The sequence below is a fragment of the Zingiber officinale genome, chromosome 7B, assembly GCF_018446385.1.
Source record: "Zingiber officinale cultivar Zhangliang chromosome 7B, Zo_v1.1, whole genome shotgun sequence".
Classification (NCBI taxonomy): Eukaryota; Viridiplantae; Streptophyta; class Magnoliopsida; order Zingiberales; family Zingiberaceae; genus Zingiber; species Zingiber officinale.
In genome coordinates, this window is record NC_055999.1 from 3,268,762 (window position 1) to 3,329,709 (window position 60,948).

Consider the following 60,948-nt stretch of genomic DNA (forward strand, 5'->3'; position numbering starts at 1 on the left):
AATGAATCTAACCCGGATCGACGCCTAATGTTCCCTTCCCGGGAACGCGTCCTCACAGTCACTCCCTTCCAGTGACTTACCTTTACTCACCTGCCAGACGTCCGGTCAGCCCTTCGACCCGTCTGGACTTCTCGCCAGCTATCCGGTCAGCCCATCGACCTAGCTGGACTTCTCGCCAAGCGTCCGGTCAGCCCGTCGACCCACTTGGACTTCTCGCCAGCTATCCGGTCAGCCCGTCGACCTAGCTGGGCTTCGTGCCAGACATCCGATCAGCCCGTCGACCTGTCTGGACTTCTCCTGCACACTCGATCAGAGTGTTAGACAACAACAGACTAACTTAACCTGATTTGTCATTCATCAAAACCTTGGTTAAATTGATAATGCTAACCGCACCAACAATTCCAAGCACCTGACCAGGAAGTTTATCTCAAGATGGTAACGCACGATTGCACCGAATCGGATGAGACTCACTTGATGCACCCTAGGTCATTTGAGGCACCTCGGATGTCCTATAAAAATAGTGTTCAACTAGCAGCTCAAAACAACACTTTTCTATGCTTAAAAGATCTTTGTGCTGCTCCAAAACTCTGCCGAAGTGCTGCTCCAACAATGACAATCAAGCTTTGATTCCTTTTGTTGTCGGTATTTTTATTGTTGTCTTTAATTGTGCTACATATTTGAATTCTTTTATTTATCAAATACTTAATGGATTCCCCAATAAAAGTGATTAACGATCGCCAGCCTTGGACTAATAGCACGAGCTGTGAACCAAATAAAAAAAGAAACGGTGTTAACATTGTGCTCATGTTTATTTCATTTCCGCTGTAGACTTTTTGAAAATCGTTAAAAAGCAACAGTGCTATTCACCCTCCTCCCTAACACTCTATTCAATCCTACAATTAGTATCAGAGTAGGGGTGCTTTGAATGTGCAACCATAGTTCGAGCAAAATTTATTCTTATGCCTTTTCGGTTTTTCATTTTCAATTTTTTTGTCATAAGTCAGAAGAATTTGTACAATTACCTCTTCTAACAAATCTTTCAGTTTATTTTAATTGTTTGAAATTAGTACAATACCACTAGAGCTTATTTTTGTTGTTCTTATTTCTTTACTCTTGTATTACTAATCCAATACAAAGTCTTGGCACATTTCTCTTGTTAATTTTTCATGTGTGCAAGATTTATTTTGATGGCCCATCAAGAAGGGTACAGTGGAATACCACTTGATCCAAGTGGAGATGTGGATCATAATCTAAACAGGATTCACACTTCCCACCATTGAAGGAGTATCACTCACCTGTGACAAATGGGACAACGCCACTAAGACACAAATTGAGACCGATGCTAAGGCAACTCACACTCTTCAATGCAGCCTGACCAAAGAAGAGTTGAATCAAGTTGAACTCTTCAAAAGCACCAAAGATCTATGGGAGAAGTTGATCGAGCTACACAAAGGGACCTTCGACACGAAGGTAAGTAAGCGTGATTTATATTTAAATAAATTGTACAATATCAAAATGCAGGACAGAGAATCGACGAGTCAACTTCACGCCAAAATTCAAGATATTATCAATAGACTACATGCGATTGGATAACATGTCCAAAACCATGACATAATCAAGTACGTTTTGCAAGCATTTATGAGAAAACCTTTGCGGGTATCTATGGCAGATCCTTACAAAGTTTCAAGGGATCTTTCAAAGGTTAAATTAGACAAACTTTTTTCATAATTTGAATTACATGAACAATCTAATACTACTCCGGCCTAGAAAGATTTCGCTTTGATTACAAATAAAATCAAGACAAAGGAGTTGAAGCACAAGTATCGAACCGAACCCGAATCTGAAGATGAATCGAATTCAAAAGATGACGAAGTGATCGAGTTCGAAATAGTCAACCTAGTTCAAAAAATTCTCAAAAAAAAAAAAGAAGTTGATCCGATCAAAGAGCAAGCAATTGAGTTTGAGTTGAACCATGAATCCCAAGTCAGAAGTAACATGCTACGAGTGTAATCAGAAGGGATACTACAAGCTGAAATGTCCAAACATAAAGGAAACAAAAACAAAGAAGAAAGAAGGCTTTGAAAGTAATGTGGTCCGAATCATCGGAAGAGTCGAACGAGGAAGAACATGCTCAAGTAAGCTTATTGGAACTACCAACACAAACTCAAGTAACCGAGACCAAATCTGAACCCAAGTTCGAGTCCGAGACCTAGTCCAAAGTCGAGTCCGAGTCAAGCCACAAATCTGCATCCGGTTCAGAAGGTTCAAACCCCACTATAAGTCCTACGTTAGTTGAAAAATTATACAATATAATATCATATTTACCTCATAAATTAGAAAAATTCAATGTCCAAGTCAAGTCATTCCAAAATGAGATAATAGCCCTTAAGGAGTCGACTGGCCCAAGTTCGTCGACTGAACAAGTTCAAAGTGGAACTTCAACTCAAGTACAATAACTTGAGTAAGAAAATTCTACTTTGAAAGTTCAAATCAAAGAACTTAAAAAAGTATTGGAATAGTTCACTTTGGACTCCAAAAATCTTAATATGCTACTTGAAAAATAAAGAGTCTTATACAATCGATCTGGACTCAGATACCAAGCTAAAACTCATCTCAAATCATATTTATCTTTAGTAAATTGAACGGCTATAAATCAAGTCCAAGCATGTGTCCATAAATCAAATTTGATTAATCAAGTTGGACTAAACCAATATTAGATTTTCAAGGGTCAAATACATTACCTAGATAAACCTTATCGAGATTATGATCTAAAGGGAGGTAATAGAAAAACTATTTTTGTTATTAGATAAACTTATATGCTTGATTGATTTATTATTTTACTTTGCATGTTTAGTTTATTTGATGTCTAATTTAGAATGATTAGATAAAGATTTAGACGTGATTGATACTTGCCCAACCTAGTATCAGGGTGGGGCGAGATGATCGTACATTAGAGAAGTTTGGTCTAGGTAGTCAGGTAGGATAAGACATACTCTACTTGGTCTACTTAGCTAAGTGAAACTAACCAAAGCCACGTCGCCACATCCTAGATTAGTTAAACTATGATTTTTCAATAAGAAAGTTAAGTGTATAATTGTTTTAAAATACTTTATCTAGAAGTAGTCATTGCTTTAATTGATTTACTTTAATTCATTTAATTAAATCTTAATTAAATAATTTTACTTAATTAAACTGACTTACTTAAATTAACTAAAACTTAATTAATTAATCTAACTTAACTTAAATAATTTGACACTGATTAGTAAATAAAAATCAATAGTTTACAAACTTAATTAAACTGAATTAAAGAAACTCTAATTTAATTAATTTTAACTTAATTAAAAATTTAATTTTAAGTTAGATCAAATTAATCAAAGTTTTGATAAATAAAATCTAGAATTTAAATTCATGGACTTATTTACTCAATTATTTACTTTCATTATCAAGCCAAAATCCTTTAATCCCTTCTTAGCAAGGCTTAAATAAGAATGAGATGTATGTTTAGACTCTAAGATCTGTCAACCTACTTAAGGTTTTAATTGCTAAGTTTCAATTATTGCAAGATGTTTTTTAAGCATTTCTTAAATTTTTCATATGGGTTTTTTTAAGTGCAATTTTTTTTAAAGGTTGGAATAAGTCTTCTGAAGGCTAGAATTCTTCAAAAAGTTATCTTATAACTTAAAATTATTTCTTCAGAGATTTTCTAGTGCTTAAAAATATTATTATCAAAAACTCTCTATAACATTAAAAATATTTTTTTCTTTCTTCAAAAATTCTATTAGATTTATAAAATAATTTTAAAATTTTTGTTACTCGATCTTATTCCTCCTTACTTGAAAATTCTTCTCTTAAAATATCTTCTTGAAAATATCATTTTAAACTTGAAAAATCTTATTTCAATTATTTTTTAATTACTTTGAAAAGTTATTTTCAAATTTCAAAATATTTTAAAAAAATAATTTTAAAGTTATTTTCCAAATTAAAATATTTAATAACTTTTTTTTGAAAAATTCATTTTCTAACTTTAAATATTTCTGAATGACTATTTAAAAAAAACTTAGCTTTTAAAAAAAAATATTTAACCGGTAAAACCTTATTGAAATATTCTATTTACTTTACAAATTCTAAAGCATTTTCGATGTTTGAAAAAGTTTTTTAAATCTTTTTAAATGCTCCTTTCAAATTATTTTCACATACTTATGTAATTAACTTTTGAAAATATTTTTTTAAAAATATGCATTGCTCTGATTTTAAACTCAATTTTTTAATATATGTCACACAGGGAAAGTATAAACTTAAAATTTAAGTATTTTTAAAAACTTTAAAATATTAATTTCAGGGAAGTGGTTATAATGTTAAAATTTAAGTATTTTTTAAAAACTTTAAAATATTAATTTAAGGGAAGTGGTTAAGTTAAAGAGGAGAGATCAAATTGAGGGAAAGAAAGTATTTTTTTTAAAAATGACTTAATTCTTATATCTCTTTTTAAATGTGTTCCTTATGTCTGATTTTAAATATATTTTTTAGATCTTTGATTAACTTTGAATTTGTCATAATAAAAAAAAAGATTATTAGTATCTAGTACATTTGTTTATCAAACCTAAATTTTAATATTGACAATGAGTTCAAAGTTAAGTTATATTGTGATCTAATCAGGTTGACTAAGTGTGCAGGTAACTCAATCAGAAAGTCCTAGTAGGTCAAGTTGATTGGATATCAGGTAAAACAAAAATCCTAATGGATATTAGGTAAATGAAAAAGTCCTAGTAGGTCAAGATGACTAAATACTAGGCAAGGAAAAGTCTAAGTAAGTCAACTGGACCATATACTAGGTAGAACACTTAATAGATCAAGTACACCAGGCGAGAAGTCTATACGGATTTAGAGGACCAGATGTTAGCAGGTTGATGGATCTAGAGTGTTGGAAGCAATCTTGAGGATCCGGTGTGCCCATGAGTTTTGATATTTGGGTAAAGAGTTTAAGTTAGATTTATCCTTGTATTTGATATGTGTATTTAATTTGTGTAGATTTATAGGATACACATATAACTTAGCTTGATGGCTTCGGGTTCGGTGAAGGATAGAGCATCCGAGGGACCGTGGATAAGACAGCAAGGACAAGCCGAGAGAAACACACTTTGAGGCATACGCGAAGGATGACATTGAAACAAGTCGCGAGCTTGAATAAATCCAGGGATGAGAGCTAAATGAAGGATGCTTGAAGGCAAGAGGTCAAGGCTTCGAGGAATAGTCAAGTGAATCGTGAGGGTCCGAGTGCAAGAGAAATATACTTGGGAAAGAAAATCCTAAACTTAGAATTTTACCAGTCGACTAGCAACTGGACTAGTCGATTAGGGTAGGACACAAAATATTTCTTTGCCCGATGGCTAAGACACAATCGACTGGTAATGTTAACAGTCGACTGATAAAGAGTCTTTGGCAAAATAGTTTTACAGAGTGTCGTTGGCCAACATCAGTCGACTGGTAACAATAAAATTAGTTTGTTGATTTTCCCAAGTTCTATATAATGGAACTTAGGGTGGCTGGCCTTGGTGACGAAATTAGATGTGATTAACTCCTAATTAGAGTCTCCAATCCTTCATAGCAATCCTTGTGTTCTTGATTGAGTTGTGGTGAGATTTTTCCACCGACAAGGAGGATTGTGCTAGCCGGAGTTTCCGGGTATTAATCCACTTATAGATAGGGATCGTCCATCTTACGGGTAGTTGTGAAATAGGAATTTTATCTCCAAATCACATAAATCGGTGTGTCATTGTGGAAGTGAACAATTTGGGGTGATCGACTATTCAACCCTCCTTCTAGCTAGTCCAAAGATCCTTAACAAGTGGTATCAGAGCGAGGATGCTCTCCTTCGAACTAACCACAGAGGAAGCTAAGGATAGCTGGCTTAATTGTTCCACCAAAGTATAAAGGGAAAGTCTACGGGATATTACCTTTTGGATGGTGAAAATGAAGGCTTTCTTCGAGATGAATTAGAACACCATGATGGTTGTTGAGGAGTCGTTTGAAATTCCAAGAGACCAGAAAGGGAAAAACCTCTGACCATGTTATTGGACCGAGGAGCAAAGCTCACGATTAAAAGCAAATGAAAAGGCAATATCAATTTTGATTAATATTTTACCTAATGACGTGATGAGTCATGTAGGTGAGTATGAAAACACCCATAATTTGTGGAGCAAGATAAAGATAGTTCTAGATGAAGAACCTAAGCCTACACACGAAGAAGAAAAGTCTGAGGAAAGGGACGTAGTGGCTTAAGTGGAGAAGAAGCAACCGAAAGTTGAGATGTGTTCAACTTCGGAGGAGAAGGAAGATGAGGAAGTGTCGTCCACATCTTCAAGGATTGAAGAAGAATCCAAGACAAGTTAAGAGGAAGTCTTGAAAGTCAACCTTGCAAGAATCTCCACCGAAGTCAAGTCAAAAGACCACGTTGTTTGCTTCAGTTGTAATGAGAAAGGACACTACAAAAGTAGGTGTCCAATGGATAAGAAAAAGGTAAATCATAAACTCACTCAAGTTATTTTAGATACTAATATGGGTTGTAGGAATGAAGAAATCGAAAGGAGGAGAATGTGCATTGTGTGCTTCGTGTGTGGGGAGAAAAGTCACTACCACACCAAGTGCCCCAAGAAGAGAGAAATCAAGAAGCTAGCGCATTTGAAGAAGTGAGAGAAGAAGAGAAGCTCAAGTTGAGGGAGAGCTTCAAGGGTAAGGGAGGTATACCTTAATTTGAATTGTAATTCAAATTATAATTTCCCCATGCATGTTAGGATTGATAATGATTATCATCATATAGCAATGAAAAATTTTAGCTTTAGGTATTTTGATAGAAGTAGGGTAGATTTAGGAATTAACCCTAAGGTATTTATGCATGATAGACCTAGACAATTTACATTTTTATTACCTAAATAGAAGAAGGTAATGGAGAACATAAGCAAAAATTCTAAGAAGAAGAGACATATGCCTAAAAAGATGGGTAGGTCTAGGAATGTCCATGGTAGACAAGTCAATTCTAGGGTTAGAAATCTAGAAAATGAAAATCAAGTTTTGAAGGTAAAGCTTGATAGTTTGGAGAAAATCTTAGAAAGATTCAAGGTTGTATCGATAGGGTTAGATAAAATTTTGGATAGCTAAAAACTCAACAATGATATATCAGATTTAGAATACTTATTTAGTTCCTCCAAGGCAAAAAAGAAATCATATGCTAAGGTGGCAAATGATAATGGCAAGGGAGAGTCATCTAAGGCAAATGAGAAGAAATATGTAAGGGTTGCATATAATTATGGTAGGGATGAGGTGGTTATGGTTAAGAGCCCTAAGAGGAGCTCAAAGAGTCAAATAGGGACTCATGGTCAATGGATCTCAAGTGGACCCTCCTTAGGATTCTAGATGAGTCATGGAATGTGCCAAGTGGTTTGAAAACGAACTTGAGTCTTCAATTCAAGGAATTAGCAAAATTAGGATGAGTTTCATGTAAGAAATATGAAATTGGGTTCATATTGCATGAAAATTGATCTTACATGTATAAATGCCATATAAACTAATGCTATGGATATATTATGATTAATATGGGCATATATATCAAGAGGAAGCCAAAATTAGGATTTTACATTAAAGTTCAAGTGAACCATTTAGATAGTTTTAGATTTTGTATCAATCTTGGGATCCATGATATATAGGTGCATTTCAAGTGAACCATTAAAACAAATCTCTCCACAAAATTTGAGAATTTTTGGAGGTTTGTAAAATTTTTGGTGCATTTCTAAAATTATGTTCAAAATGTAGTTTAGACTAAAATAGGTGTGTCAATCGACTGCATCGGTTACCAGTCGACTTATAGCACTGTTCATCAAGCACAGAATATTTATGCGGGGTTAATTCGATGAGGGTAATCGACTGGGATCTAGAGCAGTCGACTGATAGAGCCTAAAACTATTTCTTAGCAATGAGTTTGACCGAGACAACTTGTATAGATGTATGAGATCTTTGGGGGATAAATACACAGTTTAGAGTCAGTTTGATGATCAAGTTTTTTACAATTGGGATATTATTGGAAGCTTTTTGATATTAGGCAAAGGGAGAGAAGTAAGGTTTAAGTGGAAAACCTTAAATATCTTTGTGATGAGAAATTTCTAGCTCAATTGGGAGCTTAGGTGTAGGGGAAGTCTTGTGATAGGTTCCAATGCATGTTGCATATTTCATTAGCATGGTTGATTGCTATTATGCTTTCCCTAACTGAAATGTATTACCAAATATAAAAAATAGAGAGATTGTTGGAAGCAATCTTTAGGGTCCGATGTGACCATGAGTTTTGATGTTTGGGTAAAGGGTTTAAGTTAGGTTTATCCTTGTATTTGATATATGTATTTGAGTTGTGCAGGTTTACAGAATACATATATGACTTAACTTGATATCTTCGGGTTCGGCGAAGGATGGAGAATCCGAAGGATCGTGGACAAGCCAGCAAGGATAAGCAGAGGGAATCACACTTTGAGGCATACGTGAAGGATGGTATTGGGACAAACTGTGGGCTTGAATGCATTCGAGGTACGAGAGCCAAACGTAGGAGGATTGAAGGCAAGAGGTCAAGATTGTGAGGAAGAATTAAGTGAGTCGTGAGGGTCCGAGTGTGAAAGAAATGTACTCGAAAAGGAAAACCCTAGGTTTAGGATTTTACCAGTCGATTGGTAACTAGACCAGTCCACTAGGGCAGGACACAGAATGTTTTTGTGTCCGACGGCTGAAACACCAGTTGATTGTTAATGCTACCAGTCGAATGATAAAGAGTCATTGACAGAATCACCGATTCTGTGGAGTGTCGTTGGCCAGCACTAGTTGACTAGTGTGAGGATCAATCGACTAGTAATGGTAAAATCAACTTGCTAATTTGCCTAAGCTCTATATAATGGAGCTTGGGGTGGCTGACCTTGGTAACGAAATTAGATGTGATTAACCCCTAATTAGAGTCTTCAAGCCTTCATAGCAATCATTATGTTCTTGATCGAGTTGTGGTGATGTTTCTCCACCGACAAGGAGAATTGTGCTAGCCAGAGTTTTCGGAGACTAATCCACCGACGGATAGGGATCGCCCACCTTATGTACAACCATGGAGTAGGAACTTTATCTCTGAACTACGTAAATCGACATGTCATTGTGGAAGCGAACAATTTGGGTGATCGACTATTCAACCCCCCCCCCTCTAGCCGGTCCAAAGATCTCCAATATGGAGAACCGAACATCGAGAGAATGTCTTGGAGTAGGAGGATTGGATGCCAAGCAGGAAGTCCAAACAGCTCTAAAGGACTGGATATTTGACAAGTCGCGTAAACTCTCATGAGAGGAGTTGGTGAAAACACATTCTATTGAAGGGAACATTAGGCGTCAATCCGACCTAGGGATTCACTGAAAATCTAAAAGTTAAGACAAACAGTCCCGAGACTGTCAAAATTATGTCAACTTTTATATTATGCTTGTATGCTAACTTTGTGATGTAGGCAACTAAAGCAAATAGCTTAGACAAAGATCCAGATGCTTGGAGAAGGATCCAAGCACCCTAAATTGTTTAGAGGCGCCTGGAACATGGCTCCCTGAGTTGTTTTGAGGCATCTCGAATTAGGCTCCCTATGTCATTCCAAGAGCCTAACTGGGAAATTTATCTCAAGATGATAATGCATGATTGCATTGGATCGAATGAGGTTCACTTGTGGTGCCCTGGGTCATTCAAGGCACCTCGAATGCCCTATAAAAATAGTGTTTGACCAATAGCTCAAAACAACACTTTTTTGCACTCAAACGATCTGCGTACTGCTCAAAACTCCGCCAAAGTGTTACTCTGACAACGACGATCAAGCTTCGATTCCTTTTATTATCAGTATTTTTATTGTTGTCTTTAATTATGTTGCATACAGGGGCAGATTTACGTTAGGGCCCAAGGATGCCACACCCCCCCAAATTTTAAATAATATTATTTTTATATAGATTTTTTTATTTTATTAATATATATACATATATATATATATATATATATTATTTGCCCCCACTAGATTTAGTTGTGTATGATTGGTCTAATGGTAAGATTATGTTTTTTTCAAACATGCTTCTCAAGTTAGAATCTTTGTTGGATTGAATTTTAATTTTATTTTTCTCCTTTATATTCCACATTCGAACTAAATATATTTTTCACATTCTAACTAAATATATAATATTTGTGGAAATTTGAAGAGATCATCATAATGTAATATGTTTAATAATTATTTTTGTTATTTAATATTCGACCTCGTCATTTAATATACGGCCTCCCCAGATCTAAAATCCTGGATCCATCCCTGGTTGCATATTTGGCTTCTTGTACTCAACGAAAGCGACTAATGATCATGTACCTTGGACTAGCATCACAGACTGTGAATCAAGTAAAAAAGTAACGGTGTTAGTATTGTGTTCGTGTTTATTTCATTTCTACTATATACTTTTCAAAAACTATGAAAAAGCGACATATGCTAATCACCCCTTATTGATGTAACTCCCACATACTAGTGCAAATATCTCATGTAAAGGTGTTATTATCAATAGGTCTTAAATCGATTTTTAATGGATACAAAATGCCCTATTGGTTGTCTCAATCTCTCTTTATAAACATTATTATTATTTATTATTATTATTATTATTATTATTATTAGATGAAATTATTATGATTTCCCTCCTTTCCAAATAATGGAAGGTGATTTTGAAGGAGCGCGTTTGACGATTTCACTTAGGCTATGTTAGGTGAGAGATAATCAATCTTATAATGCAATCAAGATTACATTACAATATTGATTACTTTGTTTGATACAGTTTTAAAAGTTGTAATGTAATCTAAATTATAAAAGATAATAAAATTTTGTAATATGAATTACAAGATATCAACAACATATAATTTAATTACATTTCAAACTCAATATTTAATTAAAATTTAAATGTCAAATATATTCCTAGTCTATTTACTGCACCAATTGATCGCAACGTTGTTGCTGTTATCGCCGCCTCCGTGCACCAACACTGCCGACCATCGACAGAGATCGCAGGATATTTTTATTATTTTATAATAATATAAATTATATTATTTATAAATAATAATAGACATCAAATAAAAAAAATATAACTATCCTTATAATCAAAGATTATAGGCATAGTATATAATTCTATCACTAATGTAATATTAATTATATTATAAATTTAATTATATTACTAAGTTGATCGACACGTAACAGGATATGAGAACAAATTTCAATATCTATATAAAAAAATTACATATTTTGTAATTAAAAGAGAATTAATTGGGCGTGGCCCAATTAAATCATTGGGCCGAGGACACCTTTTAAGTTCTCACATGAACAGCCATGCGTTACAGAATACGTCCGAAATGGCAGAGTCGCGTAAGCCCAGTATCTCAGCGGCGGCGCCATCCCCAAAGCCTAGGCCGCAGCCCACGCCGATCCCTGGCGCCGAGGATCCGGCGGGGTGGAAGGGGGCGCGCTATCCGAACCCGCCGGACTCCGTGAACCCCGACGTCACGACGCTGAGGGATCAGTGGCGCTTTGCCATACGGCAGTACAGCCGGTGGTACTCCCAGGCCTGGGGCACCGCCATCCTCGCCGGCGTTTCATTCTTTGCACTCGGATGGCTGATCAAGGGATCCAATCCCCTCCCTTCGCGGAGCACCGATCACACCGGAGAAAAGCCGTCGCAAGCCGCGACCAGCACCGAAAAGTGAGGTATTTTACCTTCTTCGTAGGGTTTCTGTTTTTGGTGCGGCCGTTGATTTAGGGATTATATTACTTTTTAGAAAGAAAAATATGTTTTTGTAGAATTTGAGGGACCAAATTGATAGGAAAACATAAACCAATGAAGTTAATGCTGGAATTGAGTTCATGCGATCATGAATTCACAAAGGAATCTCCTTTCTTTTAGATGTCAAACTATGTTTCTTTGGAAAATATTGTTGATAGCTCTGTGATGTTAGAAGCATGACAAATAGTGAATGAATTATCTTGACTAAATTTACAAGTAGTTTTCCTCATAAATTATCCCTCATGGGTAACGGGATAATCTATAAACCACTAGTGATAGAATAAATGGACATAAACCAATATATGATAAATGAAATCATGCAATAGTAGCAGAGTTTTGGACTCAACTGAGATGAAACTGGATCTTTTTTCCAGTTTTAATTTTAGGTCAATTTTTCACACGATTGGAACCTTCAAGAAGATAATTATAGTGAAGAATGGTAAGGAGTGGGTTCAGATGTTAGGAGAACGACGTGTGGTGGATTAATTATCTAAAACTATGTGAACAGGCAAGTGTGCTTTGTATCTCCTCAGTTGTATTCTCAAATTAGTTGTAGTATCAGATGCCTAAGTACTAAAAATCAAAAGGATTAGTCGCTTAAATCCATAATTGGAGTCTGTTAGTTAAATAGAGATTAATATATTACATAACCCAATCCTGCAGTCATTATTGTCATGCTTAAAAACAATTGAGGAAGTGTGTAAAATAGTATCAGCAGAGGAATTCGGGCACAAAGACAAACAGCTTGGATCCCCTCTTGCAATTTCCATTCAGTCAAGTTCTAACCCATTGCTTTCTAATATGTGGTTAATCTGTGAAACTAACTGTTCTTATGTTCTTACCCTTATAAGGTGCAAAATACAGAGGAGCCTTTCAATTATATAGCTTTCAGTGGTGGTTTCTATGTACACTAATTTTAGCCTTCTATTATATTATACATATTCTTCTATGGCTTTGGCTATCATTTACTGATCAGGTTTGGATTATAAGTTCGGCTTATTTTATCAATGTGATTAAACTTACACTTTGTAAACCGTGTATTTAATCTTTGCGCCTTTTCTGTAAGGATTTTATTGTCATGTTCTTCTCCTTTCTATCGAGGACTGGCACTAGCGCAAGCTGCAAGAAGGTTGGTTTTTCATGCAAAAAATAAAGGCAGAGGAGGCCCAACAACGCCGCAATTTCTGAGAAATTATGTAAATATGCCTAGTCCTCTTTTGAATACTTGAGCTTGCAGCATCGTAATTGGATTGCGTGTACTGTACAAGTTTGCTAGCTCCTTCTGCTATCAGAAATCTCAGAAATAATCTTTCAGAAATTGTTGGCGCAACGACGGGGCCGGTGAGGGTGCTACGTCTAAAAATAAAAATAAAATCTTTCTTTTCTTTCCAACCAAAATTAGTAGCAATATCATAATTAAAATAAACTGAAATGAACAACTAATTAATAAAGAAAAAAGACAAACGGATTTGATTTGGTTACAATCTAGGTGGTTGTTAATCCAAGACGGTTGCAAAGTTCTACTAAAAATGCTCTTTCTTTGTAGGTGGCGAAGCTTCTTACACTCTTTGAAAAGCTCAGAAAATCTCTAAGAAATAATTACAGTAGTTAGTTCTAAAGTTGTTGTATCTTTCCTAGATCAGGGATTTTTTTATAGTCTCTGTAAAATCTTATCTACTGTTTGAGGGCGCCTCTAGTGAGGTAGTGGATAAAGTTTTATCCGCTGTCAAATGACTATTAAGACTGGGTCGAGGGTGTCCTCAATAAACATGGAGGGTATGGAGGGCGCCTCCCATCTTTTATGGAGAGCACCTTCCATATTTATGGAGGGTGTCCTCTGCCTACAACATATAAATAGCTTCAACCTTCTTTTGAATATTTCGTTGTTTCGTTCGTTTGGGTGATTGCGGTCAATTGAAATAGGATTCATCTAAACCCAATTTCTGGCCTTCTCCTCGAGTAGGTTTTCGCTCCGGCTTCTCATCCCTCGAACGTCGTGTACATTCTTCTCGTCCATCGGTATACTCTTCCGTAATCTTTTCGTCCCTCGGATACACCGAGTCCGTCGACTTTCTTTACGTGTCATCCTTTTCGCTAGCTGTGTCTTTCACTCGATTTTCTGTGCTCCTAAACTCCTATACACTTAGACACAGGGATCAAAATCAAATCGGACCCAATCTAACTTGATTGATCATATCAAAATAATCACGGGGTGCAACAAAAATATGACGTGTGGATTCTATTGTGTTGAGCAACAGATGTTCATGAGTTCACCTGAAAACTTGTGTGTATGGTGACTTTATCGTCTACTTCGGTGTATCTTAAACCCTACAAAAGTCATTACCAGAAAGCTGTGCTAAGATTTCAGATTCCATTAACTCGAGTTTCTAAAAGATGAAAATTTACAATTAAACCTAATATAGTAATATGGAGGCTAAATACTAATACATCAATTTGACACACTGGCTTATAAGCATTTCCATTTCAAGTGTAGAGGATTAAAGAAACAAAGTTCCATCAGCAAAAAGGCAACTTGAATTCACTAGTCCTTTATAAGCTCAACAATTAGCTCATTCCAAGTATCGATTGCACCAGGCAAGCACCAGTGCAAGCAGTCATTCTGAACTTTCTTGTTTTTATCGTCGCCAAATGGATGGAACGTCCTGTAAGGTCCTGGATGCGCATCAGGTCGCAACAATGAAAGTTTGAAAGTGTCAAGGAGTTTCAGCTTTGCCCCATTTGCTCTTCCTATTGCCTTGGTGAACTCCTCCAACTCAATGTTCTGCATGGCACGGTCCAAATCTGTACCAGTGTATTCCCCAACCTTATACGGTGCGGTCCTGTTGCAAACTCCACCACTGGACCACTTGCCAAACTCAAAATGGTCTGGCGTCCATGTGCGATATATGACGGTCGGTTTATGCTCTGAAGTGTTGATAAAGTGGAATAAAGAGTTGAGGGTTTTCTTGTAGACATACTGAACACCAAGTTCTGATAAATTTAGTTTCGGGCAATAGTGGCAACCGATAACTGCGTTATTCTCCACATAAATTGCAGCTTTTAAAAACCACTGCCCACCGGATATTACCACATAGTCAAAGCTGTTATACTGGCTTGTCCATGTTTCATCAAGTGTGTCGGCATGGAGCTTACTCTCAGATGTTGCCACACCGTTATCATCTTCAAAAGTCTCGGCCTTAAGGAGGAAAGGGCTCCAGATGAGCGAGAGCGTGAAGTTGTGCAAGGGGAAATGCCATCTCCTTGATCTGTAGTGATCATCATGAAAAACCAGAACAGGTTCTTCCACCTGAGTTGCAATAATTTGATCAGTCGACGAGGAGACATATGTTTATCAACTCAGTTTACTGGGGAAAAAAAAATAGAAAAGAGAAGTCATGTTATGCCCTCAAAACTCAACTATGTCCAGTAATTACAGCCAATTAGTATCCTGATACTTATGTAATAAATTCCAGAAACAATAACTGTAAGATTTATGACCTGGATTAACATATAAATAGCTCCACCCTGGACAAATTCTTTACACAACGGATTTATGGACAGCCTAAAAGATTGAAAGCGGATGAAAAGGAAAAGAAACAGAGAACCAAGTACTGGCAACAATTTGAACCAGAAAATAAAACAATACGAGAAACCACCAGCTGAATACCAGCATCATGTTGCAAACAAGTTAGTAATTAGGACAATATAACTAGCAAAGCATGCACCATTTAAATGGTTAGTTATAACATATAGAATCAAGAAAAGTTGGCGGTAAGACAATAACTTTATAAGATTATCAGCACCAAAGGCCAGAAAAAAATATGCACCTATTTTGGAATGTGAAAGGTTCACAAGAAATACCACAGACCATTCTTGTTGGCACAGGCTACAGACTTATCGTCTAAGAATTTAATTGCATAATCAAACACCAAAAAGTTAAATTATAGTTTGGGGCCTAATGTTACATAGAGAACTCCACAATGATAGAAACACTTAGTGGCTTCACTTTCTTTATAGAACTTCATTCCTGTAAAATTTTCTCAAATACTGAATTTTCTGCACAAACTTGAAGAAAATGATGTCTTTTATTATACAAAGGTGACATAGCTTTAGGTAAATCTTGTTCTGAAAAAGGTTGTTCAATCCATTTGAAGTTGATAAAGTTCAAATACAAACTAGTTAAAGAAACTAAACTCTCAGCTTCAGGTTATCTAGTGGGGAAAATGTTTGCTAGATAGCTGATGAAAGTTGATTGCTTTCACAAAGACCAGCAAAACTTGCAGTTTCATCAATAAACTCAGAGAAAGATCAATTTGGAAAAAGTCAAAATTCGTTAATAATGGTTAACCTTAAGTCTGCATAGAAAATACAAAATCCTAATACAAGAAAAGAAAGGATAAGACAGCATGCAAGTGATGAAGTTCATACAACATTTACACTGTAAATACAGCCAATGAATTTGCAAGAGTAGCTTGTTTAGTAAGATGTAAATACTGTAAAGAAATTAGCAGTAAAATACAAAGATTTTTATGAAATAATCCCAAAATAATGGAAATTGATTTTACCTCCATTAATATTCAAATAGACTAAAACAATATAGATGCAAAAGATAATTATTTGAGGCATATGCTAAACACTACAAATTCAATTTGCTGTCATGCTTACTCTCAAGGTATAACCCAAAAATGCGCTTCCACAATGTCATGTTCAGATAGTGCCTCCTCTTAGGGCACACTCTATTTGCCCAAAACAAATGTTTAAAAAATTGAAATGAATAAAAATTGAAGAAAACAAGAGGGTTTTTAGTATTTTATTTTGCCTGTGTCCATTCTGCAGAGGCATTGCATTGGTTTAAATAGAGAGAAATGTTATTGTTGGCTGGCCATCCCAATGTTAACTTGGAGCTCAGCTTTTATTTTCGTGCAACTGCATTTTAGTTGCATGGTAAGTTATTAATTCAGATCAAGACTTTCTAACGAGCCAAAATTTGTTAGATTCAGATCAAAATAAGGGTAAGTTATCCTGCAGCACTCCACCAGGCGCATGTTAGGATGAAGCCTCTTAGATCACTACTCGTTCATTTTCCCAAAAGAATAAACTAGAAAAAATTTCAGAGAAATAAAGAATAGAATTGCATTGCATTGCATTGCTTTAATTACAGAAGAATATTGATGTTGAATAGTAATCCCCAGGTCAAATTTGTCCTTCAATTTTTCATTAAGTCTGTTTAACTGCATTTTCCGGCGAATGGCATGCTACAAATTTCTAATCAAAGCTTTTAAAAGAGACTAGAAAATTGCTTTAAAACAAAGAGATGCTCAAATTTAAATAGCATTATGTGATGTTAACACTGTTCTCTCAAGACTTTTACCTATTCTTAAGAAATAAACAATAAAACAAAAGAGATGGACTTGGACAGCCCATGGAAGCACAAGTTTGCTCAGATAACCTACACAATACCAACCTTCATCCAAGACAAGGTAAGGTGAGACTAACAAAATCATCAAGATAAGAATTAGGATCCAATTTTCTTCACTTTCTCCATTTAAATAGTTTTGCAATGTTGTCTAACAGAACTATACAGAAACTTTACGATACTTGCCAATGAGTAAAATATTGATATGTCTGAAGCTTGTGACCCTAAAGTTTACCTTGGAAAGGAGACAGAGCAATGACTGTGCATGGTTGCGAAAAATTGAGTCGCCAATTAGTGCCAAACATTTGTTTTGCATACCACCCAGAAATTTCTTAGCACTGAATGGAGGAACATCACACCCATGTGGCTTCCATCTCCAGAATAGATATCCTGTATCTGGACGCCCATTCACCATGCAATTCTGAGGAGATTCAATAAACCTGCAGCTTTCATTGGTATATGTTGGTCCAGTAGGATTTGGGATCCATTCTCCAGTAAAGAGATCACACTTATCTGCATCAGGCATGGTGCATCTTCTAGTCAATTATAGCTCACTAAATTTTCAAAGATTGCACTAATATAATGGGAAAAGAAAAAGAAACTATAAAAACAGTGGCTATTAATTAGAACACTATACAAATAAACAATGTTTCAATATTCAGACTCCTTTCCGCAGTCGAATTGTTCTTACTCATTCTCTATCAACTAAATCAAGGCATTCTTATGCAGAGTTGATCTAACATCCGTATCCAATTAATTTCGCTTCATCACCAGAAGTCTAATTAATAAGATTCACCTAATAAGCTCAATCACTAGTTGTTAGCAAATCAAACTTAGCTGATCAGCAGGTAAAAGTAAGATTTATCTCTCTTGTTAACTTAGGAACACTACCTTTTGAAACCTGGTCCTCTGTGACTGCTTCTGGAACTGGAATTGAAGACTTGTCTGTTGAAGCTGGTACTGAAAATATACAGTAATATCAATTATCATATAACATAGGAAGAGGAAAAAAAACAGTTGGACCAAATAACAAGTCATCCATAATAGAATACAGTTGCTGATAAGTTTTTGTGGGTGAAGTTGCACAGACAAATTTCATACGAACAAAGCTATAATTTGAATAAACGAGCCTATATTCTCAGGAGAGGACTATGCTCTTGTAGAATTTATTGGGGCGTTTTTATGGAATTAAATATTTTCATTTAGTAGTTGATGCTGATGATAAAGCACAATAACGGATCTAGCCACCAAGAAGCTATCAAATGATTATCCTCAGTAAAGTGAAATGCGATCATTTATGAACAAATGTTCTTGAAGATCATTGTCTTCGCTCTCCTAAACATTAATCCAATCTATAAATAAGAACCCCACCAATGTAATTCAACAAACTAAACAGAATTCAGGAGAATATAGATACGTGTTATCATCATGAAAACCAAAATTAAAGATCTTCGTTCTCAAATTTTCTAATCAAGACAGGCTAAAAGATCCGAAAAAATGATAAGACTGACAATGATTAAAGTTCAGACCTTTCCACCGTAAAATACACTTTTTATTCGCAATGAAAATCCAGAACCCAAACCACCAGACTAGCTTTTAACAGTCACTGCTCGATGAGGAGCGGACAAACACCTCGTTTCGAGACTCTTATTTTCTTCGAATATTACCAACGTTGTGAATTTAGGCGAAATTCAACCCTAGCCAAACAGATCTCTGCGACAGAAAAGCCCTCACCTTTATACGCCTCCTCAGAAAACCCCGCCGTCGAGTCTGATCTCTCCGCTACGGATTCGGAGGGCAACTCGCTCGCCGGCGTGAACATGGGGGAACCGGAGAAGAGGAGACGGGAGGAGAGGCCAACAAGAAGCGCCAGGCCGAGGAACTTGACCAAAAATTGCTTGCTTTTCCGCTGCAGCTGCTGGCACTGTCCCCAATCCGACCCCATAATAGATCAATGCGGCAATGTGAGCTCCCGGAGCGCCGTCCCTGCCCAGGCCCAGCGAGTCTCACGAATAAATAGCAAGCGAGCTAGTAATTAATAATTAATTGACTTATGGGAACTTGATCGAGTAATTAATAAATAATTGAAACGCAAGAACAATTATGCGCACAATCTATTATCTATAATCTATAATCTATAAAGTATAATCTATTACTAAAAACAGCGAGGCGGATGCATAGGAGCAGTTTTTGGATTTGGCTGGGGAATTATAAAAATATGAGGGCTGTCCTATAATTATTTTTAAGTAAATATAAAAAAAGGGCGTCTTTACAAATTATCAAAAAGATATATTTTTTAAAAATAAAAATAAATGGGCATCACTCCTATAATTTTATCTCCAAATTATCCTTGAATTAGCACATAAAAATTATTCGAAGCTACTGAATAGCTTCTACAATGTATAGTAATCATCGGATAGCTTCTATAATAATATGATTTGTATCGTATAGAATCAACCTAAAAGCAACTATAACATATAAAAATTATTCAGTAGATAAGTTACCTAGTAATTGTTACAATGTATTTAAAGCGATTTTAAAATTTATGATTTCTTCTATGAAAAAACTATCTAATATCCGTAGCAGAACACAAATATTTTTATGTAATAATTCAGAATCAAATTTGTTGTTTAATCAAAATAAACTTTTTAAAATATAAAAATATGTAAACCCTGATAATAGAATTCTAAGTTGCAAAACCTATTTAATAATCGACCACTTGGGACGAAGGCAGCAACTCCCAACCAAAAGCTTGCTATACTTTAGTAGGAGGAAGCGTCGGATGGAGGAGATACACACCAAAATCTCACCGGATCCCACATCTCGCAAATAAAAGTAAAACTGGGTGTGGATTTTGAAAAAAGTAAACTTTCCAGGGGGCATATGAAAGTTTTCCCTCAAAACCAAGTATCGATTTATTAATAAGAGTCTGTGGCCAAACTAATTAATAAAGAACAAAGTAAAGAGTATAAAGATTGTTTGTCGCCTACTGTTTTTAGTCTCGAAATTCAAAACAAACTTTAGAATAACGAAAGCAATTGCAAGAACTTCCCCGAGATTAGCGCCTTTATTTCCGACATCTGTCCCAACCGCATCGATTTAAAATGGTGGCGTCTGTTGCTACTTTCACTGGGGAATATATTTTGTGTGCATTTGTAGGCGCAGATGACGATATATCGTTTTTTTTTAAAAAAAAATGTTTTTTTAATCGAATCGTATTCGAAAATTTTTAAAATATTTAAAGCACGTATCTTAATTTTAAAATTATTAAACCATATACTCAATTTTATTTTGACACTTTTACTATTTCTAGTTGACTGCTACAATTATAAATTGTAACAGTCAAATTGATTAATTTTCTTTTTTTTTAAATAACTGAAATTAGCTAATATATTTAGAAAGATCGAAATACTATAAAATTAATTTCTACGTGTTCGTCTAATTCTCTAAATTATATAAATATTCTTAAGTATCAATTTGACATATTATATTGAAAGTGATGATTTTTTTAAATACTAATGTGTCTAAAAAATCGCTACTTTCAATATATTGAATCAAATTGATGTTTGAGAAATAAATATAATTTAAAGAATTAGACGAGGACCTAGTTTCACGTCATTCTGATCTATCTAGGTTCATCAACTGATTTTGGATTAAACTCTTTAGGTTCACTTGACCAAAATTAGTTGATAAATCTAGAGAACTCAGAATGATATGAAACTAGGTCCTATCAGTTTTTCTAGCTTTTTTAATTATATTCATGTTCACAAACAATGATTTAACTTAATATATTGAGAGCTGTAATTTTTTTAAACACGAATTAGATTTTTCAAATACATTCGTGTTCAAAAAATCACTATTCTTAATATAGTTGATTAAATTGATGTTTGAGAATATTTATATAATCAAGAGAACTAGATAAACATAAAAAATCTAGTTTAACATTATTTTGAATTTTCTATATTCATCAACTGATTTTGGTGGAATGAACTTTGGCAAAAATCAGTTCATAAACATAAAGAGCTCAGAATGACGTGAAACCAGGTTCTATGATTTCGTCTAATTTTTATGATTATATTCATACCCTCAAATATCAATTTGACTTAATATATTAAGAACAATGATATATTGAGCACGAATTTGATTTTTTAGATACATTCGTGTTAAAAAATCATTATTTTTTAATATAATTGATCAAATTGATATTTGAGCCATTTATATAATAAGAAGAACTAAACAAACACATAGAATCTGGTTTCACATTATTCCGAGATCTTTAGGTCCATGAGTAGGTGTGTAATCGAGCCGAGCTGAGCCGAACTCAACCGAACTCTTGAATGTTTAAATTTGACTTGTTTATAATCGAGCCGAGTTCAAGTTTTATTTAACGAATATATTCATAACTCATAAGCTTATTCGAGCTTTTATCAAGCCTAAACGAGCTTAATACATATAAATTATAAAATTAAATATTCATTAAAAACTAAATTATATATTTAGAGAAAATTATAATATTCTTATTAAAATTTATAATTTTATTCTAGTAAATAAATTTAATATATTTGTTTATATTTTTCATAAGTAGAGTGTAAAATTTATAAATTTAATATCAAAACTATTATTTTTTTATTTAAAAGTTTATTCATGAGCTTACTAACGAGCATGTTCACGAGCTAACGAACCGAGTATTATGAAACTTCAGCTTGGTTTGATTATCTTAACTAGCCTCATTAAACAAGCTCAAATGAGCTTTTATCGAATTGAGCTTCCAATATCTCATGAGTGGTTTGGTTCATTTACACCCTTATCCATGAGCCGATTTTAGCTGAAACTCTTTTGGTTTATTCGGTCAAAATCAATTGATAAACCTAGAGGGCTCAGAATGACGTGATACTAGGTCCTATGAGTTCGTCTAATTCATATGATTATACTCATACACTTTGTAGGACCCTTGACGGCTGGCTAGAGGGGGGATGGATAATCCTACAAATAAAAACAAACCTTCCTCAATCTTTATAGCTTTGTCAAAATTAACACTTGCATAAAAAATAATTAAAAGACGAAAATTAAAAAGAAGAGGCACAAAGAAATTACTTGGTTATAACCAGGGAGGTTATTAATCCAAGGAAATTGAAAGCGCACTAAACACTCCTTTTGGCGGAGAAGTATCTTACAGCAGTTGAAATACTTAAAATACGAAGCTAGACAAAAGAAATTGTTTACAAGTGTTTTATCTAAGCTTGTGGGACCAGGGATGTATTTATAGCCCTGGGCGGAACGCCTGGAAGGGTTCCAGGCACCTGGGAGGGGATAAATTTTTATCCCTATCGCAACGGATCGCCATGTCGCGATCCAATAACATTTTGATTCTGAGCGCCCGAACCAGAAACTCAACTTCTAGTTGACTTTTTAGTCCGGGTCCTCCGCTCTGGTCTCACTCACATTGGTCCGGATTTTTTGCTCCGGTTCCACTCGCTTGAGTGATTTCAACCATCCGGAATAGGGCTCATCCGAACCCAACTTCCGGCCTTCGAGCAATCTTCCGCTCCGACTTCTTGTCTCTCGGAAACATCGCGGGCTTCCTTCTCGTCCGCTTGCGTACTCTTCCGTATAACCTCATCCCTCAGACGCACCGAGCCCGTCGGCTCTCTCCCGTGTCGTCCTTCTCGCTAGCTACATCTTTTGTTCAAATTCCTGTACTCTTAAGTTCCTACCCACTTAGACACAGGGTTAAAAACCGACAGGACCTAACCTGACTTGGTTGATCATATCAAAACTATCTTGGGATACTAACAATCTCTAGGGATGGCAATGGGGAGGGGCGGGGGCGGGTTTGTCATTCCCATCCCCGCCCCATTCTCATTTTTTCGGGTTCGGAGATTCCCCGAACCCGAACCCGAACCCATGGGGATCGAATCTCCATCCCCGCCCCCATCCCCGCTTCATTCCCAAATTTAATTTATATTATTATTATTATTATTATTATTTAATAATTATTATTAATGATAATATTAATATTAATATCAATATTAATAATATTATTATTAATCATATTTTCAAAAAATTTAATATTAATATTAACACTATTATTAATATATTTTTTAAAATCATATTATTATTTATTAATAATAATAATAATAATATTCGGGGCGGGTTCGGGGATGGGGATAGTATTCCTATACCCGCCCCATCCCCGAAAAATCGGGGATCCCCATCCCCATTTCGGGTTTTCCCCGCGGGGCCCCAAACCCGCGGGGAAAATTGACATCCCCAACAATCTCCCCCTTTTTGATATGATCAAACTCAAATTAAGTTAGGGTAAACCATAAATAAATAGCAGTTATAATTTTTGCAAAAATTACAAGTACAAAAATTAAAGTACAAAAATTAAAAAATAAAATACAATTGTACTACCCTCCCCCTAGATTTAATCTTACTACTCCTCCTTTTGATCACATTAAAGGTGAGGTACGTTAAGCATATAACTTGGAAGGTCTAACAAGTCTAAGGGAAAAATAAGAAAATATGAAAAGTTAAGTTTCAAAGATTTTGAAAAAAATAAAAATTTTAGCAAGGGTTAAGAAAAAAATTTCACAGGAGCTTAAAATTTTGGCAAAATTTTTAAAAAATTTGTATTTTGATCCCTAGTTCATAAAAATTTCAAAAAATTATTTAGATTAACCTTTAAAAGAAACTTAAACAAATTTAAATGATTAGAGCTTTTAAAATAAAATTTTCTAAGAAAAAATTGAAGCATTAGTTGAATGCTTCACAATAAGTCAATTAAACATTTAATTCAGTAATTAACTTTCAAATTGTGGTGAGACACTAAGTTTTCTTGATTAATGGTTCATTAACCAATTCTAGACAAAACCTCTTAAAAAATTTAAACATTTAATTTTCTTTCTGAAAACCCTAAGTCCAGAAATACATTTAACCTAAGTATGATTTTGGAACTCAATACAAATTCCTACCTACTGGATTAACCAAGAAATTTTTAGGAATGTATTTTTATGAAATATTTCTATTTTGTCCCTTGTGGTATTTAAAGTACCAATTTAAGCCATTGTATTTTCTAATATGTTGATTATTTGAGCATGTACGATGTTTCAAATTTTCTACTTCTTTATTCAATTTTTCATTTTCTAATTTCAGTTTATTGAAATCTTCCAACCGACAAGAAACAAATAAACTTGATTTTAACTTTTTATTTTTTTCCAACATGCAATAATTTTTTTGATAATAATTTAACAAACTGAAATAACTTGTCAGGAGGAAGAGACCGTACCTGACTTACCTTGTCGATCCCGTAATCTGAAGCTCTCCCTGAAGTGTTGCTTTCTTTCGATGTCGCTCCCCCTTTATCAATGCTCTTGATGCTCATTTCAGACGAGTTTGCTTCATCTTCTTGGTGACTTGCCACTAGCACAAGTCCGGCGAGGGCTTTAATCTCTAATTTGGACGACGTTTCATCCCACATTGCTTTGAGATTTCTATGCTTGTCGGTTTGAGCTGGCTTCTTGTTCTTTTCCTTGTCCTTGCTCCTCAATTTTGAACAGTTGTCTTTTATATGCCCTTCTTCGTTGCAATTGTAGCATCGGACATTCTTTTTGTTTCGATAGATAATGCTTTCTCATATGTGATTTAAATTTATTAAATTTTCTTACCATTAGGGTTGTTTCATCTTCATCGATTGATGTTTTGGAGTCAAGATCTTCCTTCTTAGCTTTCAAGGCAAGATTGTTGTTTGATTTTTCGATTTCTTTAGAATTTGCTGTACTTACCTCGAAGTCCTTAGAGATGTAGCATGTATCTACTAAGAATGATCATTCTGGAGCCCTCGGGAAGATGTTGAGCATGTACCGGATTGAATCTCGGTTCGTTACCGATTCTCCGAGATTATTGAGTTGAGTAATGAGCTCTTTGATCCGTGCTTGGAGTTGTGCTACCTTTTCTCTATTGTTCATCCACAGGTTTGTTAGCTGTGTTTGGAGGATGTCTCACCTTGCTAACTTTACTTCTGAAGTACCTTTGTGGAGTTCCAGGAATTTCTTCCAGAGTTTTTTTGCGTAGTCGTAGCTGCCGATTCAATTGACCTCCTGGGGTGGAAGTACGCTGAGTAGGTGGAACTCGGCTTGTCCGTTCGCTACGAAGTCTATTTGCTCCTTCTTGCTCCATTGGTATTCTTCTTTTTCATTTCATTGTTGGTCTTTGGGACCTACAAAATCATATTTCATAATTAACAGAATTTCAAAATCTGTTTTAAAAAAATACCTCCATCCGGTGTTTCCATTACGTGAAATCTCCCTCGAACTTTGGTGGATAAATACTTGCACCGACCATTGTCTCGTTGTTTCAGTCGGGGGTTAGTCATTCCAAGGTGTCCTCGTTCTGATACCAATTGTAAGACCCTTGGCGGCCGGCTAGAAGGGGGGTAGGGGTGAATAGCCCTACAATTAAAAACGAACCTTCCTCGATCTTTATAGCTTTATCAAAATTAACACTTGCATAAAAATAATTAAAAGACAGAAATTAAAAAAAAAAAAGGCACAAAGAAATTACTGATTATAACCAAGGAGGTTGTTAATGTAAGGAAGTTGAAAGCGCACTAAACATTCTTTCAGGCGGAGAAGCCTAGGCTAAGCTTACAAGTGTTTACTTAAACATTCCTTCAGGCGGAGGCCTCTTATAGCAGTTGAAGTACTTAAAATACGAAGCTAAATAAAAGAAATTGTTTACAAGTGTTCTATCTAAGCTTCTGGGACAAATGATGTATTTATAGCCCTAGTCGGGATGCCTAAAAGGGTTCCAAACACCTAGGAGGGGATAAACTTTTATCTCCATCTCAACAGATCACTCCACGTCGCGATCCAATGACATTTTGATTCTAGGTGCTCGGAAGAGTTCTGAGCGCCCGGAGTCTAAGCACCCGGACCAGAAAGTCTCCAGTTGACTTTTTAGTCCGGGTCTTCAGCTCCGGTCCCGCTCGCATTGGTCCGGATCTTCTGCTCCAGCTCCACTCACTTGGGTGATCTCGGCCATCTAGAATAGGGCTCACCCGAACTCAACTTCCAGTTTTCAAGCAATCTTCCGCTCCGGTTTCTCGTCCCTTGGAAACGCCACACGTCTGTTTCTCGTCTGCCCTCATACTCTTCCACAGCACCTCGTCCCTCGGACACACTGAGCTCGTCGGCTCTCTCCCGTGTCATTCTTTTCGCTAGCTGCGTCTTTTACTCAACTTCTTATACTTCTAAGTTCCTGCACACCTAGACGCAGGGTTAAAATACCAACAGGACATAACCTGACTTGGTTGATCACATCAAAACTACCTTGGGTACTAACATACTCAAATATCAATTTGATCAATATATTGACAGTAGTAATTTTTTGAATACGAATTAGATTTTTTAGACACATTTATATTTAAAAAATCACTGCTTTCAATAAAGTAAGTCAAATTGATATTTGAGTACATTTATATAATCATAAGAATTAGACGAATACATATGATCTGGTTTCACGTCATTCCAAATTCTCTAATTTTATCAGCCGATTTTGGTCAAACTCTTTAGGTTCATTCAATCAAAATCAGTTGACGAGCCTAGAGAGTTCGACATGAAATTAGGTTCTATGAGTTCGTCTAGTTATTATGATAATTTTCATACCCTCAAATATCAATTTGATCTAATATATTGAGAACAATAAATTTTTCAATACGAATTAGATTTTTCGATCATATTTGACCGAAATCGGCTAATAAATCTAGAAAGTTTCAAATGATATAAAATCAATCATATATGTTCGTTTAATTTTTCTTATTATATAAATATTCTTAAATATTAATTTAACTAAAACTACTTAGAGTTATAATTTTTTAAATCGATTGAACCATATCAATGACAAAAATAAAAATTTAATAATTTTAAAACTAGTTTCCTACATGGTTCGGTAAAAAAACCGAATGTTCTTTGAATCTGTTTGCTCGTTGTGCATATTAAACCGGGTCATGACCTTTTGCCAAATTGTGCAATTAAACCAATCTGATTGGATTTGAATAAGGCCCAATATGATACATGTTGGGCCTAATCTACACAGGAAAGCCTACGGCCCACTGTGTTTCTCTGTAAAACGTTTCAGTTCGCTTGGACGCCTCGACGGTCGCTTGATTCGCTTCGTCTCCTGCTCACCGAAGCTTTCGGTCCGCGCTAGGGTTGCCATGGGAGACGAAGACGAGAGTCCGGTCTTGCCTCCTCCGGGTTTTCCCTTGAACTTGAACTCCATGAGGATTCCTCAGCTGGTCGAGTTCCTCCGATCCTCCTGCCAAAAGGTGGACTTCCAGGAGGTGCAGAGCGCTCTGATGTCGAGGGAGGCGTCACTGAAGGCCGAAGTGGAGAAGAGATTCTTGGAGGAGTTGACTGCGAAGGAGGTCGAAAAGGTCGAGCTCGGCGTGCGGAATGAAGGCCTCGAGCGGGATTTGGGGGGTTTGAGGAACATGCTAGCTGAACTGGAGCAGCAACAGAAAAAGAGCGAGGAGAGTTTCCGTTTCGACAGGTCAGATCTCCAGCAGAAGCTGCGGGATAAGGAAGCGAGATGCTCCTTGTTAGAGTCGAGGATTCTGGACCTTGAGGAGATTGATAGGCGACATAGGATAGATTTTGAGTACCTCGAGGAGGAAATCCTTAGGTTAAGGGAAGCTTGTAGAGTTGCGAGAGAAAGGGAGCAGAAATCTCAGGAGAAGATTGCGACTTTGCTCGTGTTGCAGGAGCACGGTAATGTGGATTGCTGGAGGAGGAAATGCAAGGAGTTGCAGGACTCGATTTCACAGCTGGAGGCTGAGAAGCTGGGTCGGAGAGTAATGGAGAGTAACAAAAGTGAAGAAAAGGGAAAGAGCAAAGCCAGCTTGCCTACAAAGGATAAGGAAAACCCTAAATTCCTAGGATTAATTGTGATCAGTGACAATGATGATGAGCGCCGTGCTGAAGATTGTGAAGTGAAAAAACACAGTGCGGAGAGAACTTTGGACATCAAAAATGACTCCACCTTATGTAAGAACCCGGAAATGCTGCATTCTGATGCTAGTAGGCGAGTAGTGGGAGTTCAGGATTTTGATGAAAACCATCCGGATGGTGTTCTGCTAATTCCAACACCAAAAAGGAAGCGTGTTTCCAGAGTATTTACCAGTGACAGCGAGAAGGATGATGATGCCGATAATATTCCAATAGGAAAACTTTGGTCGATGCAAGCCAAGGAGGATTATAAGCCGAAGCGATTAATTTCACTGCGAAAATTAAGCGAAACAGATGATTCAGTGAAAGGAAAGTTTCCTTCCAATCCATCAACTCCTAGATTTGAGGATTCAAGTTTAAGAAGCAACGGTAGAGCAAAGGTGTTTCTTACCAATCTGTCAACTCCCAGCTTCAAGAGAACAAGTTTAAGAAGCAAGGGTAGAGCAAGGGAGTTTCCTACTAATCCATCAACTCCTAGTTTCAATAGTTCAAGTTTAAGAGGCAATGGTAGAGCAAGAAGGAAGCTCGGGTTCTTGGGCAGTGATGATGAAGAGGAAACAAAGATTGAATTAAGGAAGGAGCTTGATGATGATGCGAGTCCAAATAGTGAGGGCAAGAATTTAGGCGGATTCATTGTAAGTGGATCAGAAAGTGCTGAAAGTGCACCTAGTTCAGAAGAATTTTCTTCTGAAATAGAATCAGACAGTGTTATCGACTTTGGTAATATCTTGGCTGAGATAAGTCGGAAAAAATGGACTGAAAGTTGGGAGTTTGAGGCAGATATGCTAGCATCATTTTCCAGGGATTCTGAGCTTTGCTTGAAAGCTGTTTGTGTTCTTTATCGGCAGCAGACTTCTGATGAGCAATCCGCGAAGGGAACATTTCTTCTGAACAAGCGAGGATTCAACAAGTTAGATGCTCAAAGGTATTGTCAGAGTGGATTTTGATACTTGCTGCTTTTTGCATTCAGGTTCCTTGGTTCTAACGTTCTCTCTATATTTCAATCTGGTATGAAGATTATACTTCTTTATTTGTCGATGTTGAAAATTGGTAGATTTATACTAAAGTCGTAACCATGATAAGGACTATAGATCAAAAATATGGACATGTAGGAAATTCCAAAGGCTAAAACATTATAACTTAGTTATTGTAGATGATTGGCACTATTTGTTCGTTCACTGTCCTGCTTATAAACTGGATATCAAAATCTTCAATTGAGACTCGATGCAATAGTTCTTTTTCCTAAATACGTTACCTAACACTTAACTGACATTAAAAATTCACGTACTGGGTTTATTGTTTTTGTAATTGATCTTACAATAAGGTCGAATTGGTCTATCAACTTATCTTCATCTTGTTTCAGGGGATCTATGGTGGCGGAGTTTCTTACAGATGGCGATCCCAATGGCCCTCTAAAGAAAACTGTCCAGGATTTGGAAAAGTATGACCCAACGGCACTATCTTTCTGCCGCAAACTCGCTAGACGATACTCGAAGCAGTTATTCACAATTTACCAGAGCAAAGAAGATCCCTTGTTTTTGCCATCATAAACCTGTGTGATGGGATTACTAACGAATGCTACTTGGGTTAGTGTTTTGGTTTTTTCTACGTGCGCTGCATTGCAAAGTTGTGCTGTAGGTTCTAATTCATCAGTGGGAAACTTTTTGATGTAACTTGTAGTGTTCTTACTGATATTACCTAGAGTTAGTTTATGCTCGCGACGAAAGCAATGTAAATGGTTGAAAATATACAATTTTTTATCCTTTTTTATCTCTAGTATCTTTGACATCGATGTCCAATGTGTAAGCAATGGTTATGTTTTATGTCTGTTATATAATATATGATACGGTGCATGATGATGAGATCCGATAAAGATGTGGCAGTTAGAGGTCAAGGTGATGTGATAATCAGAAGTTAATGGGATGTGACAGTCAAGGAGATGTGGCAGTGAGAAGTTAAGGTACCCAGAAGTCAAGAGGACATGACAGTCAGAAGTCAAGGAAACGTGGCAGTCAACAGGTCGGGAATGTTGTCAGCAATTTGATTCCCGATCGGGTTTCAACATACCAAGATTCTAGACCTGAAACACCTAAGTATACGGTCGGATGATACGATTAGGATTTGACGAGTTGGGCGCTCATGGCCTAGCACCTTGGTCTCCCAAGGTCTAGACCATGGGTTATACTTGACTGGTCATCCCGGGCTTTCCTACTCCTTCCCGGTCAGGACGAAGAGCGCTATAGGATAACGAGATAATAGAATCATAACCGTTTGTCAGAAAATAATTGCCAAATGTCAGGGAATATTTCAATGGTCTGCAGTCACCTATTAATGGAACATTCCTTCAGGCTACAGAAGGATGTCACGTGTCCTCCATCACCCGATAAGGTTTGACACTCGACATTCTCTGACATCAGTCAACTCCAGAAGGTACGCGCTATCATATAAAAAGGGAGGTCCTCTCCCTCACGCAGGTACGCTCTCTCGCACATTCGAACTTGTTTTCTACTTTTCTTCTTCTTCGTATACTGTTCTTCTGGAGAAAAAGTACCTGACTTAAGCGTCGGAGGGCCTACTCCGGGGACTTTTTCCCTGGTTTCTGGCCTCTAACGCCTATATGCATGTCTGAGTGTGCGCAGAGATCATGTACCGCCGGCGCAGTCATTGTTGTCCGTCGACACCACGTGGAAGTCCATTTTTGAAAACATGTACGAGAAGGCATCTCGGTTCCCCGTCAGCACTCGGTGAGCCCAGCCCTTCGTCTTGACTCAGGCCTGGACATCATATATATATATATATATATATATATATATATATATATATATATATATATATATATATATATATATATATAATATTTTAGCATACTTTTCACTTTATGATTTTCCAAAATGTTGAGAGAAAAGACAAACATTTTCTTTGGGTCGAATCTATGCATAGAATTTTCTTTCATTACGTAGAACTAGCTGGTTAGACCCAGATGCTTCTAATCGAGATTTTATTATGAAAAAAAAAGTATATGGCAATCATTTAGTCATTTAAACTTGAGGAGCTCCTCCTCTGTGTTGGCAATTGTTGTAACGCCAGCAAGCCAATTCAGAAATCCATCCTTTTCCCAGCAATTAATGTTCCCTCGATCAGTCAGGCTTGCCCTCTCTGGCATTCCATCATTCATCTTCCCCTCTATAAAACCCCATTTCTTCCTTCCATTTCCTACAAGCCAAGCAGCAGCAGCAGCAGCAAGCAATGGGTTCACTTGGTCCAAGCATGGGCATGGGAATGACGAAGGTGATTCCCACTGCCAACAAGCTTCAGCAGAAGCAATTAGAACAACGCGGCTCAAGCTGCTTCCAGATGCCACTGCACTACCCCCGCTACACCAGAGCCGACTATGAGACGATGCCGGAGTGGAAGCTCAACTGCCTTCTCCAGGAATACGGCCTGCCGGCGACGGGTGGCGTCGATGACAGAGGAAGTTCGCCATGGGCACTTTCCTCTGGTCTTGATCACTGAACCCATCTTTATCGATATATATCTCTATCTATGTCAGACTAGTCCTACGTGCAAACTGATCTTAGTGTGGTAATGTATGAGCTCTGTTGTGCAAAGAGCATGCTCTGAGGTGCATAATCTAGTTTTATGAGAATATTGTAGTTTTTTTTCACTTATTGAAGACGAACTTGAATCTACTCGTGCCTGATTAATGAAACTACAGTGATCAGAATAACAATCTTGGCACAACAAAAGTTCTTTCTTTTTCTCTCATGTTTCATTTGTGATGAACAAAAAATCTATGGCTTCTGAAAGAGGGGAAAAAAGTTGCTGAAGGTTTTCAGAAATGCAAAACATTCAATTAAAGACAGTAAGCAGAGACACACGCAGATGTATACATCCCTGATTATACTTTTTACCAACGTCTGATAATTTTAATACTAATAAGTTAAAAGAAAAATACATCTAAATGTATTTAGATGTCAATTGTAATAATATTATAATGAACCTTAATTAAAAGTTGAAATGCATGCATGCCATTGTCAAGAGCTATTAATCCCTCCCTATCCCCTAGCTATTGCAAATTTAGTTAGATGCTTTCTTATTTGGGTGCATTTTTCATTGCAATCTCCTTCACATATATATCTTTACCTTGACTTTTGAGCATGGTTAAGGCACATCATGGCTTGCTAACCCTTTTAATTGCAAGAAGACAAGTATCATTTAGAATTGCTTCCATTTTTTATCTTGTTCATTTATAATCATCCACTATATCTGTACACAAAAATATCAAACCTTATTCGTAAGAATCTTTCTTATTGTATATGTGATCGAAAAGAAGTGATCAAGAAATTAATTACAATTCACAAGCTAATAAATTAATATGAGAATAAGGTTATATTTCCTCTAGAATTATAGGTTACGTTATTAGTTTGTAGGATTACAAGTATAAATTAGCTCTTATTCTATGAATATTCGCACCTCATCATCAATTCCCTTCTTTCTCTGACATCATTATTAATAATCTATTCACGACAAGAGTGTTCATTTAGTACAAGCTAATGGTAAAAATAATATATGGAAGTTAATAAGATGTGGAAGCTCATCCGCAATTCAAGGCAACTCAATGCCTTGTGACAGGGGCAAAAGTTATTGCAATGAAAGGTACATGAATGATATACAAGATCCAAATGATTAATTAATTTTATATATATATATATATATATATATATATATATATATATATATATAAAAGTTAGATGGGGTGTTATTTGATTTATTATCAAGTATGTAAGATTTGATGGATTTGAAAAATCTGACACTAGGTTAAAATTTAGTTAAGTTTGTTGGACCTGATAGCTAGTGAAAAATCCAGATAGATCAAGAAGTGACTCGATATCTAGCGGAAAGTTCGACTGAGTCTGGGGACCTAACAATTGGTGGAACTTAAGTTGGATCTGCGGACTTAACAATTGGAAGGAAGACCTAATGGGTCAAAAGGTAAGTAAAGGACGACAAACGATAAGTGAGGTAAGTTAATGGAGGAGAGTGGTCCAGTGAGAGCGAGTCCTAATGGGACTGTAAGTGCTGATCCAGTTTAGGTCCATTTTGGAAGTTTAAACTAAGACCATGACTAGATCCTGGTCTTGAAAAGACAGTATCTAATTAATAATGTTATTCTATATTGTGTTAACTTTGTTTTACAGGTTACACTTTATTTTTGGACTAACTCATTTTGCAAGATTAAAGTAGCAAAAATCAGCATCGGATGAATAATATCCGAGGCGCTTCAGAGGTGCTCTTAGGCACCCTGGATCAACCTTTGGAGGTGCCCTTAAAGAGATAAGGATTACGAATAAGTCTTCGTGGTGCGTAAGCACCCAGGAGGCGTTGGAGGCACCTCGGAGGCGCATTGGAGGCACCCCAGAAGGTTTGGAGGTGAAGGCGCTGGAATTCCGTTCTGTTTAAATTTTCCTGTACAAAAATTGTACAAGTACAGAACTTTTCCTAGCAACCCGTATGTTCGATCAGATATGTGTTTGATCAATCAAGCAAGTTCTTGATGGATCAAAGCACACCTCGATCGAAGTACAAGATCTCTGGCCTCTTGTTGATATTCAAAATCGATACAAAGAAAACTAAACTAATTACGCATCGAAATTAAGAACTAGTTGTACCTTTCCTTTGTAGCTAAAGACATCTTGATCTTCTTTCTATTCCTCTTCTCTTCGTGGGCGTCGTGTGGGCGACGATCTACCAAGACAACAAACACTCTTCCCTTCTTTGTTTCCAAACCGCCGACCACCAAGAGAGGCTTTAGGATCAGGCGTCTCCTTATCTTCTTCCTTCTCCTCTTCTTCTTCTTCTCCAAACCGCCGACCACCAAGGAAGATAAGCAAGAGGCCCCCCTAGCAAGGTGGACGAGGTGCCGGCCCTAGCAAGGTGGAGGAGGGTGGCGCCGGCCCTAGGAAAGGGGGAGTTGGCGTCGGCCCTAGGAAAGAAGGAGTTGGCGCCGACCTAGGAAAGAAGTGGAGAAAACCAAAAAACAAAACCTACATGGATGGGTGGATGCGAGACTTTATATAGAGGCTACAACAGGGACCTAGAGGAGGAATTGGTTTAGGCCTCCTGATGAGCTTGTGCTTCCTGTGTTCGACCTGAACACTCAATCCAAGTCCATCAATAATAACTCATACCACTAAAAGGTTATTATTTAACTACCACACCAATCTCATATTACAATATGGACTCCTTATCATGAGTGCATTAATCTCCCTGTGTTTAAGATATCGTATGTTCGTTAATTAAATGAGTTCTTGACAACTCAATTAATTAATATCTAATTTCAAGAGTAGTACCACTCAACTTTATTATCATGTCGGACTAAGTCCACTGCGGGGTTTACATGATAATCCTTATGAAACTCTCGAGGGAACATCATTGGCCTAAATAATTAGAGACACAGATTCCTTCTATAATCAACGACACACCATATAAATAATACTATCTCTCAACTCATTGGGATTATTGATTTAACGAATAAATCTCACCCATTAATAAGTTAAATAAATAAATACTAAGTATACGTGCTTGTTATTATATCGGGATTAAGAGGATGCACATCCATAATAATAGAGGTTCTGTTCTTTTATATAGTCAGTACAAATCGAACAATCTCAAACGGTACTCATGCTCAATACACATATAATGTACTAGTGTAATTTTATAGTTAAGACAGACTAATACCAAATTACACTACAATCGTTCCAATGGTTTGATCAAAGCACACCTTGATCAAAGTACAAGATCACTGGCCTCTTGTGTTGATATTCAAAATCGATACAAAGAAAACTAAACAAATTACGCATCGAAATTAAAGAACTAGTTGTACCTTTCCTTTATAGCTAAAGACCTCTTGATCTTCTACTGTCCTCTTCTCTTCATGGACGTTGTGTGGGCGACGATCTACCAAGACAACAAACACCCTTCTCTTCTTTGTTTCCAAACTGCCGACCACCAAGAGAGGCTCTAGGATAGGGCGCCTCCTTATCTTCTTCCTTCTCCTCTTCTTCTTCTTCTCCAAACCGCCGACCACCAAGGAAGATAAGCAAGAGTTGCCATCCCCTAGCAAGGTGGACGAGGTGTCGGCCCTAGCAAGGTGGAGGAGGTGGCGCCAACCCTAGGAAAGGGGGAGTTGGCGTCGACCCTAGGAAAGAAGGAGTTGGCGTCAGCCCTAGGAAAAAAGGAGTTAGCGCTGACCCTAGGAAAGAAGTGAAGAAAACCAAAAAACAAAACCTACATGGATGGGTGGATGCGAGACTTTATATAGAGGCTACAACAGGAACCTAGAGGAGGAATTGGTTTAGGTCTCCTAATGGGCTTGAGATTCCTGTGTTCGGCTCGAACACTCAACCCAAGTCCATCAATAATAACTCATACCACTAAAGAGTTATTATCACATTTATTCAGACTGTACAATCACAACAGCGTGCTGAACGAGTTGCTGCTATTGCACGATTAGAACAAAGCCGTGTCGTCCTTGCAAAGAGATTAGCTGATCATCGTGGAAAGAAGTATAAAGTCATTGAAGATGCTCTGGCATTTGTAGGTGATGTGCATGATATGGGTAATTTTGGCAGACCAGATTTCCTTTCTGAAAATGAAATTACAGGGAGCCAGTTAGGCAAGAATTTGGAAGGCAAGGAGGAGAAGCAGCCCAGCATGTTTGTGCAGGTGTTCTTATCGAGCTTTACTGCAGCTAAAAGATCAATCAGATTGGTGGGTTTTCAAGGCATGTTAGGGAATGCAGCTATATTTGCTGTCAGTATGCTTGCTTTTCTGCAACTCAATCGAGTTGCGTGTAATGGTGGAACAGCACGGACACAAGATCGGGCATTCTACAGGATGAGAAATGAAAGTGATTTTATGCTTTTGGATAAATCTTCCAAGGGGAACCGATTGAAGCAACTCGATGTTCTGTCCGCTAGGGGATAGGTAGAATAGGATTATCCTTGAATAATGTTTGTAAATCTTTTTTGAAGTAGTTAGGCAGTTTGGAGAGGCAATTATTTCGATTGAAGTTTTTGAAATTTTTTGCCTCTTGATACTTTTATTCATTCTTTTTTTTTTTCATTTTGATTTCCTTTTCCCTGCCCAATTTTTGGAGATGATCGTGATATTATGTTTGCACTTTTTAGAATCTGAATGATTGCGTGCCACCTTTATCTCATTGTACTTGTTTGTCAACTTCTCTTATTCAGTTCATATCACACGATCGAGAGAAAATTGGATTACTTGTTTTGGGTTGTGAAATGAATTACTGATTTAATGGTTGCATGACCATGAGTAAAAATTATAATGCCTACAATGTTACTCTCTTTTTTTCAATTGTTCGATAAGTTCTCTCCTTTCTTAAATTGACAGAATACCACTAATATTTGTGAATATCTCAGGTTCCTCATGGGGCCGCCTTTGTTCCAGCCGTATTCAGAAATGGAATCAGCTTCCACTTAGCGAATCTCATTACCCAGATTATTCCCTTTTTTTATTGGAATTTAGTACTTCACAATAGCTGTTTCTTTGCAGTGATTGTTCAACTTATTAGAATGATATCCCCAACATGCTTTCAGGTAACCAACTTATATACATTATTGCTAAGAAGGTTGTGATTCTAACCTCATATGTTTTAGTGTGAGACAGGGTGAGACTGAGCTCACCCTTCAGCAAAATTATGTCAAGTCTACATGCCACTTTACCAAAAAGATAAGAAATAGATGGCAACCATTAGATTTCAATTGTGTCGAAGGGAAGAGTTCATTCGAGTTTAGTTGAACTAGCAAAGAGTAGCGGAACAAACACTTCGCTGTATCTCTTTTTTTTTCCAAATTAACTAGAATGGACAGCTAAGGGACAGTGTAGGTAGGAAGGAGAAGAGAACCACAAACTTAACAGAAAAACCCAAACGGAAGAAGGGGGCAATGAGGATCAAAAATAATAAACGGATAGGTTCATGGTCCTTTAAGTTTTTCCAACCACTTCCGTCTTCCATTGACATATTCTTCTTAATCATTAGTCTTAATTTTTAACAATGTTTATGCATAACTATCTCCATCTATTTATTTTTTATTCAGTCTCCTTGAATGTCAAAATGAGACATCATTAGTCTAATTCTGAATGGTTGGTGAAACAGAAACCTAGCAATCTTGCTAGATTTCCAATTTTCTTGATCCTGTTACATATCTGACAAAATGAAAAAATCTACGCGTGTTGCTTAAGAAAACAAAAAAAAAAACACATAGGAATAAATAATTATTCGCCAGTCCTCAAATTTAAAGATCGGGATCATAGTCTGAGCAATTCTACTTGGACAAAAAGTTCCAACTAAAACTAGTGATTCTTATTGCTGAAGCTTCCTGTGGAAAGCAAATCCTAATTAATCAGCAGAGTCAGAGGTTGTCCATGCCCCTTGTCCCTGTCCTCATCATTTAGCTGCATGCATTCAGCAATAATATTTACCTTGTGATGTCCACCTTCCTTCACCATCCATGGTTTCTTCTTTTGGGAACCAATGGACAGTCTTCATTTCCTCCAAAGTTTTCCAAATCACTTCTGTCCAAGCAACCACTGTATTGTAGATCAGCAGTTTATCAAACATCTTCTGTGCAGTTCAGATAGATCAAAAGAGAATTAATAATCACTAACCATTCATATAATACTAATTAATAATGCATAAAGTAGTGTGGCATGAAACAAAAAAAACTTATTTCAGAATTTGAGAATCACATGAATATTATATTTACGCTAACATTAATTGCTAGCACACGAACAGGTACTTGAAAATGAAGAGCACTAGGAGCTGTCTTTTACTAAGAAGACTGCTTCGCCATCATGAGTTTGAATTTGTTCTTCTTCCACAGCTTAGCCGTGGGGTAAGTGTCAATCTAGGAAGTGGCCCTCCAATGTGTCAAGGCAATGAAGTAGGTGCCAAGTATTATCAGAAAAAAGTCGATTGTTACCAGAAACTTCCAAGTCCAAGCACTAAAGGATCCACACACTGAGACTTAAGCATGCTTCTTCCTCCTCCAGTTGATGATGACTAACAGAAGTTGCTTGCTTCTGAACTAAATTTGACCTCGTGCTCTGGGCAATTGTTTTCTCTCGCGGGTTTAATTCCTCCACTTAAATTTAGTAGATCATAAAGGTGTCGTTAATACATGTGTCTGTTTTTTTTTTTAATGTTAACTCTGAGGAACTTATTTTATTATTCAAGACTCATTCAAGAGAAAAAAAGCAAACTTTTCATCCATTGACTCATGGTCATAAGATAATGATTGATGATTTGATTGCAGTCTAAATTAAGCTTAATTCCGTGAGCAACAAGGCCGGGTTTTTTCTAATGGAGAAAAAAACTAAATGAAGAGAAAATAAGGGAAATGGTTCCTAATTTATATCTGATGATTTGCCTCCTCGCTTCATTTTCTTCCAAAAGACATTAATAAATGTGGAATGAGGGACAGGGAAACTGTCTCCTAGTGTCTTTTCTTCCTCATGTGTTTGAGTGTTTCCATCTAAGGAAAGACAAAACAAATAAGACTGGATAGAGTAAAAACTCTTACACATTAGAGCCAAACTATCTGCATTGGGTTGGCTTGGCTTGGCTTGATCCAATCCTACTTGGTCTAGCTTTTTCTTCAGGTTTTGATTTTTCATATGCATGCATCAATTTGTTTCCTTGTGGAATGAATTTTCATAAATATCATAATATCATTCATCCTATTTTTTTTTAATTTATACTCCACGTTCAACAAAATTTATTATTAATTATTAAAGAGATGAGTTATCAAAATGTCTTGCCCGAAGTGTGTGTCGGGGAAGAAGTCCAAGTAAGAAAGTTTTCTAACTTCTTTGAAACGAAGAGAAAAAATTAAAGTAATTTTATTTTTAATCCCATTGGGAATTAAAATTGGATCAAAAATCTAATGAGAACACTGCAGAAGCCTATCAATTGGACAGTTGACCGAACATCATCTCATAACAAATCAAATCAGAAGCCACGTGTCGGACGATGAATCCAGCTGTCACGCGTGTACACGTGTTCGAAGCCGTTGGAGAGTACACCCGGAATGAACGACCACACTTGCTTTTAAAATTTTAATGAATATTTTAACAACTAAAATAAAAATAAAGATGTCAATAATCACGGAGCAAAATTGCATCTCATCGATTACTAGAAAGTTCTTTTTCGAGTTACCAACACCGGAAGAGATTTTAAAAAAGAAATATAAAAAAAGACGAAATTAGAAAAACAAAATAAATAAAAGGCAAGAAGATATTTTCGATCCAAAACAAGAGTGGTCGGCGAATCGGCGTCCGGCGGCGAAACTGCGACGAATGGTTCTGGTTCAGATGGCGGCGGGGAGGAGCTCGTTAGCGAAGAGGTCGCCGATGTCGGAGAAGAAATCGTCTACTCCGGCGGTGGTGCCGAGGTCGAGGTCGCCAGAGCCGAGTAGGAACTCGTCGCTCAAATCCTCGGCTACGAAGGAGATCGGCGTCGAGTCGTCGTCAAAGAAGCCGAGCGGAAAAGCCCCTTGTACGCCGAAGAGGTCGTCGAACATTGTTTCTCTGTCGTCCGGGAGCAGAAATCCGCCGGGCTCCGCAGGAGAGATTCCCGCGGCATCGCCAACGGTTGTCGTCGGTGGATCCTCCGCTTGCTTGGTGGTGGTGGTGGTGGAGGAGGAGGAGGAGGAGGAGGGAGAGGAAGGAGAAGAGTGGCGGAGGACGGAGGTCGGCGAGTAGAGGTTGCGAGCCTCGTCGGCGGCGGTGTCGCACTCGCATAAGACTGAGGAGAGGTTGTTCTCCGATAGGATCTTCTTCGCCGTCGGAAGGGTCTCGTAGGTGTTAGTATTAGCATCGCCCACCTCCGGTGGCCGCGCGAAGTTAGTAATAGCGTCGGCCCCACGGAGTCGGATGGCGGCGGAGTCGTACACCTTGGCTGCCTCCTCGGCGGTTTCATACGTGCCGAGCCACACCCGCACTCGCCTCCAAGGGTCTCGTATCTCCGCCGCGTACTTCCCCCACGCTCGCCGGCGGACGCCGCGGAACCTCGGCACGTTCCCGTCTCCGCTTCCGACCACCTTAGATCCGGCCTTTCTCTTCCTCGGGGCGGCGGCGACCTTCGAGGTCTTGACCCTTCCTGCCTCGCCTTCCGCCGGCGCCGAAGCGCCGGCCTGGAGGGCCTCCAGCCGGATCTCGTGCACGTGCCTGAGGACGCGGCGTCGGGGGTGGCCGCAGTAAACATCGTCGCTCGACGAGTCGGTGGCGTCGCAGTCGTCGAAGAAGACGCGCACCGTGCGCGGACGCGGCGCTGCGTCCGCAGGGCGACGCCTAGGCTTCCCGGCCACCACCTTGGCCGTCACCAGGACGTGCTCCGTCCGCTTCACCGGAATTAAAGACGCCGCCGCATCCACGTTCATGTCCATGCTCTGTTTTCTACTCTGTTCGCATCTATTCCCCTACCTGCATCCAACACACCAAAACCCACCATCTATTAAAAAATATATATTCAATCTCTTCAGCCTCAACAACAACAACAACAACAAATTTATCCCTCAAATTCCACACTCAAACGCTGATTTAAAAAAACAAAAAAAAAAAAAACAAAGAAAGGATACAGCAACAAGACTGAGAAAGATCCCAAAGAAAGTGATGAACACAAAGGGGAAAGAAAGAAGAATGAGTTCTAGTGTTCTACCTCCAAGAACCAAAGCCCTAAGACCTTGAATACGTTCCAGAGAAGGTCGAGCTTCCAGGTTCTAGAAATTAAATTAAACCTCAAGAAAAATCAAACACTGAATAGAAAAAGGCACAGAGAGAGAAGAGAAGAGAAGAGACAGAGGACAAAGTCGGAGGAGGCGGATAGTACCGGGACTTGCTGTTTTATAGGATCCCTGATCCATCCATCTCCAATTCCACAACCCAGCAGCAGCGCTCCAGTAATGCCTTTTCTCCTTACTTTTTATTGCCTCTTTTATAAAACCGCAATGCCATGTATTAATTAAATATATTTTATTCTTTTTCTTAACTATTGCCACTTTTTAAGAAAATTATTTATTCTTTTCTCCCCTACACGACCACGTGTTTAACAATAATGATTATAATATTAACATAAATAAGAAAGAATAATATAATATTTTGATTTTCTACGTTCCAAAATATAAGCATTCAACATCCCTTTAAATTCTTCTCGCCAATTTTCCTACCTCCCATTCTCCTCCTTCCTAACAATACGATCAACGACTATTTCTTTTTCACAATTGGAAATTGTCAATGAATGGACATTTCTTAATGCACTTTTAATATTTTACTTGCGATCGTTCAAATTGACGCAATTCGCATTTTAACCTCATCGATCGACGCCAATTTCATGTGCATCGATGTCTAAAATAATCAAACGACAACAACTAAATTTTATAACCCAATGCACGCACTAAACCCGAGCCTTTTAATTTAATCCGTCGAAACAAAAAATTTAACAGATTCTTCGGGTGCTGCGCCGGTGTGCTTACCGCGACCGCCTTACGATCGTGATCACGGCGACGGATGTGTGAAAATACACCCAATTAGGAAACCTTATGGTAAAATTTCATATAAACACCAAATTTTTCCCTTTTTTGTAAATGACTACCGCAAATCTCAAATTTGTCAAGATATATCTCAAAATCTTTAAATTCTTGAATATTTTATAACCTAACTACTGACTTCATTATCTACCTTGACAAAAAGTTGAAGTGGCATATGATATTTTTGTTAGGTAATTAATAATATTAATGATTGAAGGGTGAAATAATAATAATTTAAAAAGTTTAGAGATATTGATTATTTTAATTTACTATTATTTGAATTTGCATGGACAATTTAAAAATAAAAAAATGGAGAGTAAATTTATGCTTATTGTGCATTTCCAACAATTTAATTGACACATAATTAATGGCGAGAAGTTAATTGTGAGATGAAAGACCTTAATTGTCAACCCAATTCATTTATACATGTCATCAATTAAATTTTTGTTCAGCGTTGGTTGTTCATTTTAAAAAAGAGAATAATTAGATCCCCAAAATGGAATGATTTAGAAGATTTCCTTGGTGTACGAGAATAAATAGATCGTGGAAGATTTAGCTGATAGGTTGAGTTGTCGGATTTATATCACATTCACGCGTAGCTCATACATGATCGTTTAGTATTTAATCAATTCACTTCACTATTTTTCAAAGATTGACCTGCGGACCGATCAAGAATCCCTGGACCGACTCATTTTTTATGGTGGATCGATTTATCTCTTCAGGGTCTAGCGGGATCACGTGATAACCTCGACGAAGGTTAATGTAGAAGTCAAAGTTTAAGAAGAGTTAATATCACGAGTCAAGACAGTGAAAGCTTGTTTGACCGGCCCATTTGGCCGGTCGAATATCGGGTCATAAAGTCTTTTGACACACATAGGTCATGGCACTGAAAGCTTGTTTGATCAGACCATTTGACCGGTCGAATCTCCGGCTCTGAAGCCTTTTGAAATACGTAAGGAGCTAAATCAACTCGATATCCTTTGGAGCCCATCCCTCCTTGGGCACACGGAGATAATACAATTAATAAGCTCAGCCAAGTGCTCTCGTTGATCGGACACATGTCCGATTGGATATATTGGACACATGGTCCACCTGAGCTCTGTCCAAAAAAAAAAGTCGAGCGAATGTTTAATCACCGATTGCACTCATCAAAATCGATAGGGCGGGCTCTTACGAGTGAGGGCCAGTCGAACATAATAGGGATTTGATCGGCTTATCAGGTAGTCTATTGTGAGCTTCGTAGTCCAATGACTTAATATTTATTTTGATATTTTGTGCCACCGAGGACAGAGGATATTCTGTATGCAAATCATACTTTCAAATTTTCCAACATATAAATTACTTTGAGATTCATACATAGACACAACATTGACAATATAAAAAAAGGTATTTATCTATAGGTACAAGTACACAACACTACACTATCACACATACTTATTTGCTACGATTCATTCCATTATTTATCTACTTGACTCGATCATTAATTTGAACATCGAAAAACATGCACTGAGATCTCTTCCCTGACTCAATTACTAATATTTCTTTTAACATACAAGACATTAAGAAATCTTCATTTAGTTAATATGGTAGCCAACTTCCCAATCAATTATATATATATATATATATATATATATATATATATATATATATATATATATATATATATATATATATATATATATATATATATGAAAAGAGTGAAAATTTAGAAATATTTACGATATGATTTACAAATCATGCAATTCGAACTGACATTACAATTTACAATTTGAGTCTATTATACCTATTTTTTCTTTTTAAAATAATTATGAATACAACCATTTATCAGGATACTCCAGCCGTTGCATTGCTATGTTTTGGCAGCACGTGTTCTATTAGACTAGGTAAAATCCTAGCGAGTTTTTTATAAGCTTTCGATCGAAGTAAAATAAATAACTAGATCGATTTTCCAGTTAATTAGATTATATAATCAAATAAATAAAATGGCATTCACGTGTTAGTCGACACGCGTCGCCGAGACTACGTTCTGCTTTGTGGACGGACCTAAAATATATTCATCTAATTCTTATAATTATATTCGTCTAATTCCTATAATAATTATAAGAATACTATTAAATATTAATTTAACATAATATATTATACAAATATATTCAAAAAAATAATTTATATTCAAAAAAAATTATTGTTCTCAATATATTAGATCAAATTTATATTTGACAATATTTTTATAATCAAGAAAATTAGACAAACATATAGGAATTGATTTCATATCATTCCGAATTCTTTAGATCCATCGACCAATTTTAATTGAACTGATTGATGGATTTTTCAAACAAAATGAAATCGATTCAACTAAGTTATTTTTCGAATCGAATTGATTTCAGGATGAGTGTAAAACGGGAAGTTGATATATGATTTGATAATTTTGAAATTATAATATATTCGAATTGATTAGGTATTTTAAAAACTTATCTACTAGATTCAGTAAAAAGCTATATATCAGCTTTTGACCGAACCAGTGGATAAGTTTTAAAAATATCCAAATCATATATGATCCTGTCCGAATGAAGAAAGTTGGAAAGCCGAGGATGGAGTGACCCCTGATGGGATGAAGACCTCGATACTGCAAAACAAAATCAAAACCAGAGAAGAAGTCTCTAGCGTTGGTCCTCCGACGCTGAAGTCAAAATCAGGAAGAAAATGAGTAATCCAGAAAATAGAAAATCTTGCCTTTCTCATACCTGACGTACTCTTTTATACCTTTTTCTGCGATCGTTCATCTGCCCTTATTTAATTATATTAATTGTCAGAGGAAAGCTTATTTGTCTTGACTTCCGTACATTGATAATAAATGTAGTGTTGTTCTTTACCTTGGCTTCCTCATATTTAATGATAGACGACGTGTTCTCTTTTGCTTTTTTGTCTCCTCCTGTGTAATGTCATTCCTTTCATCGGATGGGCAGTCCGAGTGGCTCGTTTCCCTGCCGACCGAACCATGATGCCCCGACCGACCGGGTGATGTCCGCTCGGCCACTCCTTTGCTGACCGAGATAGATGTCAACCCGACGTTGATCGCCTTGATTTTGACCGACACCATGTCAATTGACCAGTTACAGGTGGGCTCTCCCTTATCACTGCATCACAAGCTTCCCCCTCAAGTCTAGTGAAGAAGGCTACAGGTACGACTGACTGGACAATTGATCCTTGGCGATCTTTACTTCCGATCAGAATGTTCGATCCCTAATTTTTGATTGGCGCATCAACCAATGCTACTCAATCTCTGTCTAACCATGGTCAATGGACGATCAGAGGGTCTCTATGTCGAGCGGGCCAATGAGCGATGACACTTGGAGAATTCTCCAAACGCACTTCTTCAAGCGGTCTTGGTCATCGCTGACAACACCTATATTTCTCGAAGCCCGTGCAATCCTTGATAATTATGGCCGAGCACGCAGTCATACCTTTGAAATGAAGCACATTAAATGCTCCCGATAATTGAACGACACGTGTCTACTATTGGTGCAATTAACCTCCAGGGTTTCGATGTTTAACAATATGACCAAAGGTTGACCCAAACAGGACTTGATGTTTGGGAGAGAGAAGTCTAGTCAGGACTAGATGACTAGTAAAGATAAGTCCTAACTAAAGGTTAAGTAAAGTGGAAGTCTCGGTGAGTGAAGTTGGGTCATAGTGAGTGAAGTTAGATGGTGGAAGTCCCAGTGAGTGAAGTCAGGCCCTAGTGAGTGAAGCTAGGTGGAGGAAGTCCTGGTGAGTGAAACCAGACAATGGAAGTCCTAGTGAGTGAAGCTGGGCAACCCTAGGAGGTAACCCTAGGTTATACTTGATATCTGTTAATATTGTACTAACTCAGTGTTGTAGGGAAGTTCAGCTAGGTCGACGGGCTGACCAGGTAGCTGACACGAAGTCCAGATGGGTCGAATGACTTATCGGACATCTGGCAGGTAAGTGAAGGTAAGTCACAGGAGGGGAGTGACTGTGAGGACGCGTTCCTAAGAAGGGAACTTAGGCGTCGATCCGACTTAGAACCATTTCAGAACTTTAAGTCGAGATCTTGACTAGATTCCGATCTCGGAGAAACGAAATCTAATTAATACTCTACTTGTTAAACTTGAATTGTGCTAACACTTTGTTTTGCAGGATAAATGTATTATATATTTGTCTCCGGATTAACATTTTCTTGTAGGAAGGAAGCTGCTGGAAAACTGGGGTCCGGGCGCCCGGAGCCAAAATCTTATCCTCAGCGTCACCTCGCCACGTGGAGAGCCTGATTGGCTCGGCTACGTCATGTTCAGGGCGCCCTGAAGGTTTCAGGCGCCCCGAACCTCCTATATAAGGAGGGTCAAGGCTGAAGCTCCAATATGAACTCTCAATTCAATCTCTGGTGCTCCTGCGACGCTACTGACAACGCTCTGCTTTTTTATTCTTCATTTTTGTCAGTATTATTTTCTTTATTAGCATTCATGTACTTTAAATTGTAAACATTTTCGAATTGCTAGTGAATTGCCCATCGAAAGCACCTACGTGTGCGGGCCTTGGAGTAGGAGTCGACACAGGCTTCGAACCAAGTAAAAAACCTACTTGTGTCACTTCTTTTTTGTTCATTCTTTTTCCGCTGTGCAGTTACTCTACGAAAATTTTGGATTCGATATTCACTCCCCCCCTTCTATCGAATGCTTACGATCCAACATCTACTACTGCCGCCACATGCCCTATGTGACAGGCGGATATCCATTGGTCTCGAGACGAGCGCCGTTTCGAAATGAACGGTTGGATCTACTTCTAGGTTTTCTTACCGCCGAATCGAACGGTTGAGGTCGATCAGCCGCGAGGTTTATAAACTCACGTGCTTCTCCAATTTCTCCACTTGTCATCCTCACCTTTGTTAGTGAGCATCGCGACGTCACCGTGTTTTACGTCTTCTCCGGCAATCTTTAGCAATCTCCCTAGTAAGCTTCCATTTCCCTTATCGAATCTGTTCAGTGTCCGTAGTGTCGTTTCTCAATCGAATTTCTGGGTTTCCCATCAACTCTTATTTCTCATGGCAAGTTCCTCTCAACCTTCTGCCTATGTCCCTAAACTCTGGTATACATCATTTGAGTCCAGGTTCGATGGATGCGATGTTGAGAGTTTGAGAGATGCTTTTGAAATTCCTTTTGAGTACCAAATTGACCTTTGACCGTTCGGACAAATCCCCGCCTGGTTTCGTAACATTTTTTAGGGACTAATTTACCGTTGGTCTGCAGTTCCCGATCCACCCCTTCTTCTCAGTCGTTTGTAAATATTTTCATATCTCTTTACATCAACTAGTGTCAAATTTCTTTCAGCTGTTGTGTGGGGTCATCGTTCTATTCCGCCTACATGTCATCCCCCTTACTCCCCCGCTCTTCTATTATTTTTATTATCCCAAATTGTCCGAGCCGGAGACTTTTCTTTTCCAAGCCTGAGTGGGTCTTGTTTCCTTTGATAAGATGTCGTCCTCCAATAAGCATTGGAGGGAATACATTTTTTTGTTCGCTTTTTCCAGCGGCCGGACTTCCCGACCAAATGGCAATTAGAAGCGTCAAATCCTCCAGAGCTCAAGAAATACAAGAGTCGATCGAACTACCTCCACGCAGCTTCACAATTGACCGGGCAGAAATACCATATTCACAAATTGTTGCATGAGGGAGTCCTCTACGTGTTTGGCTTGAGCCCAATCCGCACAAAGCTTCCGTGTAGCCCTAGGTATGCCCCTTCTTGGTTTAAATTTTGAATCTAACTGATTTTTCTATTTCTTGTGCAACTGAAGTTATGTTGCATGCACGTCTGGCCGGCAAAGTCAAGCTCGCGGACATTGAAATCAATGCGGTGGTCGTGGATGAGTTGCAGAGCCACGATTTGAAGTCAATCGGCTCGCAAGAAGACCGGCTCAAAGAGAGCGAGGGAGCACCAGCCCTAGCAAGCGAAGGGATAGCCAACCGGACACCCAGCGGTGGAACGGTTGGTGCATCTAATCCTCCCCTGGCTCAGCTGCCAGTGATTCCGGTTGAGGGGGAGTCGAACTCGTCCTTTTCTGGAGAGCCATTGATAAGCCGCAAGAGGCGCGGGGCGGAGGCAACATACCGCTTCACTTCCTCCGTTGTGCGGACATCCACCAGAACTAGCCCGCGCCTTCCTTCCGCCGAGCAGATTGAAACCTCAACGCCAGCTCCCGCCACGGTGACTATTCCCCTTCCATCATCTGATCGGACATCATCCTTATCCGGTCTGTCCCAGGGAACCATTTGCGGACCGCCAGTTGCCTTCGTGCCACCACCGCCAAAGATTCAAAAGTCTAGTATTCTGCCGACGTCATCGTCACGGTCGTCCGGTAGGGCCACCTCGGCCCAATCAGCCCCAAGCAGCCAGTGCCATATAACAGCGGTTATCCTTCTTCCGATTGAGGAATGATGTGAGTTGGACGGCGCTGAATCACGAGCCCCCGAGCACCGTATAATCATTCAAGGGTCGTTCGCACAGATATGGGTGGACGCCCGAGCCCGTGCAGCAGTCATGCCTCCGAGGGTGCTTGCGGACAGCCATACCCAGATGTCCACTGGGGTAAGTTTTTGTATGTGCTTAATTTTCTTTAATCGATTTATAATTTCCTGATTCCTCACAATATTTGGTAGAGAGTCTGGCCATGTGCCAAAGGCTTACTTTTTTGGCACATGAAGTTAAGCAGCTGCGTGCGCCGATTGGCCAATCATCTGCTTCACAAGCATAAGTGGAGCAGATGAATGTTGAGATGACGTAACTAAGGGTCGATCTGGCTAAGAGCACCGAGCAGCTGGAGGCGGAGAAAGGCAAGAGCGCCGAGCAGACGACACAACTGGCTCGTCTCAATAAACAAGTTGCCTCCTTTGAGTCAAAAATCAACTAGGCCAACACCAGAAAGCTCCGAGCCATTGAAGATCTAGAAATAAAAAACAAAGAGTATAGGGTGTTAGCTCAGAATTTAAAGGAGGCTGAAGCGGCATTGAAGTCTGAGCGAGATGGATGATCGACCGAGCAGACTACAGCGAAGGCCTAGCTCGACGCCAAGGATGAAGAGATGACCAAATTGAAGGAAGAGTTGGAGGCCTCCCGAGCGGTTCTAGAGACTTATCAGGGAGCCGAGTCAAGTAGGTTTGATCTCATGAAGCAAGCCTACATCCGCTCAGAGGCTTTTAACGAAAAAGTCATCGATCGGGCTCTTCCTCTGTTTGACCTTGCCACTGAAGGGACATTTGGGCAACTTAGAGAAGGCGGCTACCTCCCCGCTGCTCTATCAAGCAAGGTCATCAGTTGGGACAAACTAATTACGTCGCTGGCTGATGATGTATTTGATTATCTTGAGTGAGCCAATTGAGAGGTTGCCTCTGTAAAAATTTAAGTTTCAATGAATGCTTGTCTATCCGACTAGCCTTTATTTTCTTGTATTTTGATTTTGTAACTCAATTTTCAAGCGTCGCGTAAACTCATGCGGCCTCGTGTTTCTTCTGATTGACAACGGTTTATCTACTTAGCCGATCAATCCATTTTGTTTTCAAGGTCGTCGCTTGACCATTTTAGCATATACAAGGATTTAAGATCGCCGCTCGACCGCTAATGTAGACAGGGGTTTAAGGTCGCCACTCGACCACTAACGTAGACATGAGTTTAAGGTTGCTGCTCAACCGCTAATGTAGACAGGGATTTAAGGTCGCCGCTCAACCACTGACGTAGACAAGGGTTCAAGGTCGCCGCTCGACCGTTGATGATGGCAGGGGTTTAAGATCGTCGCTCGACCGTTGATGACGACAGGGGTTTAAGGTCACCGTTCGACCGTTGATAGCGACAAGGGTTTAAGATCGTCGCTCGACCGTTGATGTAGACAGGGATTTATAGTCGCCGCTCGACTTTTAACTTAGCCTGATCGACCCAAGAGTCTAGAAAACTTTGGTTTTTATTTCATATTGGCCCTGCATCTAGAAGGTATATACACAAGTATATTTATATTTGCTCACGCACCTCTCACTCGGGCATGTAGGATTAAAGATGATTCACGCTCCACGGGCGCTCGAGTCGTCTCCCATTTTCATCTTCCAAGTAATAGGCCCCCAAGCGAAGTTTCTATACGACCTTATAAAGTCCCACCCATGGAGCTCCGAGTTTGGTGATGTCGTCGACCGACTTGATTTTCTTCCACACTAGATCACCGACCTGAAGGACCTCGGGATCACCCTCCTGTTGTAGTTTTGTCTCATCCACTGTCGGTAAGCCATTAGCCGAACGACCATTCTATCTTGTGCTTCATCCACCAAGTCGAGCTCCATTAGCTTTCGCTCACCATTTCCTTCGTCGTAGAGTTGCATCCAGTCGGATTCTATTCCAATCTCTACAGGGACCACTGCTTCTCCTCCCTATACCAGCTGGAATGGTGTTACGCCGGTCGGCGTAACATACCCTCCATTTGTTGCCCGGCTTGGGGACCAATACGATGTTAGCAAGCCAGCTTGGAAATTGTACTTCCTGTGTGTAACCGGCTTTCAACAATTTCTCTATCTCTGCTCGGATGACCAAGCCTTACTCCGCGCTGAAGTCTCTTTTCTTCTGTTTTATTAGCCGAGTGTCCTGTCGGACATGTAGCTCATGTTGAGCCACACTCGGTGAAATACTGGAAAGCTCGTGTGTCGTCCAAACAAACACATCATGATTCTGTCTGAGGTAAGCTACCAGTTCTATCTTTTACTCGTCCTCCAGATCGGCAACAATAAATGTAGTTACTTCCGGGCGGTCAAGGTGGATCTGAACTTTTCTTTTTCTTCATAGACCAGAGTGGGGGTTTTTCAATGATGACGTTCACCTCCAAGCGAGGTGTCTTCCGAGTAGCTCGTGCTTCCATTCTGACCATCTCGACGTAACAACGCCGAGCGGCAAACTGATCTTCTTTGACTTCGCCTACTTTATCATCCACTAGGAATTTGATCTTCTGGCAGTAGGTGGATACCACCGCTCGAAACTCATTGAGTGTCAGTCGGTCCAAAATAACGTTGTAGGCCAATGGCGTATTTACCACTATAAAATTTGTGGTCCTTGTTCGCTTCAGGGGCCCTTCTCCGAGTGAGATGACCAACTTGATCTGGCCAATCGGCAACACTTCGTTGCCCGTGAAGACGTAGAGCAGAGTCAACATGGGCAGCTTGCAATTGATCGAATGTCTTCCCGTATATAATATTTACCGAGCTTCCTATATCAATAAAAGTTTGATGGACTATATAGTTGGAAATTACCGCTCGAATGATTAATGCATCGTCGTGGGGGACCTCCACTCCCTCCAAATCCTTAGGGTCGAACCTAATCTTGGGTCCCTCAGCATTTTCCTTGCTGTAATCAATAGCATGTATCTCGAGCCGCTGAGCATGCAGTTCCTTGCTCGTTTAGAATCTCCGCCGGCGATCATTCCTATCTCCTCTCGAGCGGCATTACTCTGGTTCTCTTCTTCCCTTGTGGGCGGTCTGGTCCGTTCGGAAGAGGTTCGGGCAAGGATTTGATCCCTATGGTGGTGGCGTGGCTCGGTCATCCTCTCCTCCTTCATTCGTTCTACAGATCAGCTTCAGTGACGCCGATCTGGAAGTGGTTATCGACGACGGTAACCGTGCGGAACCGATCTACTAGCTGCCAAGTCGTAACAATCCTTGGTGTTGTGTGTCATCGACTGGTGGAAGGTGCAAAACATTGGTACCCATCTGTTTCCTCTTAGATGAGCAGCCACCACTTGCTGTACGACATGTGGCTTAGTCTCGGCCTAGTGTGAAGGGGCTCCCAACTGTGGCCCTTTAGGTGGTTGATGACTACTCGATTGACGCGCTCGAATGCTACTGCGGGATTGACGGTCATATCTTTTTTCCTTGCCACCTGGGCTTCTTCCGTATTAATGTACTCATTGGTCTTTTTTTGGAGATGACCAAAGTCCTTTGACTGTCGCCGAATGAACAATTGGAAGAACTCTTCCTCGGTCAGCCCTTGAGTGAAGGCGTTCACCAATATATCTGAGACTACTGGAATGTCCATCGTCACCTGATTGAAGCGCTAGATATAGGCCCTCTCGAGACCCTTGCTTCAGCGAGAATAGATTCACGCTAATCTTCTAGTAGCGACAACTACTAGAAAAGTGGTGTAGGAATGCCGCTCAGAAGTCCTTGAAATTGTAGATCGAGCTGTTCGACAACCGTTTGAACCACCGTTGCGCCGATCCAAATAGAGTAGTAAGGAAGACTCAGCATTTCACCTCGTCCGTGTACTGGTGAAGGGTGGCCGCGTTGTCAAACTTGGCCAAATGATCATCGGGATCGGTTGTTCCATTATACTCTCCGATCGTCCAAGGGTATAATGCTTCGGCAGAGAATCATTTAGGATCCCCTCCGAAATTATTGATTGACCCGCTCAGGTGAGTCGTCTTCCCTCGACACTTTTCCTTTTCTTGCATCCCGCACGGGCGCCTCATCCGAGGAAGATCCCCGATCTCTATCCGCTCGACCTCTTTCTTCTGGGTGAGCCCATCATAGTGCTCGGTTGAAGGAGATTGGCGCATTACGGGCGCCCCCATAGGAGCCGATCGATCTCCTATTTGGCTCCCGAGCGGAAAGTTGATCCGCTCGATCTTCTCTTTCTCTTTCAGTTTGTCGACCTGCTACAGAGGCAGCGGGCTCATGCGTTGACTGATCGGCCAATACCTATTGTTGTTGCTCCAATATTTTTGTCACTCAAACTTGTATTAGTACATCAAGTTTCTCTTTGCGTCAGTGTTACTATTGTGAGTCGTCCAGCGTCTTCCATCTTCTTATTCATATATAGGCAACGTTCCCGCAGACGATGCCAAATTGATCATGTTTGAATAAAGGAAGCTAGAAAGCCGGGAATGGGGTGACCGCTGACGGGATGAAGACCTCGATCTTGCAAAACAAAACCAAAACTAGGGAAGGAGTTTCTAACGTTGACCCTCTGACGCTTAAGTCAAAATCAGGAATAGAATGAGTAATCCAGAAAATAGAAAATCTTGCCTTCCTCATACAAGCGTACCCTTTGATACCTTTTTATGTGATTGTTTATCTGCCCTTATTTAATAATATTAATTACCAAAAGGAAGTCTTATTTGTCTTGACTTCAGTGCATTGATGATAAATATAGTATTCTTCTTTGTCTTGACTTCCTCATATTTAATGATAGACGGTGTGTTCTCTTTTGTTTTTTTATCTCCTCCTGTGTAATGTCATTTCTTACACTGGACGAACGGTCCGAGGGCTCGTTTCCCTACCGACCAGCCCATGATACCCCGACCGGCCAGGTGATATCCGCTCGGTCACTCCTTTATTGACTGGGATAACTGTAAGCCCGGTATTGCCGGTCTTAACTTTAACTGATATCATATCAATTGATTTGTGATAGGTGGGATCTCCTTTATCACTTTATATATATATATATATATATAGATGTTTTTTTTAACTTACAGTTGTGTATTTAGGATTTTAATTTTAAAATTTAGGAATTAAATTATAATATTAAGAACATAAATAATTTTTAAGGTGTTTAGCAATTGTATATATATATATATCTCACGTCATACAATTGCACACTGTTATATATAATATTGATTTACTGTTCATCTATATATATATATCTCACGTCATACAATTGCACACTGTTATATATAATATTGATTTACTGTTCATCTTATATTGCACACTCCATACGTATCTATTTAAATGTTTTTTTATACTTATTATTATCACTCATTGTAGTAAAATCTTATTGGTATAATTAGAGCTTAAAAAAATTATCAAATAAATTTTTAAAAAAAAAGTTACGTTGCGCAGTCACGCGGTGTAAGGTGAGGAGTGTAATTTTATTTTATATATACACACACTTCCTCTACTAGGCACTAAATATCACGTTTATGTGAACTCCAGATGTTGGGAGTAAATTCAGGTGCCTGAATTCAGGCCAGACGTCCTTTCTTTTTTGTTTATTTTTCATGATATATTATTTATATTTAATGTTTAAAATTTTAAAATTTATGAGTTATAATAAATTTGGGTTAATAAAATTTTTATTTAGAGTTCAGATTTTTCTGTTAAGTTATAGTATTCAAAATTTAAAAACTTAGATGCTGAAAAGTATAATCTTTCTATTTAAAAAAATATTAATTTTAAAAAAAGTTAAATATATATAACGGAATTATTTTATATACATGTAAAACCTACGCCTCCCCAAATGTCCTTGCAGGTGAGTTACAGTTCGCCATGCTCACCCATGGTTAATTTAATAATAACTATGTTAATGAATAAGCCAACTCTAGTGCAGCTATTAAAACTGTCACAGATCCGACTGTATCCGATTCGATCCGACCCGACCCGACCCGAATGATAGGATTGTATCACAGTCGAGCCTAGAAAAATGGTAGTCTGGTGATAAAACGCTGGTCGGCCCACTGGATTTGTCTGATATAGCAGAACCACCACCGATGGATTGTTCTGGCAGGTGGAGTCGATATATCAGTCTCAAAGATCAGAACAAACAATCGGAAGGTTCAAACGTGAAAGAAGAACAAAACGAAGGTAGAGATTTGATTTTCCATGCAAACAATTAAATATATATCCCTTCCTTTCATGGGTTAACAACCATATATATTACTGTGATTTTTGATCTTTTCTTAGTAAAACCTTCTCGCTCTTGGAATTTATTGAACAGGACACTTTCACCAACTTGCTAGTCAATGAGAAATTTTCATTGATGCTACTCCAAAAACATAAAAGATCCAGAAATACTTGCGGACATGGAACTCAGAAGCTGCAAACTTCACTATGCATTCAATATCGCAACTCAAATCTTGAAAAGATATAATTAATGCCGCTCGGTACTGAATAAAACATTAGACCGACCACACTATTATCTGACTGAGAAACAATGGGGATAAAGAAATTCAATACCCAAGGTAAAGAACAACGGAGGGTATTATTGCGCCTCCAAACTGCCTGCAAGACTATTCCTTCCTTCTCCGTGAGTTGGATGGATAGACTGCTGTGAAAGGCACTGAATGGCAATGCCACCTCGAGAGGGATTCAGAAAATTAAATAGTATGAACTGAAACAGCATGACACAACACAAGTCTAGCAATTTATTTTTATTTTTTTTTAGTTGATACTATAGCATTTATAAATTATTGATCACCTTCTTCATTTCCTCAGGCTGGACTTGGACGCTCTTCAAATAACATCGCCATTTGCCCTATGATACTGACAGTATCTCAGACAATGTTTGGCAGAAAAAGGAGGATGACAAACTTGACAGTAAGCACATGCGTCTACATACTCTAGCCTTTATTGTAGTTTCCGTGTAACACAATTTTGTGGTTTCTTTTACTTAATATTGTAGAAGAAATTTTAATTGCATCTTAGGGCCTCCCATTGATTGAATCTGCATGCTAAACAAAAAAGCAACCAAGGAAATTATGCCTGATAGATTTAATTGACCAGAATAATAATTTCCCACGAGAACTATAGCCAAAGTCATCCAAATTTCAAGCATGCATATCGCATTCCTATGAGACTGCCACTGCCTCAAATCTACTTCAGCATTTCGACTGCTAATGCTTCTACATATTTGATAAGATCAGTAATTAATACATAAAACATAAAACCAAAAAGAAATCCCTCATTATAGTGGTAAATGCCATCCAAGGCTATATAGCACCAATATCAGTAAGAACAATCAGAGCAATGAACCAGCAGGCATTCACAATTTCATTGCGGGAGTAACATGATTTCTAAGGATGTAAAGTCTTTTGTCAACGACACTGACATGACTTCATCCCCAGTGCTTTATTCGAACTGTGGGCGCGCGCTTTATGGTCTTCAAACGACTGTGTTTTCCCTCTGATCTTGCTTCCAGCAATTTTGTCTTCAAGGTGCTTTCTTTTACACCGCGTGCCAGTCTGGAGGAAGACTCAGCTAGATAGGGCGTTTGCTGGTGCTTCCACTGCGGAACTGGGCTATTTGTCTGATGGACATTTCCAAAATCAGAGTCCTCAATTGAAGCAATTTGGGACTTCCATAACATGTGAGAATCTTCACGGCATGTGCCCTGATCCACTGAACCACATCCAGATACTGCTGCAAGATTTTTCACTGGATTATCAGTCTGATGCTTTGAACCATTCATGTGAGACAAATTCTGCTCTGTATCATGTCTGTGTTCCTGAGAATGATAACAATCAGATTTAAGTGATCTGCTTGTCTCAGTGGGATCAACTTCAATTTTTGCTTGTTCATCATCTGTTGGAAAGTGTACCTCCTGCAATCTGTTCAATAGCTGAATTCTGTTTACAGATAGCTTTGCTTTGTCAATTAATTGGTTATATTGGATGTGCAAGTCTGATAAATTTTCATTGCAGTCTGAAGGGCCTATCTTTTCTCCCAGTGAAGTAGTCATTCCTCGAGTTTCCAGCTTTTCTAATACATTCTGGTTAATGTGTTTCAGCTGGTCATGGCTTCCATGGTTACGAGAACTCACATTGAGCTCAAAGCAGAGTGTATCACTTGCCACAGATTCATCTTCATCATCAGCATCATGAGGTGCACTGGTAGCCCCATTTAAGTGGACAGATTCAAGAGATTGACGCCGTAAGTTACAGTGTCTCTTATCATCGTAAGCATTATTACCGTGCAAGGCACTAGCTTTCCGAGTGTGAAGAAATGATTCAATTTCATTTCTTAGTCTGTCTGCAACTGTTGTTTTTTCAGCTAAATCTCCTTGAGCTTCAGCAATATTCATCTGAACTCGCTCATCGAGCCAAGCTTCTGAAATATGAAGTACCAATCTATCTACTTTATGGCAGCAATCTCTAGGAGTTGTTTGGCTCAACTCCCTGACTTCTTGCTCATAATCTGTAATGCCTTTTGCAAATTCATCACACAGGTCCTCCAAAAGGCCACATGACTTTCTCTCGGTATCCAGATCTTTCAAAACGTTCATGTACACAGCATTCACTTCGGACAACTCTTTCCCTAGTTTTCGGTGAAGACTTTCAGAGCATCTTCTAAGATGTCTCTCATCTTCAAGCTCATCTCTAACTGACTGTACTGCTTCTTTCACTTTCTGCTGCTCCTTGTTCTTCCTAATCAGTTTGTCATCTCCAAGTTGCTTCATTAGATCATCCATTTCACAACGATATAGATGATGCTCTTGCATCAGCTCTTGAATGTGTGCTTGTGCATGCTCTAGCTCCACCTTCAATGCTTTCACCAATGATACATTCGATTCATGCTGTTCTTCCAGGCTCCAAACTCGATTTAGTAGTTTCAACAATTCTGTTGATGTTCTGAGACCATATCCTGCCGCGCCATTTTTCCCCTTGAGATCTAGAAGACTGCAAGGCGTAGCTTGACTAATTGCAGCCAACTGCAACTGGACAGATATTAATAGATACAACCTTTGAGACATCACATGCTGCAGTTCTATTTTAAAATGCACAGCCAGCTTCATAGGATATATGCAACATGCTAAGAATTGAGAGACATAAGTGACACGATAGCATAATGCTCTTAGTCATGCATTGTATTGAAACAAGGGTAAAATTTCGACCATGACCTCCAAAAGAACCCAATTAAATGTTAAAAGCATGCTTTTACCTTCATGGAACTACTGTAACTTGCAGGAGATGCAAGTTCCACAGCTCGGGTTTTTCTCTCGTTCAATTTGTAATTTTTTACTAATGAAGCTGCAACATGCCGCCTCAAACTACTTGCATTTTCAAGCTGTAATAAAAAACAAAATAAGTTCATGGACAGTAACTACATCTCAATAAGTTTCTAAGAAGGCTGTAATACAAAGCTCACGCCACAGTAATAATCTACAAACTGCTCAAAAATGTACTGAAGTTAATAGTAACAGGATATGGTAATGACTATGTGGTCGAAACAGCTGGAGTTCTTGGCTTCTTGCATGTAATGGGATAAATCAAGAAGCTAACTGTTTTCTTATTTCATGAGTTAATAAATGATCTTCTTATATGTTCACAAAAAAGGCAAGCCCAATACACGACGAAGGTTCACCGCCTCTTCTAGTTTCATGCTGAAATCGTGAAGGAAAATGAATCAGAGGAGAAAATTCAATGTTTTTCTCTTTTTTAGTTGGCAAGATTTCATTCGTAGTCACAGAGATGTGCATAAAATCAGTTCATAATCAATAATCTCGGCAAAAACTACCAAAGAAAAAAAAAATCATCAAGAAAGGCATTAAGTCGAACACTTAAACAGCATTATGAATCACGAGACTTACCCGGTTGTCAAGACCGTCATCAATCGCCTTCCCTTCCCTTTGTCGTCGGAGCTTGTCGCGTCTCCGGCTCGTCGCTGCGTAGGGCACCAAGTCCTGGTTCTCCCATAGGTTCGCTCCAAGCTTCCGCGCCGACACCGAACTCCTCTTGGGCTCGCTCGGTTCGCTCTCGGAAGAGCCGAGCGCTCCCAACTTCCAGGCGGGTACCGGAGTGCAAAGGCCGCCCTTTTTCTCCACTGCGACCCCTCTCCTCAACTTTACCCCTAAAAACTCCTCTTTTCCAACTCCGCTGCTGCCCTCGTCATCACCTGCGACAGCCATTCCCCCTTCCATGGCCCCCCACACTCGCCGGTCTCTCTTTTCCTCAAAAATCAAAATTTTCCCCCATCAGGAGCACAAGTAGGAGCCACACGCGCTTGCCCTTGGCATGTCCTCCCGACTTCTCCTGCTGCTTCTGAAGCAGGCAGAATCCTAAGTAGTACAGCCAAGATGGGGCCTTTATTAGCTTAAAGAAGCGGGGTTTGCTTGCCACAACAACTATTTCTCCACTCCAGGGGAATACGAGCGATGAGCAGTAAATCCAGTGGGAACTGAACCGAGAGGAGGGTGTGCTTCCCAGGCTTTAATTTTAAAATGCAAGGGAAGTTTTGAGGGGATGCATGCCAGGAATTGGTGTGCAAACTGAGAGGGTGATCCAAAAAGTCCCGGCAGCTTCGAAATGCAACTTTTGAGGGTGAGGACACAGTTGGCTTAGGCCTTGTGGTTCTCGGCGAGAGAATTAATATTTAGTGGTGTGAATGGATTGGTTGTTAACAACAATATCATGGAGAATACTGGTTGGTTACCCATTAGGGGTTGTTAACTTTTCCATTTTACTTTTCAAGTTTTGATTAATCATAGTTTACTCTCCAAACTTTGTATATGTTCAAAAAATAATATGAAATTAAAAATCTTAATCGGTAGCCAAGAGATAAAAGTAATAAGAGAAAGAAGTAGAGACATATGATAATTTAAGGAGCCTTTTGAAACAAAAAAAATTATAAAGGGGTAAGCTAAAAATATAATTTATCAAAATTCATAGGAGGAAATGAAAAAAAAAAACTTAAGCAAAGTGACTATTAGTCTATTAATATACATTTATTTTTATAAAATAAAAGTAAAAAAGATATCTTTCCAATTGTCTTTTTAATATATTTAAATTCATAAAACAAAAAAAAAATATTTTAAAAAATAGAAACGATAAATTACTGAATCACATAAATAAATTTTAAAATTAATAAATTATGTATCTAATTTTGTCTTTACCCCTCCAAATTGATTATTACAGTGTAATAATTGATTAGGATATGTTCATTAGTAATATCCTGAATCAATTATTATAATGTAATATTCGAGTAGAAAATTTAATTTGTATTTAAAAAATTATGACTCTCGCTTAAAAAACTGAAGTTAATGAAATTTGAGTATATATATATATATGAGAATCAGGAGAATACATCATATATAATTCTATGTCATTCTGAATTATTTAGGTTCACCAATCGATTTTGGTCTGATTTCGATTAAATTCGGCTCATGGAACGAGAGAATGGAATAACATGCACCCAGCTAATATATTATCGTATAATTTTTCAGATTATATTCATAACTTCAAATATCATTTTCATACGCTATATTAAGAGAAATAATCTTTTAAACATGAATATATACAAAAAAAAAAAAAAACATTTATATTCAAAAAATTATTACTCTTAATATAACGTATGAAAATGATATTTGAAAATAGAAATATAGTCAGAAGAACTAGATGAATACATATTACTCAATTATATATTATTCTAAATTTTTTAGGTTAATCTTAGTAGTTAATTTAGAGATCTCATAATTACATAGAAGCGGATTTTATGTGTTAGTTTAATTTTTTTAATTATATTCAGACACACACTATATTAAAATTTATTCTCAACCGAGTTAAATAGATTTACCAATGTAGTAATCGAATCGATTGAGAATAAAAAGCGTAAAATAAATATCGGATATATAATTTTGTTATTTTTAAATTTGGATAGGTGATTTGAAAATAAGTGATTTGTCGAAAATGAAACATTAAAAAAAATCCCTAACTAAATAACCTGAAAATTCTTTCATTAAAATACGGAATAGCGTACAACACTCAAGAACTTTATTCAGTTGGAATCTTTAATATTTTGTACAATTTATTTCATATCACTCGCCATCACATCCGAGTCCAGTCCGTCTCTTGTTCCTGAAATTGTCCTTTTAATTTTCCTACGGACAAAAACTAATAAGCAGGTAGTAAAGAATGAGATGTCACTTCACTATCTAAAAGAGCGATAAATCGGACTTTGTTCAACAATAACAACGTATTGAGATAATTAACAGAGCATTCCGTACACTTTGAGATTCGATCTCAAATTTATTAATAGCAACACTTTTATGAATCACTCGGTGTTTTGGAAAATACGAGGGAAATGTTCAATTTAAAAATAATAATAATAAAGATTTTATTTTTTTTCTTTTCGTTTTTTTTTTCGAAAATCATGCCTAATTGAGGCCTCTGCTGCAGCAGTCACATTGAGAAAGCTGCAACGAAGTGATAGAAAAGATTTTGAGAACGGATCCTCAAAATCTGTTGCCGATCCCTTTTCCCATGCTCTTTAATTTCTACCTCAGTGACCATCGCTGACCACACGAAGACAAATCTTTTGCT

General features: G+C 38.3%; 6 protein-coding genes across 10 annotated transcripts; 3 read left to right on the forward strand and 3 right to left on the reverse strand.

Moving 5' to 3' along the window:
- Positions 1–11,403: 11,403 nt before the first annotated feature.
- On the forward strand, positions 11,404–13,180 carry LOC122005063. 3 transcript variants are annotated; one of them, XM_042559968.1, is made up of 2 exons: positions 11,404–11,774; positions 12,917–13,180. In XM_042559968.1, exon 1 carries the CDS (start codon positions 11,423–11,425, stop codon positions 11,771–11,773), a length of 351 nt encoding a protein of 116 aa, XP_042415902.1. In that variant the 5' UTR covers positions 11,404–11,422; the 3' UTR covers position 11,774; positions 12,917–13,180. The 3 variants fall into 3 exon arrangements, with proteins under 3 accessions (XP_042415902.1, XP_042415903.1, XP_042415904.1); XM_042559969.1 differs by having other exon boundaries at positions 12,964–13,180; XM_042559970.1 differs by having other exon boundaries at positions 12,702–12,993.
- Positions 13,181–14,204: 1,024 nt separating this feature from the next.
- Positions 14,205–19,285, reverse strand: LOC122005064 (protein trichome birefringence-like 26). Its single transcript, XM_042559971.1, has 4 exons — positions 19,001–19,285; positions 18,158–18,226; positions 17,502–17,779; positions 14,205–15,157 (listed from the first exon to the last, which is right to left on the reverse strand). Exons 1-4 carry the CDS (start codon positions 19,209–19,211, stop codon positions 14,393–14,395), a joined length of 1,323 nt encoding a protein of 440 aa, XP_042415905.1. The 5' UTR covers positions 19,212–19,285; the 3' UTR covers positions 14,205–14,392.
- Positions 19,286–27,425: 8,140 nt separating this feature from the next.
- Positions 27,426–30,064, forward strand: LOC122005065. The gene is made up of 2 exons (XM_042559973.1): positions 27,426–29,197; positions 29,636–30,064. The coding sequence occupies exons 1-2, from the start codon at positions 27,483–27,485 to the stop codon at positions 29,820–29,822; spliced, it is 1,902 nt and encodes a 633-aa protein (XP_042415907.1). The 5' UTR covers positions 27,426–27,482; the 3' UTR covers positions 29,823–30,064.
- A 3,272-nt stretch (positions 30,065–33,336) lies between these two features.
- LOC122007409 (plastid division protein PDV1-like) lies at positions 33,337–36,524 on the forward strand. The gene is made up of 2 exons (XM_042563276.1): positions 33,337–33,344; positions 35,712–36,524. The coding sequence occupies exons 1-2, from the start codon at positions 33,337–33,339 to the stop codon at positions 36,256–36,258; spliced, it is 555 nt and encodes a 184-aa protein (XP_042419210.1). The 3' UTR covers positions 36,259–36,524.
- A 2,933-nt stretch (positions 36,525–39,457) lies between these two features.
- LOC122003498 (pathogenesis-related genes transcriptional activator PTI6-like) lies at positions 39,458–41,286 on the reverse strand. 2 transcript variants are annotated; one of them, XM_042558607.1, is made up of 3 exons: positions 41,186–41,264; positions 41,015–41,075; positions 39,458–40,779 (listed from the first exon to the last, which is right to left on the reverse strand). In XM_042558607.1, exon 3 carries the CDS (start codon positions 40,740–40,742, stop codon positions 39,666–39,668), a length of 1,077 nt encoding a protein of 358 aa, XP_042414541.1. In that variant the 5' UTR covers positions 40,743–40,779; positions 41,015–41,075; positions 41,186–41,264; the 3' UTR covers positions 39,458–39,665. The 2 variants fall into 2 exon arrangements, with proteins under 2 accessions (XP_042414541.1, XP_042414542.1); XM_042558608.1 differs by lacking the exon at positions 41,015–41,075 and having other exon boundaries at positions 41,186–41,286.
- A 14,312-nt stretch (positions 41,287–55,598) lies between these two features.
- LOC122005066 (uncharacterized protein At5g41620-like) lies at positions 55,599–58,986 on the reverse strand. 2 transcript variants are annotated; one of them, XM_042559974.1, is made up of 3 exons: positions 58,221–58,986; positions 57,572–57,697; positions 55,599–57,347 (listed from the first exon to the last, which is right to left on the reverse strand). In XM_042559974.1, the coding sequence occupies exons 1-3, from the start codon at positions 58,548–58,550 to the stop codon at positions 55,749–55,751; spliced, it is 2,055 nt and encodes a 684-aa protein (XP_042415908.1). In that variant the 5' UTR covers positions 58,551–58,986; the 3' UTR covers positions 55,599–55,748. The 2 variants fall into 2 exon arrangements, with proteins under 2 accessions (XP_042415908.1, XP_042415909.1); XM_042559975.1 differs by having other exon boundaries at positions 55,599–57,341; positions 58,221–58,977.
- Between the last annotated feature and the right edge of the window lie 1,962 nt (positions 58,987–60,948).

Excerpts from the sequence above, each read along its gene's own strand:
- LOC122005066 (XM_042559974.1), bottom strand. The coding sequence starts at position 58,550 with ATGGAAGGGGGAATGGCTGTCGCAGGTGATGACGAGGGCAGCAGCGGA. Across the intron at positions 57,698-58,220 it reads ATGACGGTCTTGACAACCGG|CTTGAAAATGCAAGTAGTTT; the intron begins GTAAGTCTCGTG and ends TTTTTATTACAG. Across the intron at positions 57,348-57,571 it reads GTTACAGTAGTTCCATGAAG|TTGCAGTTGGCTGCAATTAG; the intron begins GTAAAAGCATGC and ends ATATCTGTCCAG.
- LOC122005064 (XM_042559971.1), bottom strand. The coding sequence starts at position 19,211 with ATGGGGTCGGATTGGGGACAGTGCCAGCAGCTGCAGCGGAAAAGCAAG. Across the intron at positions 17,780-18,157 it reads AGAGGACCAGGTTTCAAAAG|ATAAGTGTGATCTCTTTACT; the intron begins GTAGTGTTCCTA and ends TGCCTGATGCAG. Across the intron at positions 15,158-17,501 it reads TGCTCTGTCTCCTTTCCAAG|GTGGAAGAACCTGTTCTGGT; the intron begins GTAAACTTTAGG and ends ATTGCAACTCAG.
- LOC122005065 (XM_042559973.1), top strand. The coding sequence starts at position 27,483 with ATGGGAGACGAAGACGAGAGTCCGGTCTTGCCTCCTCCGGGTTTTCCC. Across the intron at positions 29,198-29,635 it reads AACAAGTTAGATGCTCAAAG|GGGATCTATGGTGGCGGAGT; the intron begins GTATTGTCAGAG and ends ATCTTGTTTCAG.
- LOC122003498 (XM_042558608.1), bottom strand. The coding sequence starts at position 40,742 with ATGGACATGAACGTGGATGCGGCGGCGTCTTTAATTCCGGTGAAGCGG.
- LOC122005063 (XM_042559968.1), top strand. The coding sequence starts at position 11,423 with ATGGCAGAGTCGCGTAAGCCCAGTATCTCAGCGGCGGCGCCATCCCCA.